This window comes from Lutra lutra, chromosome 16 (genome assembly GCF_902655055.1).
Source record: "Lutra lutra chromosome 16, mLutLut1.2, whole genome shotgun sequence".
NCBI classification, from domain to species: Eukaryota; Metazoa; Chordata; class Mammalia; order Carnivora; family Mustelidae; genus Lutra; species Lutra lutra.
In genome coordinates, this window is record NC_062293.1 from 42,962,551 (window position 1) to 43,016,876 (window position 54,326).

General features: G+C 54.3%; 1 protein-coding gene across 4 annotated transcripts; it reads right to left on the minus strand.

Annotated features, from left to right (window-relative positions):
* Positions 1-2,617: 2,617 nt before the first annotated feature.
* SEZ6 (seizure related 6 homolog) lies at positions 2,618-47,158 on the minus strand. 4 transcript variants are annotated; one of them, XM_047709046.1, is made up of 17 exons: positions 46,948-47,158; positions 25,249-25,896; positions 24,673-24,806; positions 15,752-15,947; positions 11,558-11,743; positions 8,469-8,637; positions 8,169-8,335; positions 7,390-7,584; positions 6,991-7,129; positions 6,682-6,878; positions 5,885-6,079; positions 5,291-5,482; positions 4,979-5,176; positions 4,425-4,463; positions 4,055-4,172; positions 3,868-3,970; positions 2,618-3,688 (listed from the first exon to the last, which is right to left on the minus strand). In XM_047709046.1, the coding sequence occupies exons 1-17, from the start codon at positions 47,000-47,002 to the stop codon at positions 3,659-3,661; spliced, it is 2,961 nt and encodes a 986-aa protein (XP_047565002.1). In that variant the 5' UTR covers positions 47,003-47,158; the 3' UTR covers positions 2,618-3,658. The 4 variants fall into 4 exon arrangements, with proteins under 4 accessions (XP_047565002.1, XP_047565001.1, XP_047565004.1 ...); XM_047709045.1 differs by having other exon boundaries at positions 2,618-3,704; XM_047709048.1 differs by lacking the exon at positions 4,425-4,463.
* Between the last annotated feature and the right edge of the window lie 7,168 nt (positions 47,159-54,326).

Here is a 54,326-nt window from a genome sequence, read left to right on the forward strand (position 1 = left end):
GGCAGAACTAGGCGCCATATTGGTAAAGAGAAAAGAAAAGCCACCGCGACGGAAAACTATTCTTTTGGTGTCGGGTTGGATGGCTGCTGTACACACTACCCTCCCGCTCCTGACAGTTAATTTTAGCCTCAGCGTCCCTGCCTTGCGTAATGAAGACACCATGGAGAGTTTAGCAGGCCCATTACTACTACCCTCTCTTGATCACTGTCCCTGAGAACTGCTCCAGAGGAAGCCCAAAGCGAAGAGTTAGTAACGCTGACAACGCCCAACTACCTGCCTATAGCGGACTTCAACTCCCAGTTTGCAATGCGCAAGACGTCCAAAGGCCGAACGGGAGCGCATTGCACCCTGGGAGCAAGAATCGCGAGGGATGTGGTGGGTTGTGGGAGCCGTAGTTCCGTGTGCATGCTGTGTATACACTGTATGGTGGGATGGACTCGGGAAGGAGAGATTTGCCTGCCAGGAAGGGATGCTTTTGAGAGCTGGTGTGCTGTATGCTGGGATTTGTAGTCTGAAGGCCTCACCTCGAATTCTGGCTTCCTCCATGGCACGCACCCCTGCCCTTTTTATCGCTTTCACAGATGGCCAGTTATCTTGCCTGACTGTAGGCAAAGAAGTGGAGAAGGGGTTAACATCACTGTGCTTGCCACTAGGCGTTTAGTTGGCATTGTTGCCAGGTAGTTGTGTCCTGCTCACCTGTGATCGTTAGGGTGTACTTAATATTTGCAGAAGAATAAAACCAGAAAGGGGTTAAATACTATCTTTGTTAATCTCATTTCTAGATGCATAGAGAGGAGCGGTGATTTGCCTAGTTCTCATAGTGAATTTATGGCAGACCTATGAATGAAACAGATTTGATTACCAGGCCAGGACACTTTCCACTACACCAGGTTAACTGTCTGTGAGGAGTTGTTGCTGCTGCTTCTTTTGGGATAGTAAGGAGGATGAGTTAGGGATACGGTGGGGATGTCAGCCTGTGGTCTTAGGTTTCTGTTTTTCTGACTTTTCTGATGATCCTCTTGGTGCTTAGGAAGAATGATAAGGTCAGGACCTATCTGTCGTGTGTGTGTGTGTGTGTGTGTGTGTGTGTGAGAGAGAGAGAGAGAGAGAGAGAGAGAGAGAGATTGGCTGCTCTCTGCCCTCTACCAGCCTCAGCACACAAGAAATCCTTGTGGTTATAGATCAGAGAGGTGGACTTCAGAGAGAGTAGGGCTGAGCTAGTTATATGAAAGTGGCCAGACCTCTTCTAGTCTGAGGTTTTGTTTCATGCCATGGGTCCTCAGAAGTTGGGAGCACATGTGTCCTCTCTCCCTGGCTTCTTACTGCTCAGGACCCAGCTGTGCTGCTGTGTCAGCCCAAAAGCATTATGGGGCAGATAAATAGTCCATTGGCCTATGCCCAATGAGGAAGGCTTTGCTTTGATCAACATCATCATTTGCAGTGGAGAACAGGAACAGCGCTGTTGGGCTAACCAGGGAAATAATACTTGGCTGTGTTGACAAGTGCCAGGGGAACTAATCACTCTACACACCTTCCTCTTAGAACTTGGACGGTGAGGTCAGCCCAGTGGTTGGAAGTTGGTGCCACCTTGGAGAGCTCCAGTCCTGGTTATTCAAGGGGGTTTGAGGCGAGCTAGCAGGTGGGATACAGATGTCTTGTGAAGTGACCTCTTGTGGCTAGTGTAGGGACTGCACTCTGCATGGATGAGTTTCTGAGGCCTGCAAGGTGGCCTGTGGTAGAGCCAGAAGGTGGCCAGCCATGAGTGACTGGGATCTCTCTGCTGGAAGACTGTGGAAGTAGAACGTGCTGGTGGCTATCATTATTTCCTTCAGGGATTTTGTTTTCTGGCCTCTGAGTGTCCATAACTCCCAATGCCTGTCTCTTGCTCTTACTCTGGAGAGCAGCCATGCATAGTGCACCTCTAAGCACAGAGGTGCATGCTGGGGACCAAAACTGAGCTAACACTTTCAACTCAGGAGGTGCCTGGGAGACATAGGGAAGGGGCATTAGGGCTGCAAGTGACCAAACATGGCAAGCTTAAGCAGGTCCTTTCCAGCCAACTTCTTTCTGGAGCCCATGGAGAGGGCTTTTGCTAAAATAGGAGCCCGGTCCCTACCCTAAGCTGCATTGCCTCTCCTCCTGATAGTCTGGATATTCCCAGAGGCCAGGACGGACTAGAGCCTCACGTTTAGGGGTTCAGACTCTGATTTTTATTCCAATTTCCTAACCCTTGCTAGCTGGGGACGAAGGGGAAGGAGAGAGGCGTTAGGCTTCCTGGGCCTTGTCAACAATACAGTGGTATTGAGGAGGGGTTTGGGAGTGTGTTGGCCTGTAGTACTGAACCTAGCAAAGAGAAAGAAAGGAAGCATTGGGGTAGATGAGCAGTTGGGTTCCTGGGCTTCCACACCCCTGTGGGCCAGCCACTGGGGTCTCTTACTTCACCTGCCGTCTGTTGCACTGACCTTGTTGGGACAGTGGTCCCTGAAGTATCTGCATGTAACTTGTTTTGGATGAAATGTGGGAGTGATCAGTTTGTGGGTCCAGCATGCCTTCTGAAGTCCACATCGCACTTATTTCCCACCTCCCTTCCCTCCAAGAAAGCACCATCTACCTGGCCATTACTTTTTTTTTTTTTTCCAAAACACTGTTTTAATAAGGAAACAACAGAAATAGAAGATTGTTCTCTGGCTGGAGCCCAGACCCCCCATATAATACATTACATGTACAAAGTGGCCTGTAGCCAACTCCTGGGTCTCTCTCTGGGTCTCTAACCCCCTGTTCCATGCCAAATTCCTGGGCCCTTGGACCTCAGCTCATCTCCAGAATATGCCTGCCCACTCCCCTTATCCTAAAACCCAGTGGCCAGGAAGGGAGACTGGTGAGTGGCTGGGGTTGGGGGAGGGACTAATAGGAAAGAAAATGTTTGTAAAGCCAGATCGACATCAGGGGAAGGTCTCCCTCTCACTGGCATGTAGGGCTGCCTGGGCAGCAGTGGGGTGTCCTGCTTTGGTGTGGAGCATGAGTGCCTAGGGAAGCCCAACCTGAGCTTGGGGTGGGGTCCCTAAACCCCTTAGGGTCCCTTAGAATTATTGCCTCCAGGAAGCAGAACTGTCCATTCCTAGGGCCTTAGAGAAGGACTAGAGACCTCCCCGAGGGGCTGATGTCAGCGTGCCAGGACTCCCCAGAGGTCACTGTTGACAGCAGCTTTGGCCACTGGTGATGGCCCCATGAGGAGCACCCTGGAGCAGTTTCCACCACCATCAAGTTCACCCTGCTGCAGGGTGCCACATGCCAGGCTGGATGGTGGTCAACCTGGAGAGAGGTGCTCTTCCTCTGCTTGTGAATTCCAGGCTAGAGGTCCAGGCCATGAAGAAGGGTCAGGAGAATGCTGGTTCTTGATGCGTGTACTCCAGCTCTGCTCTGCCCAGAGGAAGATGCCGCCTGACTTGAACCCAAGCAAGGGCCCTGTGTGGGCAGCGGTACCAAGAAAATAGGCCCTGGTGGGCATTGCAGGTGGGGAAGGGCACAGCTTCTTGAGGGACTGGTGAAATCTCTTCCCAGATGGTATGTACAGGAAGTGTAGGGACAGCAGGAAGCTGGAAACTCTGCTGCTGGGCTGTGATGCTGGGCTGAGCTGGCCTCTCCAAGCTGCCCCCACCTAGATGGAGACTTCATATTCTTTCGTCTCCTGCAAAGTAAAGAGACTGCTGGGAGTTGGAAACTTGTATAAAGTTTGCCAGCCCATAATCCACTTCCCAAGGAAAAGGGGAAGAGTGAGAGGGCTTGGAGGGATCCTCAGGGGTACCCACCCAAGAGAGCATAGAATTAGGGCCTGGATAGGGTGCAAAGAATGGCATGGGTACTTACTCCAATCTCGTAAGTTGGATTGTCAAATGCTGACTCCACAGTAATGCGGTCATAGGGACGGGGTCGTGTCCGGGGCAGCCGCAGGGGGCTTTTCCCTTGGAGCCTGTGGGACGGAGATGCCTGTGAGTAAAAAATGCTGGGCAGAAGTGAGTTGGGTACGAAGGGCAGGAAGGGAAACCAGACTCACCTAGAGAAGTAGAGGTACACACCTCCCACCAAGAGCGCCATCACCACCAGGGGCAAGAAAATGGCAGCTGCAATGTGGGCGGCATCCAGGGAGCTGGAGGGAGCAGATGCCTTGGCAACTGAAAACACAGTGGGTGGGATTGGGGCAGAAGTTCCTGTGACCCAGAGCCCATATCTGTCCTCACCTCTGGCCAGGAGAATCCAGGGACCAGCTCCCTGTAGCTAGCTGGGGGCAGGGAAGGAAAATTTTGCTTTGCTGGTCCCAGACCTCTCTCTTTCTCTGCCCTCCCTTCTGGGGGAACCCATGGCCTGGGAGCTGTGAGAGCCAGGGCAGAGAGACTATTTCCCTGACCCTCAAGGCGGGGGCTCACCATCCAGGCTGCGGCCGCTGTAGAACCCATCCAGAGAGGCTGGAACAAGAGGGGAGGGCCAAGGGCAGAGGTAAGACCAATGGGCCAAACCACTAAGGTAGGGAGTAGACTGATCATGGCAAGGATTTGTCCAAGGAGAGCCCACACTAGCATTTGTCTTGTTGTCACCAGGTCAGAAGGATCTGGCAGGGACTGGGGAGACTAAGGGTAACATGAAGGGGGCTGTGGACAGGTCGTTCAACACTTGGCATCTTTGCTAAATTCTCTGCTAGAGCAGCCCTGTGGGACGGGCAGGAGTTTCGGCTTTTTTCTCTTTTTTAAAGATTTTTTTTTTTTTTTAAATTTGAGAGAGAGAGCATGAGCAGGAGGAGCGGGGGGAAAGGGAGAGGGAATTGTAAGCAGACCTCACGCTGACCTCGGAGCCCGACGCAGGGCCTCATCCCACAGGCCTAAGATCACAACCCGTGTGAAAACCAAGAGTCAGACACTCAACCGACTGTGCCACCCAGGTGCCCCAGGGCAGACAGGAGTTCTGAGGGTGGCAGAACACTCACCAGCCCTACAGATGGGTGGGGGGTCACTCCAATGGGAAGGGTGCCCGGGCACACACTTGATGCTGGCCTGGCCCTTCAACACGTAGCCAGGGGCACATGAGAAGTGGACAGTAGCCCCTGCTGGGTGAAGCCGCTTCTCAGGACTGTGGGCACCGTTCTCAGGGGCGCTGAGGCCGTGGCATGGCTTGAGCTGTTCCACTGCAAAGCAGGCAGAGTCCAGTGAGGGTGCCAGGTCCCGAGCCCCCAGAGGTGGCATCTTTTGATCTTTTGTCTCCTACGAAATGATTCCCCTCTTCCCCATTCGACACTTACGGAGACACTTGGGGGCCCGGTCGCTCCACTTGGGGTTGCTGGCCTGACGGTCGTGGCACGTGAGGATGGGACTACCGGTCAGTACAAAACCCTGGTCACAGATATACTGCACGGTGGCCCCCACAGGAAATTTGGGGCTAGATACGAGGCGTCGGCTGTGCTCCACATCCCCAGGGTCATGGCAGGAAGTCACTATAGGGAGAGGGTCATGGGGGAAAGCAGCCCAGGTAGAACTCAACAAAGGCCAGTCCACCCTGGCTTTGCTCCAGGTCAGCCCATTATCTTCTTGTCACATGGCGCTGCTGCCTATTTCTCTGTCCCTGCCATTTGGCTGGGGTGCCTCCCTCCTTAGTCCCCTTCCTACCCACTAGAGTCAACAAATGCTAGCTATCTACCAGGAAGGAAATATTTGAAAGGCTTGGTGGATAACCCTTTGAAAAGGTATCATCCCATTTCACGGGGTAGGCAACAGAGGCTACAAGAGGTGGAGGAAATTCAAGGGCACTACTGGTAACAGCCAAAGTCAGGTTCACGATCAAGGAGAGAGGCTAGTGTCTTGCACTGAGGAGGGGACCGTTGGGAGCAGGTACTCACCTCTCTGACAGGAGGGCAGGTCCTCGCTCCAGGTTAGGTCCCACTGGCACATAAGGACACTAGATCCTACCACCTGGTAGCCAGGGTAGCACTGGTAAGTGACGACCGTGCCATGTACCAGCTCAGGCTGAGATGGACTCTTCCAGCCATTGGGGATCTCTGGTAGCTCTGGACATGTGTCATTGCGGGGCACCTCTGGGGGACACAGAGGAAGCAAGATATAGGCCCTCAGTAAGCACTGAAATAACTGTGATTACTTTCCTAATTGCAAGGGCACCCTACTTCCAGCAGGTTCGGCCTGGGCCTCGCCTGGCCTGGATAGGCATAGCAATGCATTCCTTCCTGCTCAGGGGCCCCTCCTGACCTGTCCCCGACATCATTCGGCTTCTGAGCTTCCTAGGTTATCATTTGGCTTTGGCTTTACTTTAAAAAGCACATTGGCCAGTTCCCCAGTCCTGAGATGGGGGCTGGGGAGGGTGGGGAAATTGTCACTTCTGTTCAAGATGGTCAGAAGGTAGAAACAAACCCCTTTCCTTAGTTTGTCATGTTTGTGACAAAGGTCTTCCTGCTGTCTACCCAAATCTCTTCAGCGGAAGGCTCCCTATCACGGGGCCCCAAGGGACGATGGAGAATTAGACTAGCTTCCTTCAGGGGCTGGGATGCCTGGAGCTTTTCCCAGCTTTCCCTTGTCGGATAAGAGAACCAAGGCTCATTGCCTCGGTCTCTCCAACTTGCGGTTTAGGATCCGTATTCGGGCCTCCCCTCTCCCCTGACTCCCCCAAGGACAACAAGCTCACCAAAGAAGTGGATGACAAAGCCCTGTTGGTAGCCTAGCACCGAGGCCCCGGGGTCTGACTGGAACTGTATGGTGACGTCGGCCATGGAGGTAAAGAGCTTGAAGTGGCCACGGGGCCCCGAGTACTGGCCCAGGACCCGGGCCGTCAGGTCGTCCCCGTCATAGAAGGTAAGCACGTCACCAGGGCCTATGCGCAGCCTGTGGAGGAGGACTGTCAGGGAGGGTCGGCCTGGGGACTCCAGGTTGGGCTAGGGCCACAGATGGCCCCAGAGCCCAGGAGCTGGCTCGGCCTCACCCAGCGGGCACTCACACTCGGACGTCCAGCAGGACGCGCTTGTCCTCCTCCACGTGCACGCCCCAGATGCAGTCTTGCCCGCGGCTGTAAGGCTCCGGCCAGTTGGGGGAGAGCACCACACCAGCTGAGTCTGTGATCTCCCCACTGCATACAGCTAGAAGGCAGGGGAGGCCCCAGAGGTGTGTCCCCTCCACATTCCACCCCCCACCCGCCCCCTGTGCTATGTTCTCGGGCTGCCACCTGCCCACAAGAGTGCTGACCCATGGCCAGGAGCCCCCACCTCCTCCTTGTGTCCGGGCGAGCTTGAATCTCATGTGTCACAGGGCCCCTATGGCCCCAGGCTCTGCCATTGGCTCTGGTCCCCCACCTTGCTTCCTGCCCCCAGGGCAGGCCCATCCACAGGTACCTACTGACCTCGGCAGGCTGGCTCTGTCTCATTCCACTGTGGGTCGTGGGGGTCAATGCACTCGATGATGATGGAGCCCTGCTCCAGGGTGTAGCCAGGGTCACAGCTGAACTCCACGGTGGTGCCCACAGGGTAAGAGGGGGCGCTGCTGCTGAAGTTGCCGTATTTGACAAAGGGTTCATAGCAGTGGCCCTGCTGGAAGGCTGCAAACCACGGACCGGCCCAGCTTAGCCTCAGCCGGGCCAAATGGGGGGTGGGGGAGCAGGTGTCTTTCTGCCTCCCACCCCAAGGTCTTTATCTTCCCGACCACAGTCCTAGGCTTGCAGCAGAGGAAGGATGCCCAGAGCACCATACCCTATCATGTGCAGGAGACAGGCTTGATCACTGTTGTATTCCTAGCACCTAGTTTTGTGCTCCAGACACACGAGGCACTCAATAAATGGTTTTTAAATTAATGAATGCATGCATTCAGGAGCGGTTCTAGAATATCTCTTGCAGCAATTTTCCTTCTTGATGGGTTAGGGCCTTTTTTGCTCTTCAAACTCTAAAGGATTCATTCTCTCGGACTAGAGGGCCTGGGTCCAGGCGAGGGTCTCCTGCAAGAATGGGGTGGGAATCCCCAAGGACTCGGGGAGGGGCACCTAAGTGCTAGGTGAGCAGGTGCTGAGTTGGAAGGAATGATGATAGAATGGAGGCAGGGGGGAGGGTGTGAGAGGAGAGGACCTAGGAGCCCTAGGAGAGGCCTAGTCTCCAGCCCTTCAGCCCTGCGGGCCCCCTGCAGGCTCACCCTCATAGCGCAGGGCCATGCCAGCAGCTGCCCCACTGCTGTCAGTGCTGAGCTCCACGAAGAAGTGCCGGCCGGAACTGAGCAGTCCCTCGATGGGCAGGTACTCTACTTCGTAGGAGTCATACACTGGAGGGGCCTCCACGTTGTCTCCATTGCGGATGATGAGTCTGGGTCAGGAGAGCAGGAGGGGCACGGCTGGTCCCACTGTCCAGGCTGGGGTGTGGCCCGGGCTTCTGTTCTGTCCCCACAGCAGGAATGCTGGCCGGCCTGGTGCTCCCAACCCCCCACGGCTCCCCTCACCTGTCGTCATCCTCCGCCAGGGAAACCTTCTCAAAGTGTAAGTGCAGCCGCTGGCCTTCTGGGGCCTCAAGTAGCCAGTGGCAGGTGAGATTGTTGCTGTAGTTGCCCGGGAATCCCGGGGAGACAATACGGCCAGTGGTGGCATTGCGGGTCACTCCACCGCAGGCGGCTGTGAGACAGGGCCAGGACTGTGGGCTGGATTCTGGATGGCCTACCAGGCCTGCCAGCCCACCCCGGCTCTTGTGCACTCTGCACCTTCGTGGTCCTGGAGGTCCATTCTTGGCCTCCATGACCCTGCAGCCCGAGACAGCCCAGTTTCCAGAATCCTAACCTTCCACACCTCTGGGACACCTTCCCTGACTCCCTCCAGGCAGCCCTTTAAAGGCCCTCACACTGGGGCTCCAACCTTCTTGGTATATCTGCCTCTTCTATCTCATGCCACTTTCCTGCAACTAATTATTGCTTTGATATGTCCCTTCATTAGGACCCTCTCAGGCAGGGGCGAGGTCTTTTCAGGCCAGGAAGAGTTGGTATTCAGTGTCTGTTGAATAAAATGAGTGAATGGGGGTAAAAAAGAGGGCAGGACCCGTTCTGGCCTGACAAACATCTGGTATCCCTACCATCTACCTCCAGATCTTGTGCCCTCAGTGGACACTGCTGGCCAAGACCTGGCCTTACCTACTTCTTTTCTTTTCTTTCTTTCTCTTTTTTTTTTTTTAAAGATTTTATTTATTTATTTGACAGAGAGAGACCACAAGTAGGCAGAGAGGCAGGCAGAGAGGGCGGGGAAAGCAGGCTCCCTGCTGAGCAGAGAGCCCCATGTGGGGCTCAATCCCAGGACCCCGAGATCATGACCTGAGCTGAAAGCAGAGGCTTAACCCACTGAGCCACCCAGGCGACTCTGGCCTTACCTACTTTCTGAGATAGCCTCACTATCACCATTGTTTCTGGGCTGACCCCTCTGGCCTGGGACTGTCCTTTTTCAAGGGGAAGCTGAGTAGCCCACCCAGCCCCATCACCGAAGACTTCTGGGTTACGTGGCCACAAGTAATTGAGTGGGGCCAGAGAAGGGGTTTCAAAGGCAAGAGGAATCCAGGAAGCATTTTCCTCGCCTGGGCACTCAGCTCTGGACCCTGCCTGCTCTGAGACGAGCCTGTCCCGGCCAAGACACAACACCCTTGTCTCTAGATATTTAAGATGGCAGAATATTTTAACTTAATAAAGTTCTTGGGGAGGGGCTCGTGGTGAGTTTCTTCTCCACTTCTCTGCAGAGAGGGCAAGACCCATCTTTCTGCCTGGGCTCAGAACAGAACTGCCCCGCAAATGTGATCATGCCCATCTTCACTTGAATTTGTCTGTGGTTCCCTGTTACCCCCAGGTCATCCAAGCTCAAGGTGGCCTTTAAGCCCTTTACGAAGCTGGCCTTCTCCTGACTCGGCTTCAGCCCCATCCCACATGCACTCTTCAGGCACACCTTGTCATGTCCTCACTCTAGCATGCTTTGTGCTTTCCACACCTTTGCATATTCTGTCCCAAGAATCCACTCCACTTTCCTGAGCTAACATTCTTGTCCTTCCATGCTTTCTCCCTGGGAAGCTTTCTTTGTCTTCTTCTTCATTTTGGAGCAGCTCTCCCTCCCTTGGATCCCGACCATGCCCTGAATTCACCCCATCACAGTACGGTTTGCACAGAATCTGCTGCATGCTGGTTTCCCCACTGGCCAGAGAGCTGCCGGAGAGGAGAGACCACATCTGGCTTATTCACCTCTGCTTTTCCTGGCACCCAGGAAGAGTGTATAAAATGACATAAAGGAGGCGCCTGGGTGGCTCAGTGGGTGAAAGCCTCTGCCTTCAGCTCTGGTCATGATCACAGGGTCCTGGGATCAAGCCCCACATCGGGTTCTCTGCTCGGCAGGGAGCCTGCTTCTTCCTCTCTCTCTCTGCCTGCCTCTCTGCCTACTTGTGGTCTCTGTCAAATAAATAAATAAAATCTTTAAAAAAATAAAATGACATAAGTTTCAAGAACCTGAGCTATTAAAAAAGAAAGAGAAGAGAAAAGATGTCCAAGCTGCCTTTTACACTGCTGATTAAACGCTCCATCTTCCTTCTGCCAAGAAGCTCCTCTCCCTTGGCAACAACCTCAGAGTTCTTCATTTTCCAGGCCCAGAACCTGGGAGAAAGTCTCCTTTCACTTGTCCTGCTTTGCTTGACAGTGTCTCTGGGACCTCTTCCCTCCTCTCTATTCCCAAAGTCACTGTCAAATTCAGAGGCTCTTGCCTGCCTGGCCTCCTGGCCTCTGGATACCACCCAGCTGGCTCTCCTGCGGAATTGTTCTGAGCTCCTCCCTGGCTGTTTTCTGAGTCCCCAAACATTGCCTCACCTTGTTGCCTCTGTGCTAAGTGCCTGTACTCTTGTCTATTCACACAATTAATATGTGTCATTTGTGTAATATGTGTCCATTAAAATGTCAAACCTTCAGGGGTACCTGGGGGCCCTAGTCGGTTAAGTGTCTGCCTTTGGGTCAGGTCATGATCCCAGGGTCCTGAGACTGAGCCCCATATCAGGCCTCCCTGCTCAGTGGGAAGCCTGCTTCTCCCACTCCCTCTGCCTGCCGCTCCCCCTGCCTGTGCTTGCTCTTGCTCTCTCTCTCTCTGTCAAATAAATAAATCTTAAAAAAAAAAAAGTCAAGCTTTCAATGTCAATTCCCCCAAGATGCCTCCCAAATACCCATCCAAGAACCATTGCTTCCTCCCTGCCCACGTCATTGGTGTTTTTTTACGACTCTTCATTGGTGTTTTTTACTGCCTGCTTTGGAAATTGGTGATCCATGTGCTTCCTTCTTCCTCCATTTCCCAGAATTGTGGACCCTTTGAGGGCATGGTTTCCATTTAATTTAGCTCTGTATACCCGTAGTGCCTGGATATAGGAAGTGCTCAATACAGGGTTTGGATAAATGCTACGGAGATATGTGACCATTTTCTGGCTTCCTTACAGAGAGCAAATGAAGGTTCCAGACAGCAATGTAGAGCAGGGATAAGCACCACCCCCCTTACTCCTCTGTTTAGCCCTGAGTCCCCTGGAGCCACTTACCAATGCAGACAGGCTCCTGGAAATCCCAGAAGGGCTGGGTGGCATTGAGACAGGTGAGAAGCCTGGCACCCTTCAGCTGGTAGCCAGTGGCACAGCGGAAGCGGGCGCTACCTCCTGGGTGGAGGCTGGTGACGGTCACGGCTCCGTAAGCAGGATGCCGGGGAAAGTGGCAGCTCAGGAGGTAGGCTGCAGAGAGAAATTGGGGGACATTGTGTGTGTGTGTATGTGTTTGCCAGGGGGCTGAGTCATAGCCAGGGCAAAAGGGGTCTGCCACAGCCTGCCTGGAGGTGTCACTCGGGACTGGAAGAAGCATCGGGAATTCCAGGAAAGACTCTGCTCCCTACCCCAGAAGGGACCAGAGATATTTCCAGCATCCTGGGCTGGTGAGTGGAGCAAGCGCAGAGCTGGAAGTTAGGAGGCTTGAGTCCTGGTCCAAGCTTCCTGATGCTTTTGGCCAGTTTTTCAGCCTTTCTGTGTCCCAGTTTCCCACTTGTTAAATGAGGTTCAAAATGCCAGGCTACCTACAGGGTTATTAAGAGAATAAAGGGGATAGGATTTTAGTCAGCTTTGGTGTCCCTGGAATCCAGCTGAGAGCACATCTTTAAGAAAGGTTTATTAAATGACTTATAGATGGGAAAGCACTTGAAACAGTAAGTCTATCCTCATGTAAAGTATTGATACTATTTTTCCTGTAGGGGATGTATATGAATTACAGCTAGAACGACTGAAGTCAGACAGTAAAAGCTTTCCCAGTGTTCACTGGCAAGGACTGTGGACTTCTTTTAAAAACAGGATGGGGCAAGGGTGGGGAGGCAGGGCACGCCTTCTTGAAAGTTGGGGGAAGGACAAGTTGCCTGGGAAAGCTTGGTAACTTTTGGAATTGTCATACCAACTATGACCGAATGGTGGCAGCAAATCCTACAAGACAACCTGGCAAGTCGCAGCCCGGTGCCAAGCCGCAGCCCGGTGCCAAGCCAGGGCGATAGCTAAAAATGAGGGTTAGGGCTTGTGTCCCAGAGGGGGAAAGAAGGCTAGAGGAGGTCAAGGAGAGAGGCCGAGTGAAGGCTTGGGCTACAGAGTCTGAAAACCCGTGGGGGTAGTAAGAGGGATAGGGATTGTCTAGACTGAGGATCTTGGGGTGGAGGGGTCCACCTTTACTGATGTCACTAGGTGGATAGAAAGAGAGGTCCAGGCAGGTCTAGAGGTCCTCAACTAGCCTCCGTGTGGTTTGTGTGAATAGACAAAGGGGCCGCCTCTGGGCAGAACAGGATCCAGAAATGAGTTCCATGATTTTTACCCATCCTGGCTCTATAGTCACTGGGCTTATGAAAAGGGAGAGGATGATTCTTACTCTTCCCTCTCTCATAGCCAATGAGTGGTTCTTTGTGATTGACAGGGATGAAAGGGTAACGTTTAGGGAGTGGGTTCTGGGGTCTGACTGCCTGGGTTTAAAGAACACAAGCTCCCTTACTTGCTGTGCTACCTTGGGCAAGTTACCTAACTTCTCTGTGCCTCCATTTCCCTATTTACCCCCCGCCCCCATTTCCAGTACTGCATCCAGAGTTGTTACATGAGAGGTTAACTGAGAGGACATATGCATAATTCCTGGCACAGAACAAATACCAAATGTCCCAGCCTGCTGTTATTGTTCGGAATCTCAATTAACAAAAGCACCTCACATCTGCAGGCACCTTCCAGCTTCTAAAATGCCTTCACACTTCTACAGTATGCTTGGGAGGAAGGAAGGCAAAGTATGGATTATTAACACATTTCCCAATAAGGAAAACTGAGGTTCAGAGAGACTGGGGGACTTGCCCTGATCACATAGCCAGTAAGTGGTGGAGAAGGCATTTGAAGCTCCTGGCTCTAGAGCTTTCCATCTCCCCTCTCCCACCTGCTTCCCCTGGTGAAGTAAAAACCAGGGTTCAGGAGTCAGAGGAACCCATGAGAGATAGACAAGATTGCCCTGGGTGGTTGGTGAGGGTGATCCTTCACAGTGACCTGAGGAGAGACCCCTGGCCAGAATAGGATGGGGGAAAAGAGTGTGGGGCACCCCCAACCAAAATGTGGGGGGGGGGGTGACACCCAGACAGGTCTAGGTCATGAGTCAGATGTCCTTATATCTTCCCTGTGGGTCCTTATCGCAACTCTGGAAAGAGCGGTCCCCCATTTCACAGATTAGGAAACTGGGCTGGGAAGAGGTGAGAGCAGGAGGTTGGGGGCAGATGAGGAAGCCCCCAGACTCCATAGTGGCCACTTCCCAGGAGGAGCTTCCTCCTGTTGCCATGACTACCGTTCCCAGGGAGCCTGGATGACGGCAATCTGTTGAGCTATTTTCTCCCGGAGTCTGTTTCTGGGGCCAAGTCCAGTGCCAGGAATGCTCAGGAGGGAGGAGGGGATGCCTGGCAGGGCCCTCTGCTTCCTCACCCTGCCTGGGGCTGTGGGAGGGGAGTCGGAGCCTGGTTCTACAGATGAAGCCCTTGTGGGGGCCCTTCCTTGTGATCTCCAACATTATCTTAGATAGCTCCGGCAGTGCTGTGGGTACTAGTCCCCTCGCCCCCTCTTCTGGCACCCTCTTTCTCCAGCCCAGGGAGACACGCGTGTGAGCACATGCTCCTCCTGTTCCCATCTCTGGGATCAGGGCTAATTACAGCCTATAATTAGGGGAATTACGCTCATTAAGGAAAGAGCTGATCATTGACAAAAACTGGGCCGAGGAGGGAGGGCTTCTGGGAGCTGAGCAGAAGGCAGGACTGGGCCAACTCTCCCAGCCCCTCCTTGGGGTCTGTACCCCTTGCCGGGCCTCCAGCTCACTGTCTTTCAGCCACCTTTGTCTGGCCCAACAGAGAGAAGGTCCAGGGTTTCGTGCAAAGGAATTTGCGGCAAGAGAGAAGGTTACCGTGCTGTGAAATTATGCCCGCTGCTGGGGAGGATTGATGAGCCATTAGGGAGGCTGGCCGGGCCGCCTAGATCCTCACCCTTGTCTCAGCTGGCCCCCTGCCTCTGCCAAGCCCTGCTGGCCAGCCCTGAAGCCACCACCAGACTGCTCTCCCAGTTTGGGTGGAGAGGCTAGCGAGGGGTGAGTGCTTCTTAGGTGGGTTCTAAGCATTTCCCTCTCCAGTGCCCCGTCCTCCTCCCCCTCGGGGTTGTGGACCCAGCAGGGCTGCAGGGCAATGCCATAATCGCTCACACCAATTATTTCCCCATTAGCACTCCCCAGTCTGAACTGGTTACCCTGTCAAGAAGACTTTGCCTGGGGGAAGGGGGTTCAGGAGAGATGCTGATGGGAGAGGGGCAGAGGCGAGCCCCTTTTCCTCCCCTTCCCATCCTGCCAGTTCTTTAACCCTTGTTTCTGGTTCCTTCATGGAACACTCTAAGTTCACGGAACGGGCTAAGTGCTAAGCATTTCCCATGAACCCTTTTGTTTAATCCTCCTTGTGACTTTATGGAATAGACATATTGGTCACATGTACAGCAGAGGAAAGGAAGGGTTAGAGAGGTCAAATGACCTGTCCAAGGTCAACAGCCAATGGGAAGAGGATTTAGACACAAATCTGCCCATCTCTTGAGTCTGTGATTTTTCCCATTATATCTGGCCACTCCCCTATTTCCAGAGGTTTTCTGAGCTGACTGGGGCATGAGCCAGGTCTAGGGTGGATGAGATGGTTCAGGAAAGCCACGTTGCTTGCTAAGGACCTCCAGAAGGTCACTATCAAGCCCCTTTGACCTTGACCCCCTTGCATTTGGGAGATAGGCCTTCTATTGTTATTGCCTATTTCAGTGTCTGCCTCTTCTAGAGATTCTGAACTCCTTGAGGTCAAGGAATGCCTCAAGGCCCTCAAAGATCCTTGACATTGTCATTGTCCAGCACAGCCTGGCAAAGAGCAAAGAGCGTTTACTGAAGAGTTTACTGAATGAATAAGTGAGTGAATGAGTAAGTGGAAATGGGCCCCCTGGGACTACCGGGTTCTGTGTCAGGCCCCCTTCACAATCAGATCTCTACAAGGTAGTAGGTGGCAGAGGGAAGGTTCTGGAAGTGTCAGGTGTGCAATAATCACCTTTAGTTGTACAGAGCGTCACGGGGCACCTGCGCCTGTCCCACTGACTCCCCCCACCCATACCTATAATGGCACTAGAGTTCCCCAGGAGGACACCCAGTCTGGGCTGGTTCTTCCCCCAGCTGCCCAGGCCTACCTTGGTAGTGGAAATGGAAGGTGCCAGGCCCAGCAGGTGGTGGGAGGCTCTGGAACCTCAGTGCTGCTTGGTGGGTGGGGCTACGGATGACTTGGCCCCTCAATAGGAAAGACTGGTTGGCCAGGGGCAGTGGGTCAGGCCCCCCCAGGCCCTCCACAGTCACCGTCTCCCCCTCTCGGAGGCTGATGTTCTGGACCTGTCATGGGATAGACAGTACAAAGGGAGCAGTCAGCCTTCTTCCTGCTGACTGAGCCCTGCTGCCCACAGACTCCCAGGGGCCCCAGACACAGCCAGTCTTCAGCGCCGCTTGGCCACTGGAGCCCCTAGGCCCTGAGCTGGGCACTTGAGTGCAGGAGGGGCTCAATTCACCTTCCCAGTAACCCTGGGAGAGGGGATCTGAAGTTCATGTCCAAGGTCACACAGGGATGATTAGCAGAACTGGAATTTGTAAGCTTGTCTTTCTGTCTCCAAAACTTTTCAGTGACACCAGGACACCAGCTGCTTCCTGTCCCTTCACTTCTCAGGGCTCAGTTTTCCCATCTGCAAAGTGGGGACGGAGTAGGTATGTTGAACTAGAGGGTGTCCAAGGGCCTGACCAGCCCTGTGAGGTCTTTTAAGCATCAGACCCATGTACCCACTTTCCCTGGATGCCCCCTGTTGGATGTCTCACAGGCACCCCACCCCCAGCCTGCCTCACACTGAGCTACCCTCTTCCTTCTCCCCTCCACCCCCCTGCCCTGTTCCCCTCCACCAGCAGTTTCCCTCTCCATCCATCCCATGTCCAACATCTTGCCTCCTCCCTTATTCCCCACAGCCAATCAGTCATTCCCTCTTGCCTCCTCCCTTATTCCCCACAGCCAATCAGTCATTCCCTCCGATCTATTGGACCCAGATCTTTTTATTACTCTTCATCCCTCCTGCCACTCCCAGCTCCTGGCTACTATGGTTCACTTGGAGCCCGCAGCAGCCTTCTGGCCAGCCTCCCTGCCTCCAGGGCTTCACCACTCCTCCCTCCTCATCAGTACTTTCGGAACTGCCGCCCAAGAATAGCCCCAACCTGTGGCCAGCCATCAGAACAGAGTGCTTCCTTGATGAAATCTTTTGGTGGCGCTCCACAAAGCCCCCACTACGTGGCCCTCAAGGCCCTGCCCAGCTTGGCTTTGGCTGACCTGACTGCTCAGCCAGCCTCCGTGCACACACTGCAGCCTCCCCTCCCTTCCACTCCGCTGGGTATTTGCGTATGCAGGGAACACCCTCTCCTCCTGCCCTCCAGGTGAAGCTGGTCATTCTTTCCCATCTCAGGACCCCCACCCTCTGCCTACCAAGCCTGGCCAATCAGTTCTTTTGCCTCAAGCCCTCCCCACTTGTCCTCTCTGCATTTCTCCAATAAAGCCCAGGGCAGCATTTGGGTTCACAACGCCCTCTTCAGTGGCCAGTTGCAATAAAGATGCAGTTGCAATCAAGATGGAGACAGTGAATGTGTGGACCCCCTGGAAGTACATTTTTTGCCTTATTCCTGTGGGCTGAGAAGTGCGAGGATGGACACTGAGCCCAGGCAGATCGGAGGAGACAGCCGAGTTCTGGACCCCTGAGACTCTGGGTGCCGACAATGCCGACAACCGAGGTGCCCTGGGGACTTCTCTGCCTGCCTGGGAGAAAAGACCCTGTGGGTCTTTGGGGCCCCAAAGACGGCTGGCAGGGCAGCAGTGTTGGCTCTCCACAAGGAGCTTCCCTTCCAGGGGACATTCTGGGGGAGGCTGCCTGACCATCTGCTGGGGACATTCCTCGGGGAATTCCTGCCGCCCGGCAGAGGCTGGATGAGGTCCCTTCAAACTTGGAGATTCTATGATTCTAGAGTTGGGCAAACAAGACTCACACACGTGGAATCTGTAATTATTGAGAGATGCTAGGCAGCATATAATTCTGCCTTAAGTGGCACTGAATGCATGCGGCAGGGATCCTCTGGTGCGGGGGAGGGGTTGCAGGCTCAGGAGAGAGCATAGAGCAGGTGGATCTCAGAGGGCCTTAGAGGGGCTGGACCTGGGGGGAGGAGGGGGAGGGAGGGAGGACATCCCTGCAGGGAAATCACTAAAGAAACAAAAGCAGAGAAGCAGAGATGAGTTTAGCCTTGTGTCTCATTGCTGTAAACATCCTTTGACCTAGAGCTTCCAGCTCTCCACCCTGCCACTCCGCCACCAATAGTGAAAACATGGCAAAAACAATTAGTATTCATGGAGCACCTGTCAGGTGCCAAGCCTTGTTCTGTTCACAGGCATGATTTCCTTGCCCCCACACTTCTATAAGGCGCGTGGTGAAATCCCCATAAGTCAACAGAGGCTCAGAGAGGCTAAGGAACTTGCAAAAGGTCACCAAGGTTGAGTAGCAGAATCTTGCCTTGCTGGAGGCAAAGGCAACCCCTTCCCTCCCAAACTCCCGCCGCTGTCACCTGCAGACAGACATCCAGATGTCCACATGCTTATTCCCAGGCCCCAGGCCCATCAGCTTTAGCGCTGGGGTTTGGGCCAGACTGAGCTTTTTCCAAGATGTTGAGATTTATGTTTCCATTAGCTATCCTTCCACACAACAACCCCCACCCCCATCACCCAGAACCCTGTAAGGCTGGGAAAACTGGGAGCTGAGGCTTATGGCCCCCTCCAGGCAGCCTGGCTTCCAGCCCAGCCATGGTGAGGGCTGCCTCAAGACCATGGACTTGGACTACCCCGGGGCTCACTTCCTGAAGGCACCCTGTTCTCAGCTAGAGGCTATCTGAGCGACTTTGCTCCCCTTGGTTCCGAGCACCCACTTCCAGGCCTGCCGCAGTGGCTGCAATGTAATTTGTCACTTTTTCGAGGGCCAGGCCTGACAGGGTCCAGACAGGGCTGAGTGTTGGACAAGGAGGGTGATGGAGTCTTGATGCAATTTGCGGGCATGGGAAGAGCTTGGGAGACAGATTGAAATGTCAGCTCTGCTCACAAGGGCCTTCTTCCCACACCCCCTAGCCTGTGACAAGGGGTGAGGAGGAGGGAGCTGGAGGCTGGGTAGGGGGAAGGAGCAGAGGGAGGTGCAGACAATTCTGACAGGATCTAGGGCTGTCTTGCACTGCCTGGCTTCCGCTGCCCCTGAAGTCAGTACAAGGAAGGACATGGGGTGGGGGGAGGGGACACAACTCTTTCCTAAACGGGAGGCAGGGAGGATTTAGGTTGCCCTCTGCTGGCCCCCCAGATCATCAGGATTGACTGGCCTGTCTGTCCCCATTGAAGCCACCAGTCAGGTTTCCAGAACATGCCCTAATGGTGTGACTCATAGGTGGGACAGTGCCACAATTCCCCCGAGTAAAAACCCTGCACAGGCCAAGATCAAGCTCAAGGGTGACTCTGGTGTGTGAGCCCCTCCCCCAGAAGATGGCCACAGGTCCTGCTCCCCTACGCTCTTCTGGTCACCAGCACCCACGTGTGTACTCTGACACAAGCCCGGTTGCACACATGCAGCTCCCTCAAACACATGGCAGGGCACACGTGCGCCCTCGTTCCCATGTGCTCCCCCACATACGGGCTCCTTCTCACATGTGCTCCCTCATTCGCATGCTCCACAAAATCCACGTGCTCCCCCAACTCCACGTGCTCCCCCACACCCACGTGCTCCCCCACTCCCCACAGCAGGAAAGGCACAACTTTTCCCACGAGACCCTTTGTCGTTTCAAAGCTTTCACACCCTTTATCCTTTCCTATATCACAAAATCTCAAGAAGGGAGTCTAAGCAGATTATATTTACTTCTGCTCTATAGACAAGGGCACCTCGCAATCAGAAAAGTGGAGAGTTCCTCTTTGTGTCATACCGTACACCCAAAGCAAAGCCAGGATTCTGGACTGGGACCCCCAATTCCTGGACTAGGGCTTTGTCTTCATGCATAGCCTCCTAGGCCCTTTCCCCAGACTGGAAGAATTCTGGGTGGGCATCTTATAGGCACAGGCAGGTAGGAGCTGAGGAAAGGGATGGGGGTAGAGCCTCCTGTTGTCCCCCCATGCACTCCCTGTTCGGCTTAGTCATGCCTGGGCCAATCTCCTAGGCCAGGGGAAGAACAGGGGCTCTTGAGTCCTGAAATCAGCTTCCAGCTCCATCACTGACTAGCTGAAAGGTCCTTGGGGGAAGTTACATGACCTTCCTGAACCCCAGTTTTCGTGTGTGGAATGGGATGGTTGTACCTACTTGATAAGGTTGTAAGGATTAAGTGAGATCCCATCTGTAAGGGGCTGAGCACTGCCGAGGGGTCTCTTCCCCTTTTTGTGGGGGATCTGGGCTCTACCTTGGTGAGACCAATGCTTTTGCCGTGGTGTTAGCTGGCTGTCAACCCACCACAGCCCCAGCTCTTCTAGGGCTCTGCCTCGGGGACACTGTCCCTGGGAGCCACCCTCTCTCTGGACCAGGTTCTACAGCTGCTAGGAAAAGGAAGCAGGGTCAAGAGCTTGAAAGACCACGGCCCGGTTGGCCTAGGAGGGAGCTTCCTGAACCCGGGAGAGGGGACATACTCAGAAGGACTGGCTAGGAGTGCCTTTCAGCGTCATCTGATTCATCTCCTTTTACAGAGAAGGAAACCGTTCCAGGGAAGGTTGGGGGCTTTGCTGGACACCAAGGGATGGGCTCCAGAGGCAGGGCTGGAACCCCAGTCCCACATGACAGCCTCTGTGCCTGTCCACAAACCCTTATGGGACAGAGTCTGCTTTAGGAATGGGGAGAGGGATCTAAATGCATGGGGCCAGACTTGCCTTGCCTGCACCTCCATAATTCCTCTCAGACGAGCCTTCCAGAAGCCGGAAAAGAGGAGGTTGCCCAGAAATCTCACCCCATGGACCCACCACCCTATTGTTGTCCCTATCAGGCCTGGTCCTGGAGTTCTGGCTATCAAAGTGGCAGCTGGCCTGGCGTGGGAGAGCTGTGTTCCAATGGGGCCACCTGGGGCACAAGGGTGGGGATAATGGGCAGCTGTGCCCAGGCTCCAGATGGTACAGAGAGCAGCCAAGCCAAGATGGAGACTGGCAGTGAGAAGGCTCTTGAAATGCCAAGTGCAATGAGAGGCACATGCCAGGCCCATTTGAAAGGCCTGGAGCCCTCAGGGGAGACAGGCTGCCTGGAGAAGGGATGGCACCCACATGGGCCCAGGGTCTGGTGTCCAGGCATCCTGAAGGGACTTCTCTAGACCTCTCAAGAGAGCCTAGCCCAGTGCCTGACCCCAGCTGAAAGAGGTAAACCTCCTCTGTTTACGGACGACCTGAGGTGGCCTCCTCCCTCTGGGCAGCTCAGACACTCGGCCACAGTGCACAGATCAGTGCAGCGGCCTGAAGGGAGGTTGGGACAGGGGATAAAGCAGGTTATGAGGGGCTGGAGTCCAAGACATGGAGAGCAGGGGAGTTTGGAGTTCTGGAAGCCCTGAGCCTGTTCCTCATGAAAAGAGGCCCCAGACTTTAGCCAGAGCTATGGTCACATGGCAGGGACCCAGCATGGTGTCAGGGATGTGAGCTGTGGGTCCTTTACATGCTTCTCTCCTCCCATGGTTTCTCCCACCCACCCCTGCCTGGATTCCATCCCTTCCACCTGCCCTGAACCGTCCCTGTGAACTCGAGGAGGGGCAGGCCAGGGCTCACCCACAATGGAGGGAAGCTACAAGTCTTTCCCCAAGTCTGAAGAGGCCATGGGCACCTTCTCAGCCTTCCAGCCACCTCACCCATTCCATCCCCCACTGCCCAGGGAGACCAGCATTGTTTTCAGGCCTAGCCTCTGGCAGGAGGGTGATCCAGAAGCACCTAGGTTCACCTCTTGCTTACATGCAATAAAAGTCACCTGTCCCATGCAGCCCTGGGAACCATCAACAGCCAGACCACCTCAGCCATGGCTTCCTGGTCCTGGTGTGTCAGCTGACCTCTCCTCTATCAGGTCCCAGAGCAGCTATCATGGCCTCCAGAAGGCCTTCTCTGACCTTCCAGGCTGAAAAGTGTGCCCTATCCCTGCATTCCTGCCATGCCCCTGCTTCCCACTCCATCCCAATGGTGCTGAACCTTCTCCGGTCAGTGCTTCTGATTTCCATCTCCCCCAGGAACGTGTCCAGTGCCCCCGCACACAGCCTGCCACGTGGTAGTTTCTCCATTTATATTTGTAGAGCAAAGTCATTCATCAAACAAAAAAATGTGAGTTAATGGTTCACTGAGTGACCTTAGGGAGTTGCCTTTCCTTGCTGGCCTCAGTTTCCCCAACTCTCCATTGGTACTGGTCTGCAGTATCAGTAATTAATTCTTCTGATCCCCAGGCGACCTGGATGGTGTGGCTGGGAGCCCCAGGAGGAGCAGAGGTTCCAGATCTGGTCCCCGAAGGAGATGAACCGTAACCCTTGCTTCAGCACTGGCTGATGCTGTCCCTTCTCCCCCTCCCCACCCCCCCTGGGCCTTCCTGCCATGGTCTCAGACTCTTAATTCTGGCCATCAGGGCCAACTGGATCTCTCAAGGACTCTGCCCCACGGTGGTGGGGTGGAGGGCGGTGCCAGCGTCTGGCGGCCACATTTCCAGACCGCCATCCCGGGCTGTGACAGGTCTTCATCTCAGGGTTGCCTGGTAACAGCTTTTGCATTCTGATGGAAAAAAAAATGTGGCAGCCCCAGATGACAATAGACACAGGGCTTATGGTGGGGGGCAAGCAGGGTGGGGCTCATGCCCGGGGCCAGGGCTGGAGCCCACAGAGCCAGCATCTTGCCCCTTTGTGGAGAGGACCTGGACTGGGCCCAGCCTGGCTCAGGGGGCTTCAGTGGGAATGGCAGACTTGGGGGGCAGGTGATGCCAGCTCAGGCTGGCAGGAGGGCCCCCGGCCTGGCATCTGCCCCTTCCCACCCCCTTCCCCACACCTGCAGCTGGTGCCTTCTACCCGGTGAGCCACAGCCGGTGCCACCTCTCATTAGGTGATGATTTTACATTAATTACCTTAATTAAGCGGCACTGAGTGCTAATGGCTTGGGGTGGGTGGCGGAGGCTCCTAATTACCCTCCCTGTCAGCCCAGAGCGAGGGGCCCAGGGCTTGGTAGAGCAGGAGCAAACGGTCACAGAGAGAAGGGGAGGGGCACACTGGTGGGGGGAGAGGGTACCCCTTCTTCTGGGCCTGACTCAGAGACCTGGCCTTGACATCCCCAGGACAGGCGTAGCTGCTCCAGGCCCAGATCCAGGGGTTTAGGGATGGGTGGGGAGCATAGGGACGGGTGGGGAGCAGGCTGAGAGCTAGGAACGGCCAGAACTGCCCTGTTTCCCAGACCTCCTCTGCCCGCTTCCCTCTGTTCTCAGTCACTTGCCTGATACTCTCAGCTGGGCCGAATGCCCGCCTCTACCTCCATTCTCTCTCCAGACTCAGGCCACTGTTACCTCTTTCCTTCCTTCCTCCAACCATCTGTGCATTCATTCAGCCAGTCCACGGAGACCCCATTCTGGGCCCCCATTCAGGGTACTCCTCAAGGAGCCCACAATCTGGTTGGGGATGTGGCCAGCTATTAACAGACTTATAGGATGGGGCATCAGGAGAGAAGTCACCGAGAAAGTGACACCGAGAGTGAGTCCCAGAAAGGGAGAGGAGGATGACACTTCTGGGCAGAGGGTCCAGGACGTATCATTGGGGCTTGTGGGGAAAGCAACCTCGGCCCATCCAGCTAGCTGGTCAGTGCAAAGGGTCAGGGAGACAATGAGGGAGGGAGTGGTTGGACATGGCCTGGAGGGACTGGCCTCCGTTCAGAGGCCTCTGGGGAGGTGTGGAGGGGAGGACTGTCTTCATATGGGAAAATGACTGCAGTGGAGGGGCGTCTGGCTGGCTCAGTCTGTAGAACATGCGACTCTTGATCTTATGGTCATGAGTTCAAGTCCCACGTTGGGCAGAAGAGCTTACTTATATAATTAAAAAAAAAGATAATAAAAGAAAAGTGACTACAGTAGAGGGGGAGGACAGCAGGGACAGGCAAGAGTGGGGTGACCAGTGGGGCAGCCACTGCTTCACCTGGGGGAGGGATGATGGAGGATGGACCACATGGTGGTGGTGGGATGGACGGGAGAAGCCGGCAGATCTGAGTTTTGGGTAGTGTCATGATAGAATGGAGACACCAGTTGATGGGACTCAGGGAAGAGGAAGAAAGAAGGGCCAAGTTGGCCTCCAGGCACCATCCACATTGCATGGTGGTGGCCCTGCTCCATGTTTCTGAAGGGTTGGGGTGTCCATCTCTGAGGTCAGGAGTGGTGTTTGGCGAGCAGGTTTAGGGGAGCAAAAGGGAAGAGTTAGCTTTGAGGCTCGTGGAGGTAGAAGAGCCTATGGGACATCCACGAGGACCTGCAGGCTTAGGGTTGAGGATCGAGAGAGAGTATTAATCCCAAGGGAGGGATGAGATGGCCCAGGGAGGCAGGGAGAAGGAAGCTGGGGCTGTGGGTCTGACTTGCCCACCAGATGGTTCTCTCTAATGGTGTGCCATGTCTATCTTCCCCAGCTCTGCACCCCGGGAGCCAGCACTGGGCCTGGCCCAGAGGAGCTGCTCAGGGAGTATTTGCTGAAGGAGTGAGTGAGTGCATGTAAGTCAGTCAATGAGGCCCCCTGGCTCTTTCAGGCCCAACCACGAAGCCCTACATTCATGCCCCCCACAACCACATAAATTCAGACCCTCACACACTCCTCTGCTCATCCAAGAGTTGAGCCCCTCCTTAAACTCTCCTGAGCTCCTGATCAAGCCCTTGGGAACAGTAGCTCTTCCCTCCCTAAAGCACAGGGCAGAGGCTGACCAAGTTTTAGGCCCAGCCCCAGCTCTAGGCCAACCATGCCGCTGAGTATCCCCACCTCTGCCAGTAGCCAGCACCTTTCTGGAAAAATAACACACTAGTCCCAGCTTTATCCCGGTGGGAGCCAGGTTGCTTACCTTGATTTCTACACCGTAGCCGGGGTAGACGGAAATGTAGTAGAAACAGTCCAGGCCGACATCTGTAGGTGAGCTGGGGGCCGTGGGGGAATCCAGAGAGCCCTCCGGGCCTGAGAAATTCCAGCTACAAGGGCCTGGGAGGCAGGAGGAAACACAAGGCTAAGCCCCGCTCTGGGGATGTTGCTTCAACTAAGGCTGACCACTCTCTGTGTGTGTGTGTGGTGAAGCCCAGCTCTTGGGGCACCTATTTCCCTGTTGAAAGAAGGGGACCACCTTTGAACACCTACTAGGTGCAATCTTATCTCAGTTGTCACAGTGGCTCAATGAGGTGGGTCTTATCGCCATTTTACAGATGAGTCTCAGCGAGGTTCAGCAAAATTCCTAGGGTCTGTTGTCATTGCTTCAGATTCAGATTTGAACCCAGGCCATCTGGTTCCCATCCACTTGCCTCCTGCAGGTTGGCCCTTGGTGCCAAAGGGCAAGGCAGGCTGGCATAGTGACAGGGGCAGGGGACTAAAGGGGCCCCGCCATTCCCCCAAACCCATTTCCAGATCTCCAAGCCAGCGGGGAGCTGACCTGGTGGCTGGACGGTGGTGATGGTGGTGGTGACAATGGTGGTGGTGGTCTCCTCATCGTCCCCTGAAGCCGTGGAGGTCGTGATGGCTCCCTCCATCCCAAGCCCCAGGGTCTGGGACTTGACCTCTGGAGCCCATGGTCTGCCCATATCTCCAGGACCCTCTTGGGTCGGGGTCCAGGCTCTGCTGGGGGGTGTAGTATTGGGCCTTTCCCCAGAACCCAGGCTGGGCACGGGAGGTAGGGGAGCCATGATACGAAGTATGGGGGGCTCAGACTCCCGGCTCCAGGGTCTTTCTCTGGCCTGGGGGTGAGTGGGAGCTGCAGCCATGGCCGGAGTGGGGCTGGTGAAGACAGGGCGGCTGTCCTGGTTGGTCAGGCGGGGAAGGGGACTCGGGGTGAACGGTGTCGGTGGGTCAGGCTGGAAAGGCAGTGCTGGCCTCAGCCTCTCCTCGCCACCCTCCAGCCCTTCTTGTAAGAATTCCTCGAGCAGTGGGTGGTGGTTGAGCAGCTTCAACGTAGGGGCTGTTGTGACGAAGTGGACGCCTCGTTCTGGCTGCTCAGGTGTGGGGGCCACTGTCAGCTCCCCGTCTGTCTCCTCGATGCCTGGGGCCTGCCCTTCCCCCGTGGTTGGGGTCTCTGAGGAGAGTCCTGAAATAATAACGCATGATCAGAGATTCTCCCCCTTCCCCACAGGGAGGGGCATCACAGCCCATCCAAATCGTAGGGGACCCTACGATTTGTTGAGATCCTACGATCTGTTGAGAACCAGGAGCTCTAGAATCCAAGACCCGGGAATGAGATGATATCACCTATTTCCAGGATGTCTCATGAGATATCCTTTCTCCTCCTACACCAGAGGTAGACAGACATTACTGATTTATCTTGCCATGAGTTCCCGCTCTTCTCAGATTTGACCTCAGAATCCTTCTCAACACAACACTCTGGCAGCCATACTTGCCACCTTAGACTGACATGAGAGAGAAATATTTGCCACACCTAATCGGGGTCTCATTTAATAGATGAAGAGACAGGTCAAAGAAAGGAAGTGGCTCCAACCAGTGAGTTGAAGACCTGAGGTAAGACCCTTACCAAGAAGGCCAGGCCCCACCGCTGTGACTTTTATGCTGAGATTATGGGTCATTCAAGTTCATTTTCTATTCTCAGTGAAGCTGCTGGTCATTAGTCTCAGGAAATGTTTCATATATTTGGGGTTTTGTTTTATTTTCAATTTTTTTCCTTCATTTTATTTATTTATTTGAAAGAGAGTGGGAATACCGGTGGGGTGAGGGGAAGAAGGAGAATCAGACTCCCTGCCAAGCAGGAAGCCTGATGTGGGACTCATCCCGGGACTCCAGGATCATGACCTGAGCCGAAGGCAGACACTTAACTGATTAAGCCACCTAGGAGCCCTGGGGTTTTGTTTTAGATTCCCTCATGGGTACATGACATCTTTGTTAGGGTCCCATTATGTCCTATTTCTCTCACTTCTCAGAAAGTCACTTATCTTTTTTTAGTTTTAAATCCTTTTAGAACAGTGATGTGAATAGAGGGGGGGAAAGAGACAAGCTCTAGAGTAAAGCCTATGTGGCTTCAAATCCCAAATCCATTCCACTTCCGGGCTGTGTGACCTCAAGCCAATAACCTAAACTTTCTGAAACTTAGTCTACTCATCTGTAAACCAGGGTTTCATTTTTAGGATTAACTGAGGATTAACTGATATTACTTCTTTTCCTCATTTGACACATCATTCTGAATTCCCATTATCTTTCTTTCCCCGCCCTCCCCCCGCTATCTTTCCTGTGTTACTAGCCAAAGCAGGGATAGAATAATTAGTCCTAATCCATGGCAGACACTGTTAACCAATTTTGGGTATTTCTTGCTGAGCCACATGGGACTTCAGAATCCTTCTCAACACAATTATCCAAGCAGCCACTACCAGTCAATTAGATAGGCTCTGGAAGATGAAACTTAGTTGCTCTTGCTGGTTTGAGGTACAGATTGCTCTGCCATTAATTATTTTGACTTTTACAACCCCATATCTGGACAGATGATGCCCATTCTGCTTGTGGCCCACTAGGCTCTCCAGCTCCTCATCTGCCGGGAAAAAGTCAATGGATGCTGGCTCCAGATTCAGCTCCTGTAGAATTTTGCCTGCCTGAGAAGGCTGGGAGGGGATTCTGATCCTAACAGCTCTCAAAATGGCTGCATGAGCACTTGACGGGAGACACAGCCAGGGCGTTAACAGTTTGCAAGAAGAAGGTTGGTTCCTCTGAATGTCTGATGGTGGGGCTGTCATTTCACAGGCTCACACCCACCCCATGGATTGGCAGGCACGAGGAAGTGGCAGATGGCCTACATTCTGTTCAGGAGTCCATAGCAGCTCTGATGTGTCAGACAAAGGGGAGGAGGGAGGAGATGGGATGGGAGAGGTGGGTGGAGGTCAGAGGGCTGGCTCTCCATTGCTTTGGGTCAGAGGGGCCTTGATGCTCCAAAGCACCAAGAAAACAGGACAAATCCTCATCTCCTGAGATGCCCACCAAAGCAGCCCATCTGTGCCTTGGCATTCTGTGCCAGTCACCAACAACACAGCGCCCAGGCAGGCTCATACCCCCTGGAGCAGATGGTCTGCCAGTGGTCCCATGTCTTTCATTTGAGTCATCGATAGAGGGTCTGAGCAGTGGCTATGACATGCCAGGACATGGTTCCTCTCTTTGCCCACCTCCCAGATGTCACACGGTCTTTGCCAGGTGAATGGAGACTGATCTTAGCCTAGTACAAGGAAGAGGAGCCTTTCTCATCACATAGACTGAAGACTAAGTGTCTCTTTCCAGGATTGCTCCCTAAGAGATGTGGCCTGTGGCTCCCAGGGTAGGTACCTGTGGGATTCTTCCCTGGGGGAGGGAGGGCAAGGAGATCCTCTGTCTCAGGAAGGCAGCGCTCCTCCCGCTGGCTGCCAGGTGGGTGCTGGGCAATGGAGCAGAGCTAATGGGCACCTCCCGTGTCACTGTCAATTGCACTGACTGTTATCTGGGGGGACTGAGCTCTTGGTTAAATGGGATCGAGATAGCATATCAAAGGAGCAAATTGATTCCGTAATCAGCTGCCACTTGGTCCCGGAGGGTGCTACCCACTGTCAGAGAGGGTAAGATAATCTCCAGGAGACAAGCCATTTCTGGGGACAGGGCATCTCTGGATATCTTGGGTGACTCTGATGGAAGCTGAGGCCCTGTGACCTGCCCTCCCTGCCACCAGGCTCCCCAGGTTCTCCCCTGGGGCTGAGTTCAAAGGTGCAGAGATTGACAGAGAGGGATCGCGTGATGTTGGGCATAGTGAAAGGGGTGGCAGGGACCCACATGCTCAGTCAGGCTGTTCTCAGATCTTGTATTATATCATTGACATTACAACTCTGGAGATGGGAATTACAAAGAACCTGAAGCCCAGATAGGTGGGGTAAGGACTCGCTGGGTCAAACAGTGGTGGAGCTGGGGTTTGAACCTTTGCGCAGTCTTCCCAGGATACTAGCCTGTCTCACAGGAGGAAAGAGGAGCTGTCCATCAGAGAACCCCCCTAGCCAGCCTGAGTGACTAACGCTCAGAGAGAGAATAGACTTGTCCAAGGTCTCGTGCAATCTGGAAGTAGAGCTGAGATCAGAATTTCTAGTATCTGGAACCTGAGTCAAGCCTGACCTGGTCTGGACTCTCGGGAAGCCTCCTGGCTGGGACCCAGAGAGTACCCACCCAGTGCCCAAAGCACATCTGAGTCTTGGACCCCAAACCAGAAACCCATAACACTGGTTTCTCTGGGCAGGGGCACTGTGTCCCACAACCCTTTGTTCAAATGTCAGCCCAGGAAAGGTGCCTCTCAGAGCTTTTGAGGCTACAGGGCCTCAAAAGGGCAGGCAGCGCCCCCCCCCCCCCCATTGGGGCAACACTGAGGCAGGCCTGGGATGGGGAGAGGACAGCCCTGGATGAGGCCTCTGCTGTCGGAGAGAATGTGTTGACCCTGAGCGTGTCAGCATCCTCATCTTTAAATGAGGATATTATTGCCTCTGACAAGCAAAGGGCAGCTGCGTCTAAGGCCCGTGTGTAGGACGTGGACGGGTTCCCCCAAGGTCCCCTCACCTCTCTGCTCTGCCTGATGCAGGAAGGCCCAAAAGCACTCCCAGGGCTGCTCCTCTCTCCTCTTCTCCAGGAGGGATGCAGGGCCTGGGGCTTCTCCCTTTAAGAGGGGTGGGTCCGGGGAAACACCCCTTTCCTCCCCGCCACAGCCATCCCCACCCCGGAGGAGCCCCGGAACTCCCCGGCAGCCCCCCGCCCCGGCGTGGCCCTGCCGCCGCCTGGGCCCTCCCCCCGCATTAGCTCTTAAGCTATGCAAATAGACATCGGAGGGAGCCCTGTTTAAAGTATTTAGACGAAATGAAAAAAGGCTTTCATCGGCACTAATGAGCCATTCAGGATGCCTCCCCGGTGGATTCTCTCCCGCTCCCGCCTCCCAGCCCGTGCCACCCCACCCCCCAACCATGGCCCCCTCTTGGGATTGGAGGCCCCTCCCCTTCCCCAGGCCCAGACTGGGCCTCCCGGGGAAGGCCACCTGCCCTGGCCGTTCCTCCCCAGGGCCCAGCTTGGTAAGGGGAGACATGGGAGTTGGGTGATCCACACCCGACAGCCTCCGATTGGATGTGGGGGGCGGGGTGAGGGGTTGTCTAGCCTCTGCTTAGGGGAAGCTGGAAAGGCTGGGGACTTTTCTTCACAGCATCCAACTAGGTAGGCATTATCGCCCTTGTCTTATAGATGGGGAAACTGAGGCTCGATGAGGCCCAGGAGGCTGCCGAGGGTTTACAGTGCTGGTGGGCTGTGGAATTGGTCTGTGGAGGGAGTGATGGAAGGATTGGGGTCACAGTGGAGTGACCCTGCCTGGAGCACCTGCTGCATGCTTGGAACAGACTCCAGATGCCCCCCTCAGGACCAGGTGGGCTGCCCCAATTGGTGCTATTGTTTCTGCAAATCTTTCTGCACCAGCCAGCCGGAAAACCTCAGGTTCCAAGCCCAAATCCATATGCCTCACTGGCTATGTGACCTGGGCAGGGGGCCACCCGCTTGGGCCTCAGTTTCTCCCTCTGTGGAGTGGCGACGTCTGGATTTGGTGAGGGCCATCTAGAGACAGGCCTCTGCTCCCATCTGCCAGCCCCACCCCGTTCTTTGCAAGGGCAGAAGGGGCCCCTGTCACTCCGGTAGTTCCTGCAGAGGGCCACAGTTGCTGGCCTCCTAAGGAGGAAGCCAAAGAGGGCATAGGGAGGGGAGTCCAGAGTTCTGAGCTGAGGTCAGCCTTGATCCCTTCTTTGTGGGAGCAGTGGCTCCCAGCTGGGGTTGTGGGGGAGGAGGGAGCTTGACAGCAGGTGGGTATACAGGGGTGCCTGGGGATACAGTGGGCAGGGAGCCCACCCCTCTGGGTTCTGGAGGTTAAGCTGGCCCAGCATAAGAATGAGAATTTAATGGGATACATTTATTATCCCATAAAAGTTAATGAGTTTATTCTGGAGGTTCCCTGGCCCCTTTCAAGTTTTAATAGGGGATTAGTGAGGGCCTGGCCCCTGCAGACCCTCATTATCCCAGAGCCCATGGGAGGGAAGAGAGGTCCTGAGAGTGAGAGAGCCTGGGCCCCCAGAGCCGCAGCCTGGTCTTCATAGTCACAGTACTACTGGGCCCAGGCCTGCCACCTGAAATAGAGACCCCAGCTAGAAGCTAGCAGGGCCACATAGGGCCCCTGAGGCCTGAGGTCCAGTTCTGGAGGCTTCTGATCTGATTCTATGTGCTCCTGTGGTATTTACAGCCACTATCCCCACATCTGAGGTCGGTTTGCTGCTGATTACTTGTATTAACAGGAAAAGCAATATAAGCCCTGTGTGACAAATGGGGAAACTGAGGCCCAGAGCTGGAGTGTGGTTCTCCAAGGTCACCCAGAAGACATGACAGAGCCTGAATGGACACATTCGGCCTCATCTGGAGCTGGACAGCTGCCAGGACTCAGTGTTCACCCAGTACCTTCACGTGCCACGCTCCTCCTCCCCTTCCTCTAAGGAGGTTTGTATCATTATCCCCAGAGATAAAGACTCCCATGTCCAGAGTGGTTAAGTAACACATCCAAGGTCTCGCGTCTAATGAGTGGCAAGCCTGGGACTGGAACCCCGAGCTGGACAGCTCCATAGCTCATCTCTGTCCACTCTCTCCCTGAGGCCTCCGGACTGTCTTTCCAGCAGCCTGGCCCCACTATCTTAGGGCACTTGTCATGGGAGCCCCACAGCTTGGGGCAATGGGGAAGGAAGTCCCCATGGTTTCCCATGGGGACAGTGGTTAGAGAGGACACAGAGATACACTCAAAGGGACCTTCTCAGCTAGAACAGGTGCCTTCTTCCTTCTGCCCCATTTGCTCACTCTTCCTTTGTCTCTTCAAACCCTCCCCATCCTACTAGGCCCAGCTCCTATCCCCCTTCTGGGGAGCCATTGGTGCTGGGCAAATGGGTCACAATAGCTCCCACCTCTGACCTCCTTGGGGGGACTCCCTGGCGGGGGATGCTCTGCACACGTACTGATTGGGTCTATGAGCAAGGGTCCAGCACAAGGCCTCTCTCTTCCCACATCTCTGCCCACAAATGCTGACCCCTGGTGCTTGGCACAGTGAAGGGTAGGCTCAAGGATTCTGCCTGTCTGCATACTTGGAAGGCTCCCTTCTCCCCAAAGTGCCTGGCCCGTGTCCAGCAGGGGTGGGCAGGGGTGGGCAGGGGAGGGCAGAGGCGGGCAGGGGCGGGTCCTACAGGGAAAAGATGGGCAGCCATCCCTTGGCAGTTCCCCAGCACAGCCCCATCTGGCAATTGAGGAAGAGTGTCTGCTGACACAAGCTAGTGGGCCACCCAGTCCCAGACCACCCTCTTCTCTGCCACCGTCCACCTTCTCATCACACCCTTCTACTACCCTCTCTTGGTCAACCCCTAGCAGTCCAGTAAAATCTGGAGTGCAGATATGAATGGAGGCACCCCTTCTTGGCCAGGCCCCAGGCAGGGAAGACACTGATCCCCAGAATCTGAGCCCACGTAGCCTTTGTGAACATCTCATCCCTCCCTCATTAACACAAAAGGAACCTGAGTCCAGAGGGCTTTCCCAGGTGACACAGCAAACTTGGAGCGGGGCTGGGGGTCATTATGTTGGGGCTCAGGGAGCATCTTGCCCAACTGCTCTGAAGAATAAACTCTCTAAAACTTCTGGGGCTGTGTACCATCTGTGGGCATACCTCTGGGGACAGAGAGCTCACTACTTCCTAAGCTGTCAGGGGTAGATTTGTCTCCCAGCATCGTGGGTTGGGGTGGTGGATAACCCTGGGCTTTGGCATCTCAAGGTTGGGGTCTTCTTGCTAGATGGAGAGAGCAGGTATGGGGGTAAGTAGAGACCACCAGCCAGGAGTCAGCCCACCTGGTCCTGGTCCAGCCCCTAACAGGCTGGGGTCCCCTATGCAAATCGCTTCCCAAACCCAAGTCTCCATCTCCCCACTGGTAAAATGGGAGAAGTATCCGAGGACCCTGGCAGATCTCACCTCCTAAGATCCACTGAGCCAAAGAGGACTTTGTGAATAAAAATATGGAATGTTGGGGTGCCTGGGTGGCTCAGTGGGTTAAAGCCTCTGCCTTCAGCTCAGGTCATGATCCCAGGGTCCTGGGATCAAGCCCTGCATCGGGCTCTCTGCTCAGCAGGGAGCCTGCTTCCCCCTCTCTCTCTGCCTGCCTCTCTGGCTACTTGTGATCTCTCTCTCTGTCAAATAAATAAATAAAATCTTTTTAAAAATATGGAACGTTACTGTTGATTGAAAATCTGTCACACGCCCAGCACTATTCGAAGGGCTTTACCAGAATTAACTTCTTCAATTCCCACAATAACTCTGTGAGTTGCGAACTTTCACTATTCCATTTTACAGATGGAGAAACTGGGACCCAGGGAGCACAGTTCCCAAGATGACTAATTTGAATATATCAGATTCAAACCCAGGGGTGATCCAGCCCTGGGGCAGTGCTATCTAACAGAACTTTTTGTGATGAGGGGAAACATTTTATATCTGCGCGTCCAATATGGTAGCCAGTAGCCACACATGGTGATTTGGGCCCTTGAAATGTGGTTTGGGAGACCGAGAGACTGAATTTTAAATTGTATTTCATGTAACCAAACTTACATTGAAATAGCCACATGTGGTTATTGCTATCATAACAGAAAGTAGCTCAAACCTAACCTTACCTCCCATAGTTTTCACAACCTCTCAAAAGGGAAGAATCTAGAGCTGGGGTCCTGGAGAAGAGTTAAGATGGCATGGCAGTCTCTGCTCTCCTCCTTTAAGCTTAGAAAAGTGGGGACTGGGGTTGGCAGGGAGAAATGACAAGGAGCCCTGGAGCTTCTTTAGATTTTCCAAAAGGTCTTGTGAGAGCTGGGCCCATCACCACTCACCCTTTGGGGAGGATGAGTGTTACCCACCAATGCTGTTGGCTTCCCAACCTTGGCTGAGCACTGGTGTTCTGAGGGGTGGGGTGTTTGATGGGCAATTTTGGAAATACAGATAGAACCAGTTTAGGAGGGCTTTGTGGGTGGCCAAAAGCCAGGAAGCCTTGGTCTCTTGGGATACAGCCCAGGATGGGACCAGGGTGTGTGAATGTCCAGTGACAATGTCCTCTGTGCTTTGTTGGCTTGCCACAACTCCCTGCCCAGTCATGAGCACAGGGGACAGGGAGCCTGGCCTGCCCCTCCCCAGGGCTCCCAGGGCAGCCCCAGAGCAGCTAGCTGACCTTGAGGCCATGGCCTCACAGTTACTGAGCACCCTCTATGGGTAGGCGAGGACCTTCGAGAGAGCTGTCTCCACCCTCCGCCCCGCCCGGAGCAACAGTCTTTCATGCTTGGAATCAATATTTTCCACTTTACATATGAAAGAACCAAGGCTGAGAAGCAAAGTAAATCATCCCAGTTCATAGTGGAAGAAACTGGCGAATGAGGGGTTTGAACTGGGTCTGCCTGTTCCCCAGTCTGGGCTTGAAATTTCTACCACACTGGGTTGCTGCTTGTGTATGAGTGTGCGGATCTAGGGGTATATGTGAGTGTGTGTATGCGGGTCCAAACACATGCATGGGCTGTAAGTCATTACTATTTGTCCTTGCCCATGGATGGCACACCCTGGAACCTGGCTGGCTTCCTATAGTCCTCAAGCTCCAAAAGGCACTAGCTCCCAGAAAGGATGCACTTTTCCCCAAGATGGCCACTGTGCTCCCTCCTTTTCACTCTGCCCCCTTCTTGGACCCTAACCCGACTCTTTCCAGGACCATGTGGCCTGGACAACTCAAGGGTCTGGGTACGTGGGCTCGGTAGGGGGTAGTGGTGCGGGGCTATGGGGAGACAGGACTCTGGACTGTCTGGGGGTGGCTCTCTTCCCTTTTCCCCACTGCTATGGTGCTATGACCAGGGGCCCAGGGTAGAGGGAGCTCCCGGCTAACTGCCATGTTCTCTGCTTTCCAATTTAAAATCTAATATGGTCTCGCCACTGCAGAGCTGGGGGCTGGAGAGGTGATTAATGAGGCCTCTGGAACAGTGTCACCTGCTGCGTGCTCCACCTTCCCCTGTGGCCCTGCACTCCCCTTTCCTGCCTGCCTGCTGGTCCTGGGGACCCAGGGGTCCTAGCCCTGCCCCTCCTCAGCTCCTTGGAGCTAGGAAAGTGGCACTGAACTTGGGGAAAGGATGGGGGTGGCCCTGGAGGGAAAGGATGGGGGTGGCCCCAAGTAGAGGTAATAGAATTGACCTCCATCCCTGGGGGAGACCGGAGGAGTCGGGGGAGCTGCTGGAGTCCCGGTGGCCTCACCTCCCTCACCAGCCTGTTAACTCATTAATCTGCCATACTCCACCCTGATTATGCCACGTAGTGCGGCCAGGGCAAGGGAGGGACTTGGCTCTGAGCTGGGTACTCAGGTCAGCCCTCTCCCAGCTCTAATGTTCCAGTCACCAGCCTGTTAGCAGCAGGGAGGTATTTCTCTGAATGAAAAACCTTGGGAATGTTAGCTGGGCCGAGGAAGGCTGTGAAGGCAGGAACTGCATTCTCCCTGGAGCCTGTGCCAGGGCCAGTTTGGCCCAGCCCACTGGTGAAGTTGGGGAACAGGAGTTGATCTAGGGAGGAACAGCTATCCCTTCCTTCTTCTGCCTGCTTCCCTCTATGTACCTACCATGGACAGTTCCTCCCAGCCACCCAGCCCAGCAAGACCCGGCCACAGGATTCAGGGCCTCAGAGCGGGTACCTTCCTGAGTTCCAGACCTCTCTGGGCTGCTGCCCTTTTCCCTGAAGTTCCCTGAAGTTCAACAGCCAACACCATTGAGGTTGCTCTCAGGGCCTGTGTTTGCCATGGAGTGAATGAACAGCGCGGTAGCCCGAAGATTCTGAGGCTTGTTTTGTGCACAAAGGCCAAAGTTATGTCCCGGATCTTGTGATTTTGGCCCTGTGGCTGCTTTTGTGAGCCGCCTCTGAGAGGAGATGGTCTGGGAGAGTTGGCTAGGGATGGAAGGGAGCTGAACCCAGACCCCTGGGCTGTCCTGGTCCTTAATGCTGCTGTATGCTTCTGGCCACTCTCTGCCCAGGAAGTCACTAGAGTGTCTGTACTTAGCTGTGAAGCTGAGAGCCTGGTGAGGTCTTGTCAGAACTCTGACTCCAGCATGAAGGTGGCTCTCTCCACTAACAAGCTGTGTGACCTTGAGCTTGTCTTGCCTTCTCTGGATCTGTCCATTTTTGTTTTTGTTTTTTTCTTTATTAAAAAAGATTTGATTTATTTATTTATTTGACAGAGAGAGAGAGAGATGGAGAGAGAGGGAACACAAGCAGGGGGAGTGGGAGAGGGAAAAGCAGACTCTCCACTGAGCAGGGAGCCCAATGTGGTACTCGATCCCAGGACCCTGGAATCATGACCTGAACAGAAGCTAGATGCTTAATGACTTAGTCACCCAGGCACTCCCCGTCTCTTTTTTTTATAGAGTACTTGGACTCTGGTGTTTTAGAGTCTTTGGATAGGTTGGGTGGAGACTCAGCCCCGCCTTTGATGGGGCTAGATAGAAGGCTGTTGGATGGAGAATGGATGGGTGGATGAAGGATTGTCAGGCTAAGTTCCTAATGGGAGTTCCCACGCTCAGGAGCTAATGGAACCTCTTGGGCAGGAGTATATGTGTGGGGTTGGGAGAGGGCTGACAGCATGGGACACTGTGCTCTTTTGACTTACCACTTGCCTTCTGTATGGCAGTGGAGCTCAGGATCCTCACCTCTCTATGTTGGCCAGTATTTGTTGAGAACTTGGAAGGCTAGGCTGTGTGTATATGCATACACGTGTGCAAGTATGTATGTGTTTGTGTTATGTATGAATATATACATATATGTGCATTGGGAGAAGACAAGCTGGGAGGTGGGGGATGGAGGTGTGAGAAAAGAACCCGGGGAAGGATTGACTATTTTTGAGCACCTATGGTGTGCCAGGATCTGCTGGCCTATTCACCGACACTGCCTGATTAATTTGCCCCATCCCATAGTTAGAGAACTCGACAGAGGTTGGAAGTGTTCTAGTGGGCCCCAGAAGCTGACCTGGGGCTATCCCTGCCCTGCTAAGCTCAAGAGACAGACAGAAGAGAGACAGAGGAACAAAGGCCCTCAGAAAGCAAGGGCGTTCAGAGCCCAGAAGGCAGGCACCCACTCCAAGGAAGCCAGCCGGGGCTGCCTCCCCACTCCGTCCTCTAGTTCATGCCCTTTGGACTGCTGTATCCTAGCCCCTTTCATCTGGTGCCAGTTTCCAGAGCAGATGAGGCAGTGGTGGGGTGGGACCCAGGAACCCCAAGAGTCTGGGGCTGAAATCACTTTGGGAAGTGTCAGGGCAGCACCAGAGATCGGGGGTGGGGGACTTGGGGGAGAGTTCACCTAGTCCAGGTTTGCCCCCTACACTGAAGTTCCCGACACTTTGAGCCCCCCTCTGACTTCAGCATCTATGGGCGAAGACCTAGGAGTTCTGGCCTTACTTCCAAAGAGCTTAGGGAAGAGTCACTGGAGACCTGGGCTCTGCTCTTAGGAACCTGGGGAGAAGGGAGGGAGAGAACAGCCTGGGACCTTCTCCCAGCCCCAAGCAGATGGGATGGAGCCTAATCTGCCCCAAGGTATGGGCCCTGAACCTACGGACAAGCCCAGGCTCCCCTTGCCTCCATAGACTTGTAGGACTGAGGGGAGAGGGCCTTACCCACCCAGCATTCCAGACTGTGAGGGTCCCCAGGCTCTGCTCATCCTCCCCACTTCCCCAGCAAGCTGAGTGGGGGAGGGGAGGGGTGCAGAGCTGCTAAAAATAGCAGCAGCAGCGGCAGTTACAAGTCTCCTTGAGGGGTCAGTGGAGCCCAAGGTTGGGGAGGAAAAGAATGGAGGGGGCTGCAGGGAGGGGAACACACCAGCCTCAACTGGGGCCTCTTGTGCCTCCACCAGGACCACAGCCCTATGGTGCAGGGATAGAAGCACCTAGATATGCAGGGACACATGGACCCGGACACCCAGGTAAAGAAGGACAAGCCAGGTGGAGAGGCACACAGATGCAGCTCTTTGCACATCTGGGGCTTTTTCTTCCCAAGACCCTCAGGAATACCAGAGAGACCCAGCTCTGCTGCCCCCAACCCTTCAGCCTTCTCTCCTGTCCCAACCTTGTTTTGACCTCCAAGGACTCTGCCAGGTTGGGTGTGTTGTCGCTTTGAGTTGAGAGGGCTAAGTCTTCCTTCTCTGATCCCTCCAGTCTCATCTGCTTGGGGCCCAGGGTTGGGAAAGGCCAGTGGGCAGTGTCAGTGACACGACTGCAACAGTGACCAGACTCAGGGTACCACGCAGGTGGCTCGAGTCTCAGGAATACCACCTCAACTTAAGCAGCAGGTGTCTTCCTGGCCTGGCTGGTAAGGACCCAGCAGGGCAGGACTAGAGATCTACCAGGGGATGGGCAAGAAGTGAATGGGCAATGAGGGAAGAGGAACAAGCGGAGGCTAGGCTGGATAAATAAATAAATGAATGACCTCTCTCAGGCATGCCTTGTTTCATCCCACCTTTACACCTTTGCCTGGAGATGCCAGAGGCTCTTCTGTCCTCAAAAGAAGGTGACTCTCTTTCCCCCATTTCCTCTAACCAGCCAGAAAATAGGGCCTCATGACAGGAGGGGGCCTGCCAGCTGCTGGACCAGATGTTTCAATTCACGAACACATCCCCTTGCTAGATGCAAATGATGTTTAAGACAGTGCCCATCAGAGCAGCAAGTGAGGGTCGAAGGCCCTTAGAAGCACCCTGAATCCAACCTTCATCCTTCCGTACTGCTAGTCTCATCTTCCTGGTCAGACCTGGACCAGCTGGTGCTCCCTCCCCATTCCTGCCTCAACAGTCTGTCACTGGGCTCTTCCATTGACAATCTGAAAATCAGCCCTTCTTGGTGCTGGACAGCTCTGGATCCTGGAGGACCACGGCCCCAAGTGGGGCTTTTGGTTTCCTTCCAGCACCACCCGCTCTGATTTCCTTTGATCTCCATGATGTTCAGTGAAAGAGGTGGGACAGGTGCCATGAACCCCCAAGGAAATGGAGGCAAAGGAAAGTGATGTGAATTGCACAAGCTCACCCAGCCAGCAAGAGCCAGAACTGGGTTTAAGTCCTGGGGGGGTCCTGGTTCACTGATGAGCACTCTTCTTTTCTTCCTTAGGGGATGTCCCCTCCTCCCTGAGGCATAAGTTGGCTCTCCACACTGCCCCGATAGCCCCCCTCCCAGGCTCTGAGACTCCCTAGGCACCTGCTGGCTGATGGGACCCAGGCCAGACACTCAGCAGGTGGCTGCTTGGGGGACAAAGGAGCTGGTGCTCAGCTGCTGTGCTGGGAGGGAGGGAGAAGCAATGGGGGGTGGGGTGGAGGGATCTGGTCTAGGAGTGGGGAGAGGCAAGGTCTGCTTCTGTGCCTTTAATAGGGAGCAAGCATGCAAAGGGGGGGGGTAAAACAGCATGCAAATGAGCATCTGTGTGGAGGGGGTGCTCAGTGGTTCAGGCACTTTTCATAGGGGCTCTCCAGTTCTGTCCTTCCAGCCCAATGACCAGCTGAAAGGAGGGTCCTGAGGGTAGAGGGAGGATCCCGTGGGGAGGGAAGACTGGGGGACCAAGGGAGATGCTGAGGTTGATGTCAGGATTCTGACTGGGACCCTGGAGACTGCAGGGGATGTGGGAGGTTTGGGGGAAGAAGGGAGAGACCCACTGCTTTCATTCTGCTGCATGGACATGACTTGTTGCCAGGAGGGGCCCTGCAACTGCTCTTTTGGGGGGTTAGGGGACACCTAGTCCCAGCAAAGATGGGAAGAGTTGTGATGAAGGGCACCACAATGGCTTGCCCTGGGGTCCCAGAGGCTTACTGGACCTTCAAAGACCCAAAAGGTGAGCCCTCTAGCCTCAGACAAGAAACTGACCCCGAGCAGTCCCTGGCTAGGAATCTCCTGTGCTTCCGAAGGCCAGGGGTTGGATCACGTAGGTGCTGTTTGGCATCTCATTTGTATCTCATTTAATTAAAATCAGAGGGTCCAGGTCTAACTGAGAAGGCAGTCACAGCTGAGCTTATCATTAAGAAGGCAGCTCCCCCTCTAAACTGGGTTCCTTTAAGGCGTTCATCATGTTGTATTCCTACTTATCAAACACCTGATGGGGCTGGATAGAAGGCTGTTGAATGGAGAATGGATGGATGGATGAAGGATTGTCAGGCTAAGTTCCTAATGGGAGGCATTTAGCTTTTAGAGGACAGAGAGCCCTCTGGGCTGGATGATCAGGAAAAGAGGGTGTGGGAGAACTGGAATAAGCAGAGGGACACAGGATAGCATTTCAGGAATGGAAAAATGGCTGAGCAAAATTGTAGAGGTTGGCCCAAACAAGACATGAGTGGGGTCTGGGGTTTACCCTAGCATCTTCCACCAGTCTCTCCATGGCCCCCCCTTCCCATCACCACTCAGTTTCTTCTCATCTCTTGGCAAAGTCCCTTGTCCCTGCTGGGCCCAGCCAGGACCTCCCCTGGCCCTCCCCCTATCCCTCTTGCCAGCCTGCCTGCCGGCAAGACTGCAGACTGAAGCTGGAGACCCAGGTTGTTGTTGGAGAAGAGGCAGATTTGTTTGCTCCAGAGCCCGCCGAGAAATCGCAACAATCAATGGCCAACAACACTGCTGGCGGCTGCAGCATCGATCTCCCCTCCCTGGGCTGGCAGCTGGGTGGCAGGTAGGCAGGTGGAGGGAAGCTGGGGCAGGCTTGGCACCCGGCCCTGTCTAGGAGCTGAGTTGAGCTTCAGGCAAGTTTGGGCTTTCCTGCCTGGTTGGGGGGGAAGGTGGGGAGGGGTGGGCCTCAGCAATGGGGCTGAGGGGTTAGGCTGGGGTTAGCCTGGAGGCCAAGACAGGATTAACTGGTCCTCTCATTCACCAAGGCCCCCAAGACCAAGATTCACTTGACTCCTAGCCTCTGCTCTGGGCTCCAAGTGTCTGAAAGAATGTTTGATTCATTGCCACTAAGAACTGAGCAAGATAAAATATCCCTAGTCTACAGCAGCAAGGAAGAGAGTAGACAGGAAGCTAAGCCACTGCCATCATCAGAAATGTGCAAGAAGAAAGTTAGGTGACATTTACAGCTCTGTGCAACCACATGGGCTTGAACTTGGTCTATGGAATGCAGGTAGTAACTTCTATCTAGAGTTGGGATGAGAACTAAATGAGCTAAGGTATGGAAAGCGCTTAGTACGGTGCCTGGCACATAGCTGGTACCTAATACATGTCTGCTAGTATTGCTGTTATCATGGTGATGAGAATGAGTGACAGTCGCCTGGGTTCCCATGAGCTTGTACTAAAGCTTTGCCTCTGTCTGGGGGGGGGGGTGGACACAGCCCCAGGTTTTGCAAAACAGGGAAGCACTTTGGAGTAGCCTACTTAATGGCAGTGAAGCCCAAGGTCAGTGACTTAATCTCTCTGAAACTCAGTTCTTCCATCTGTAAAGTGGGGATAACTGGTCTCTTGTATTAAATAGAAAGAGCATGTGAGGGGCACCTGGGTGGCTCAGTGGGTTAAGCCTCTGCCTTCAGTTCAGGTCATGATCTCAGGGTCTTGGGATTGAGCCCCGCATTGGGGGTCTCTGCTCAGCAGGGAGCCTGCTCCACACAACCGCCCCCCCCCCCGCCTGCTGTTCTGCCTACTTGTGATCTTTCTCTCTCTGTTAAATAAATAAATAAATAAATAAATAAATAAATAAATAAATAAATAGAAGAGCACGTGAGAGGCTCGGTCTGAGGGTTCTGGGCCAGGCCTCATGCTTCAGTACTTGTCTGTGGCATGCATGAGAGAAGTATGGATACAGGGACTCTAGGGACTGTTCTCTCTGGAGAGGTGGAGGGAAGCTGGGGCAGGCTAGGCACCTAGACTCTGAAAGCTCTGTGGACATGAATTATTAGATGACTCCCAGGCCCCCACTTTCCCATTCAAGGACATGCTAGGCTGAGAGCTGCTCCCAAGGTTTCATGCTGGCCCCTCTGAGCTTTGTGAGGATGTCTGAAGCTGAGATGGATGGGGGGCTATGGTGAGAAGCCCGACGACATGGGGTTGCCCCTCCCTTTCATTAGTCCTTAATTTCATACAGGGCACCTCTCTCAGCTGGCAGAGGTGGTAGGCAGGTGCTGTGGGAGGGAATCAAGAAGACCAGGCTCCGGGCTTACCTCCACTGCTGTCTGCCCGTGCAACTCTCATGAAGTTATTCAACATGTATTTAATGTCTGTCATATGCCAGGCTCTGTGCCACTGGGGACACAAGCAGGGGTGGCTGGAGAGAGGCTTGAGCTTTCTCAGAATGGCCATCAGCATCCCACTCTCAAGCCACCTCAGGCTGACGATGTGACAGCATAATTTGTGGAACGAAAAAACTAAGTCAAGGCTATAATTTATAGTGGGGATAATTGGCCAACTGTTAGGAAAAGGAAAAAAAAATCCTAACATACAATCTATGTAAAAATAGTGTGCTTGCTAGGCAAACTCAGCCTCAAGGAACAGGATCCGCTGCTGCGCTCCCACCTCTCCTTTCTGACCCTGAACTTGTTCCAAATAGGACTTCTTGGAACTGCCCCGAGAGAGAGGGGCTGAGCAAATCAGACTTGGTTGCCTCCTTTCTGAGCTCAGTCTTGCTCCTTGGAGAGAAACAGCAAGCAGCTGTGCACTTGTGACCTAACAAGATGGGTACCCTGATGAGGGAAAGTGGGGGCTGGTGGGAGGCCGAGAGACCCCTGACCCAAGCTAGAGGTCCAGTCGGATGAGGTTTCCCCTGAAAAACCAAAAATCCTGCTGAAGAATTGCAAGAAGTGCCAACCAAGGCAAAACCCAAAGCATGAGATAGAGTGAGATTGGCCCAAGAGCGGAAAAGAATTTCATGCAGAAGGAATGGAAAGAGCCCAGAAGCTGTTGAGAGCATGGATGGTTTGGTGGATTGATTGGCCTAGCTGGGTGAGTGGGCTTCCTAGACCTGGTGCTTCCTGCTGGAATTAGTGTGGAAGGGGACTTGAAGACCCCCCTCTGTCTTTCCCACACCTCCCAGCTGCTGGCCATGGCTAGCAACATTGTTTCCCCCACTCCCCAGACTCTTACTTCTAGATCCTGGCTCTTTCTCCCTCAGAGCAGGCCAGCAAGCTGGGGACCCAGAAATCTGCATGACTTGACAAGCCCTTGGAGGCCCTGATGTGCTCCTAGGCTTGGCAACCATCAGGTGGTGCAAATGTACATTGAGCACTCCAGACAGTGGAGACTCAGAGAGGGCAGAGGTGAGACTTGGGCCACCCAGGGGGCCTGTGCTCTTCACCATCAGGGCTGAGAGTTCCTTCACTAAAGTAATCCCTTTTTTCCCATCTTTCTTGTTGGGGGGATGGGGTCCCCAGCTCTGACACTTCTGCCCAGACGGGACGCAACATCCCTGAGCTGAGATCAACCAGCACATGCGGACCGGATGGACTAGGAGGGATGGGGACAAGGAGGGAGGGGGCATGCTGGAGGACTTGGACATCTACGTCTGGGTGGAGGGAGGGGGTATGGAAGCCAACATTCAGAATTCCTCCCAGCATTCAGGCAGCCAAGGTGGGAGGGGCATGAAAGCTCTAATTAAGCCCAGTTTCTAATTAAGCCCAGCCCCTGTGTCGCCTCACTCCCCATTATTGTCCCCAAGGCATTTTAAGCGGCCACCCTGCTGAGGAGGCTGGGACGGCCGCCAAGGCCTGCCAAGCCTGATGAGCCTAGACCCAGGAGGGGCAAGAAGCCAGCCCAGACTTCCCTTCTAGTCTCTGGGTCCTCTAGTCTCCTCAGAAGCCTAGGCAAGCCTCTTGTGTACCATGTCTACCTCTGGGGCTCCCAGTGACAAGTAGACTGCATCCCATGGGGCCTTATCCCCATCAGCCACTTCCTGACCCCAAAGTGCCAGACTTGGGGCAAAGGGACCTGGCTTGGGCCTAGGCTGCAGCCCCCAGATTTTGAAATGTACTGTTAGAATTCCACACCTCCCATAGAGTCTACAGGAAGCTGCAATTACCATTTTAGGTTAAAGCAGCCCTGGTTTGTTAACCCTTTCCGCACTGGGACTCCTGAGGCCAAGCCCTCCTCTTTCTCTCCTTCCTCCTCCAAGCCTTGCCTCCCAGACACCATCCCCTGGTTCCTGACAGAGAGAGCAGCCCCTGCTTGTGGTCCCCTCCCTCCCTCTTTCTGCCACACACGCTCATCAGAGTTTAGAGACTGGAAGCATTGGGTCCAAGGTCACAGGGCCAGCGAGGCAGCCTCTGGCCTCTGTCCCGGGAGAGACCCTACCCCACCTCAGTCTGTACCACTTCCACCTTCACAGTCTCCCCAGGCCACATTCACACACGCAGAGTTTAATTAACTTTATTGATATTCAGAAATTAGGAGAATGACTAAAGGTAATTGCTCATTAAAAATCATTAAACTGACACAGCAGGCCCAGGCACACACCACCCCTCCCAGAGAACGGCTTTCCTCCATGTGGCAGGATCCCTGGGGTACCATCCTCTGGTCAGGAGGATCACGGTAGCCCACAGTGCCCCTCAAACCAGAGATGATATTACCGCACCCTCCCCCCACCGTACAACTGCGGGGTGGGATCCAGAGAGGGGTTGAGCCAGGCCCAGGGTGGTCTTACCCTTCCTCCCCCCACCCCACTTCTAAGACCTCCGACATCTGGGGCCCTTCTGCCACTTCTGGGTGGCTCCCAGGGCATCTCATGGGCTGCCCAGAGCTGTGTCCCTCAACCTATGTGTGAGCAAAACTCTGGGGTGGGGGCGATCTTGAGGCCACAGGAATCACGCTGTACCACCTAACCCTAACCCCAGGTCTTTATTCCTCGAGGCCTGCCTTCCCATGGCTGGAGTCCCCAGGAGTCCCGAGATGGCCAAATGCTCTGCCTCTCAATGAGACAACTCAGTACCCTCGCCACTAGGACCTGTAATCTCCATGGAGATGGAGGGGCATGCCAGGGCTTGTCCTGGTCCAGGTCCTCTCTCTTCATTCCTGGCACTGCATGGCTGCTTCCTTTTCTCCCTTGGGGAGTGAAAATAAAGGTCTTGCCCAGCAGGTGAACTCCTAGCCCCTTGGGCATGTGGCCCCATCTGCATTGGAGAGGTCCAGCTAGGTCAAGGAGGGACTCTGGCTGGGGGAACCCAAACTCTTGGCCACAGTGGACAGATTCCTCCCAACACTTGCGCACTTACGCCCAGTGGGGGTCCCCCAACTCTCAGCCACACCAGCCATCCATCCTCCTGGAGACCCACAGTCTCACTCCAGCCTTGCAGGGAGCTCTCTGGCAGAGGCTGTGCCGCACGCTAGCGGCCTTACACACTCTTCTCACTGGCTCACTGCTGAGCCCTCACCCGACATCCAGACCTCCGGAGGGGCAGACATCCTTGGTTGGACCTGTTATTCCAGACACACTGGGCCCTGGTTCACACGTTCATACTCAGACCTACACACCTGCACAAGAGGCTTCAGACACAGGCTCTGAGCCCCAGGGGAGGTGTCCAGAGCAAGATGTGGCCAGACCTGGGAGACCCGGCCTCCTAGGGACATCCTCAGATGGCTGGGCAAGGATGCAGGCTTCTTGCTTCCTCTTCCTGCTCCCAGCAGGGTGGGGTTTTGGGGGTCTCCTTGCTTCCCCCACCCTCCCGCCCACAATGTGAACACTGGGTTCTGAGTTCTGCGCACCAAGGGAGGACCTGGCGTCAAGAGAGGAACAGACGAGGGCAGCCAGGGGGCGGGGCGAGGACACCCTTCCACCCACACCGACCCTGGCCGGGGAGGCTCAGAGAGCAGCTTCGGCGTCCTTAGGGGCGCAGAGCGCAGAAAACTGCCATCCAGGGACCCAGCCTGAGCCTGGGCCCGCTGCCCTGACCTCCAACCTGAAAAGATCCAACGAGTAGATTAGAAACTCCCACCTTCTCCCCACTCTACATCAGAAGCTATGAACCATATACTTTGAGGGACAGCGGGTGCCAATTCCAAGCAAGGTGCAGGCGAACCCAGCAGACGACCGGCTGCAGTGGAAGAAAGACCTGGGGGTCTGTAGCTTTGGTGAATGTTTGTTTGAGCCGGGGCCGTGCAGGTCCCGTCGAGACTTGGAAACCTTCCTTCCCCAGAGGCACAGAGCCTTCATCCTCTCCCTAACGCTCCCTTGCTGCTCACTTCAGGCCAAGCTTCCCTCCACCCGGGACCAATGAAGTTGGAGACCGGACTGCGAGCAGAGGACCGGAGGCAGCAGGGTAGGGTGCCTGCTCTCCTGCGACGAGTCTGCGGCCGTGGGATGGGCCGGGGCTGAGCAGGTTCCGCGGGCCGGGAGGGAGGAAAAGCTCCGGAGTGGGCAAGACGGAGAGTGCAAGGAAAGGACTTCGGAGAGGGAGGCTCTGGTGCAGAGTCCCTAGCCCAGGACCTCAGCCGTTGCGGCCCATCAGAGCGAGTAGCCGAATCTGGGGCCCCCGCTCCCCCGAGTTTCTCCCTGGAATTGTACTCTAGGTTCCGACTCCCGCGTGGCTGCGCGAAGCGGAGGGAGGTGAACGACTTCCCAACCCCGGGGTCCGGCCGCCATCCGGCTCCGTCCCTCCGCAGTGAGGACGCGGGGGGCCCCAGTACGGGCAGCAAAGTCTAGCGAAGTTTGGCGGGCAGTAGGGGAGGCGGGACCACGGGAGGCCAGCAAGACCATCCAGACTCACCGCCCCTTGCCCTCTTCCCCCTCCTGCACGCGCCCGGGCGCTGCTAGACGCCTGGAGTGTGGCGAGGTAGCGCGCGGGTGAGCGCGTGAGTGTGTGAGGGGAGGGGGTGGCGTGATGAATTGCAGCAGAGAAATCCCATTAGATCCGGGGAGATGATTAAAGGCGAGGTCTTGGCTGGGCGCGAATGGCGGGAGCCGCGGCAGCTTCCCGCGGGTTGGAGCCCGCGCCCCGCCCGGCTCGGCCGGCGCGGGGGCCAGCGCAGCCGGCGGAGCGCGGTGCTTGCGCTGGGGAGCCAGATGCGCGAAGCTGGGCGGCGGTACGGTCCTCTCTTCCCACCCCCGGGACCCCGCCCCCGCCCCCGCCTCTGTCCTGCCGCCGGACGCCGGGGTCCCTTACCGTGAGCCAGGAGCGCCAGCAGTGAGGGCAGGAGCAGCAGAGCTACCGAGCGCATGGTGCCGGTTGCGGCCGTGCCCCGGGTCGGAGCTACGGCGGGGAAGCGGGGGGGCTCGGCGGGGCGTAGGCGCGGGGGACAGCGGGGTCCTGCCGGGTAGAGGGAGCGGGGCCGCCGCCGCCGCGCCGCCAGCGCCTGACAGAATCAGCACCACGGCCAGCGCCTGGCGTCGGCGCCGGGGATCGCCGCGCGGGGCTGGGGGCGGGGGCGCGGGAGGAGTGTTTACCGTAAAGTCTCAAGCAAAGGCGCAGAAGACCCAGCGTCGGGAGCACACGCTCCCGCGCCGCCGCCGGCTCTGGGGAAGAGCTGCCCTGCTCAATGTGGGCACACGGCCCCCTCCCTTCCGTGCTGCCCACGCCCAGCCAAGCCTGCCACCCTTTCCCTTATTAACAGCCTGCCAAGGAAGTGGGGTCCTCACCTGATTTTCCATGAGAGTGCAACCCCCTCTCCACCCCTCTCCACCCTATCCTGGTACCTGAGGGCACCAAGGGTGACCTGGGAAGATGTTCTCGAGTGAGGCAGCTGGCGAGGCCTGCGTGCCCTTGTGGCAGCTCCGTCTTGGGCTCATAATGAAGATGGTTTTTGAGCATACAAAAGACAATAAATTATTACTTTGCGCTCAATAAATGCCAGGGCTCCAGGCAGCTGCATCAGCAGCAAACTGTGCTCACAGAAAAGCTTAATTATCCTGATATTATAGTTAAAAGCCAGTGGTACTCGCGTCCTGGGAAGACATTCTTCACAGGAGGCAACTTGGGCCAACCTGTGGGCAGCTGAAGGTAGTATTCTGGGTCCTCATGCAGCCCAGGATCTCCAGGACCCTGTTTTGGCAACATGCACCCCCCACCCCCAGGACCAGAGAAACCAAAGTAACAGCCAGTGAGAACAGACCCTTCATGCCTATCCTTGCCCACTTTCCTGGAACTGGTGGAGAAAATGGGACAGGCATGGAGGATGGGAGCCTTTCCCTAGGGTTATTTTAGATAGAAACTTGAAGGAGGCTCAGGGGAGTAGCCAGGGAGGCTCTGCCATTCAAGGACATGGAAAAATAGACTTCCATGGCTCTGCTTGGGCTCAGGAGCTCCAGTGAGTCATAGGGCAGCAGAAAGGGCAGTCAGAGCTGTGTCATCCCTGAGGGTGATGTTTAGACATAGGGGTTTCTGGCTCCATAGATAGGCTCACTTGAGCCTCAGTGGACACAGTGGGACATGACCATATGACTGATGATATTCCCCATAGAGGAAGAGGAGGGCTGAACAGCTTTCTTATTAGTGCTTTTCACATGAACTTGGCTCTTCCCCAAAGCTTTCAGAACCTAGTGATTGTCCAGTACCCTTCCTGACTCCATCTTGGAAGCAGGTGGCAAGACTTCTCTTCTTAAGTCTCATTCCTCCGAGAATCTTTTGATCCTTACTACCTCCACTGTCTTCCAGCTCAGCTCATTACAATCTCTCCAGATCCTCTTGCTGTGGGCTCTGGGGAGTCGCCTTGAACCAAACCACTACCATAAAGAATCCCAGGCAGCAGGCAGGTGACTTATGGAATGGAGGATTTTTGGATAGTCTTTTCAAGAAGCTGAGAAAAAAAAGGACAGTAGCAGAAGATTGGCGGGGGGGGGGGGGTTGACAAAAGAATCAAAGGTGAGGAGAGGAAGCCAGGAAAGGTGCAGAGGAGAGAAAAAGTTTTCAGGAAAAGAGGGAGGTAGAAGGTTCTGTGGCTGAGGGAAGTTTGGGGAAATGCTGGTAAATGGCATGAGAGTCCTCCTTTCCTCTTTAAAGATATTCCTGACCTTCTCCTTGATTTTTGGCCCATTTGAACTTAGTAGCTTGGGAAAAGGAGGGCGAGTCATGACCCAGGGATGGGATTTGTATGATAGGATGATTCACGGTGTTTTGGAGGCTGGTGGGAGGCTTGTCTCCAGGCAGCTGGGGTGGACACTACTCACAAGAAGGGTAAATGGAGACACCCAGGAACTTGCCATGTCTCCTTCCCTATTGCTTGAACTAAGGTAAGCGTTCAGGAGAGAATCCAATGGAGACTACAAGTCCCAGAATGCAGCACTCTGCCCTGAGCTCAGAGGATGGGTGTGTACTGCATTATGGGAAGAATAATGCTCCCGGGTTGTCTCTCCCTCCTAAAGATGGTCAACGTTGTCCCTGTGAAATGGGTTCCCAGTTAGGCTGAGGTGGAAACTGGCCCAGACTGGGAAGCAGTAGAGTTTTTGTCAAGTACCTTGTCTATGTCCTCCAAGAGACCCATTCTGCCCAGAGCTCAGAGACAGTTGTTTAATTGTCTGTCTTCTCCATTCATTGTCAACTCCGAGAAGGCACAAAACATATCTGTCTCCTTCATTCCCAACCTAGCTCACTATGTGCCTGGCACATAGTAGGTGCCTCATAAATATTTGTGAATAAACGATGCGGGAGTAGTGGAGGTAGTGTGGTGAGGGAGGATTGTCTAAAGCCCAAGGCAGGTCATTGGTGCCAAATGAGTGCTGTGAGATCCTGGAGAAGGGGGACAATTGCTTCTTGTGGTGGTGAGGGGAGGTCATTGAAAGCATCACACAGAAGACGGGTGGACTGACACAAAGTCTTAAATAAGTTTTAGGTTTCAGGCAGCGGAAAGGAAGGGGGAGGACATCCAAAGTTGGGGAAGTGGCGTGTACGAAGACAAAGTGGTGGAAAATGCGAGAGAGTCTGGGGTCAGTGAGAAGGCTTGGCTCTGGTAGAGTGGGATATCCTTGTAGAGATCTAAGAGGGAGGATGTGGGGCGGCTTGTGGCCAGACTTGGTGGTCATCTGAGTTGCAAGACATTCTTGGGGGCTCTACTGAAGGATTTATCCCATCACAGAGATATCTGCACCAAAACAAGGGAGTCTGGAATTATTAAGGTGGGTTTTTAAGCACCACAGCAAGTGGTAGTAACTGAGAAGGGTTCAGAGCTGACCCTGAAGGTTGGAGAGTAGGGGTCTGAGTTACAATGGCTGTGCTAGTACTGAGGGCCAGAGAGAGAGAGAGAGAAGTGGGGCTCTCCAGTCCCAGGGACCTTTGCAGCTTCTGCCCAGACAGTGGCGGACAACCAGCCCACGTCCCTGGAGAAGCCACTTCCAAACAGCCCATTAATTTGCAGGATCACAGGCGCACTGGTGACTTATTTTGAAGTCTCTGTCTTCAAATGGATGACACTTGCTTTCTGAGCGAGAGGAGAAGAAAACTAGTCTCCTCTGAGATAGTTCTCGAACCAGAGCTACATCTTCTGTGGAGCCAAGGGGGTTTGGGGGCTTTAGAAAAGCAAGGGCAAGAGACTGCCTGCCACCTGACTCTGGAGATTCCTGGGGACACAGAGCTGTGGGTTCACCTCCACCCACTCCTCAGGGGGTGCTCCCAGACCTGGTAGCATCTTGAACAGGCTGGGATACTATAGCCCACCCAGGCTTCCAGGAGTACCCGAAGTCAACCCTTTGAGTTTAGGGGTAGGAGGTGGGCCCTACCCTCATAAATGGTGAGTCCTGGAGCCTGGGCATTTGCTCTCGCTCCGGGAGCAGGACCACACCAGGTGTAGCAAGAACCCAGGATGGATGGAGACGGCAGCACATAGTGGTTTGATGTGAGCTGTTTTCCAGCTCCAAACCAAGGCCTCCAGCCTGCCCATCACCCCCAGCCAAGGCCTTTGATCCTCTACAGCTCCATAAATGTTTAATGCCACTGGCTGGGCAGAAATGAGGCAGGTGCTGGGACAGAGAGACTGGGAATAGGACTTAAAATCCACAATGCTGGCCAGATTATTTTCACGTAGGAACCCTGGAATGGGTGGGAAGAAGCCTTTCTCCCTCCATGTGACAGAAGTCCCAGGGTTCAAGTTTGCGGCACTAATAAAGGAAACTCTTTGAAAACCCACCAAGGGGCTGAAAATAAAATGAATAATCAATTGCAACAGCCTGATCCCGAGCTTGATTGAAGGAGAAAGATGGAAAGTTAAATGACAATCAAATGCAAATACAGCTCAACAAACACCATAGCAATTATCAGGAGAAGGAACCACTTGGTGTTTGCAGGCAGTGGGGGTTGGCAATTTGGAAGCCTGGGCCCGTGCAGAGGTGACTGGCGTGGGGCCGTTTTAATGGACAATTAAATAGATGCAAAAAAATCCCTGCATCTATTTTGCATATACTGCTAATGAGCGGGGATCCAGAATCCTGGCATCCAGGGGGAGGCTATGCCGAGTTCTGTAGCTGCCTCTGCACCATTTCAGAATCGAAGAGGCTCCGGGTGCCTGGGAGGCGAGACTAGGGGAGGCACATGAATCAGAGGACCTTGAGAGGGTCACTCCAGTCTCATTGGAATCTTCACGCCAGCTGGTGCTGAAGGGATGAGTGTGGAAGTTGAAGGGAGCCCGTGGGGTCCTCCAGGAAAGAGCTTAAGGTGTTGGCCTTCCAAAGGCCCAGAGGCCCGTGAGAACGGCCTTCTCCTCTAGATTTGCATAATGTTTTGCATCTCATTTGAATGCTATTAATTTGGTGTCAGGCTAGGTTGGCATGGAGTAGAAAAGAGAACAGCTGGCCTTCTCCCTCCCCTCTGTACCCTGAGGCTCACCCTGAGCCTAGCCCTCCCTAACTTGGGGAGATTGAGGTCTCCCTTCCACCACCACACCCCAACGTTCCCTGTCACTTGGGAGTCTCTTGGTGAAACCAGCTCCCAAAGGCCAGGCCTGCGTGGGCAGTGTGGACACGTTCAGGGTGATACGGATGAAGAAATGATCCCTTGAGGTCACTGTCACCAGACCCACAGATACCATAGGATGATGCTGGCAGCCTTCTCCCCAAGCAATCAGGTGGCTTGGCTTGGAAAGGGTCCAAAGATAATAACCAGGAGAGGGAGGGAACCAAGACAGGTGATAATCCCAGAGAAATATAGAGGGCTCTAGAAATAAAATTCCCTGAACTCAATATTTCTAGTACTTGAACTTACATAAAATACACTTGTCCAGAGGCATGGGGTTCATGGTGGTGTGGCTCTGGGCCTGGTGCCCTGGTACCAGGGTGATGGCCATGTGAAGAAGGGATGGGGCACCCAGGTAGGGTGAGCCCCTGAGAAAGGAGGAGAAAACCTTCTGTGTATCCTGAGGCTGCCCCTGGCAGCTGGGCCTCAGGAAGCCACAGTCAGCTGGGGGCTTGGGAGATCAAAGCTTCCCAGTCTTCCTCAAAGGCATCTCAGTTTTTTCCTATGGGGAACCCGCTAGGGTGCCCAACTCACCTCTTGCCTGAGTGGTCTGTCCTGAAATCTTGGTCAATAGATGTGAGGGTGTTTATGCATTGGACTAGCAAGGAGGAGGTGTTTGACCCAAAGGTGGTCTTCTTTTTGTCAGGGGGAGCCCCTCAACCCGACAGAATCCCTGGCCAACTCCTCCCACTTCTGAGAATTAGGGCAGGAATCGGGGGGCGGGCGTGAACAAATATCCCAGCCAGATTGACATCACACCCCTGTCCCAAACAGTACTCACTCTGGGGCAAGCCATAGCTGGGGGCAAAAGAATGCTCTGTATCCTTTTTATGACTGATGCAAGATTGCGGGGCGAGGGGGGGTTGCTTTGAATAACGTGAGAGGATAATTGAGTTTTCCCCTTTGAGCAAACCCAGGCAAGAAGCTTTGGCATTACATAAGGAACGGGCTCATAACTGGCTCATATTTTATGGAAAGGCTGTAAGTATTGCCTCTTTAAAAAGATTGCCACACAGGGGCGCCTGGCTGGCTCAGTCAGTGGGAGCATGTGATGCTTGATCTTGATCTCGTGGTTGTAAGTTCAAGCCCCACGCTGGGGGTGGAGATTACTTAATAAAATCTTTAGGGGCTGGTGAGTGGCTCGGTCAGTTAAGTCTTTGGCTCGGGTCATGATCCAGGGTCCTGGGATTGAGCCCCGCATCGTGCTCCCTGTTCTGTGGGGAGCCTGCTTCTCCCTCTGTCCCCTGGCTCATGTTCTCTCTATCTCAAATAAATAAGTAAAATCTTAAAAAAAAAAAAGAATAAAATCTTTAAAAATAAATACATAAAAATTTAAAAAATATTAAAAAGATTGCCACGTGCGTCTAAAGCACATTCACAAAAATGTATTATATTCTCATTTTTTTGGAAATTAGCCCCTGAATCCAATGGGCTGTTCCTGACCTTTAAAAATAAGAATACTAGCACCATTTATTATTTGCTGTTACTGGACATTGGGTTGAAGGATTTAACTACATCCTCACAACAATTCTCTGAGGTAGGTACTGTTATTGTCCCTATTGTACAGATGAGGACACGGAGGGCCTGGGCAGCTGAGTGATCTGTAGGCAGTTCATGGTGAAACCAAGACGTACTAACAAGGCAGAGCAGAAAGGCATAGGTGCCCGTGGGCCTTGGAAGGGGGAGGTGTGGGAGGGACCTCAGGCTTCCTAAACCTCTGGCCTGTGTCCTGGGTTCACCTGCAGGGGGCCTGTGCCTACCTTTCCTCCTCTGGTGCAGTCCAGGGAGGGTAGGCTGCTTGGAATAGGAGAGGGCAGGGCTGGTCACTTATTAACTTGTTCATTAGACAAATATTTATTACATATCCAATGTCCTAAGTGCTGGGGGTACAGAGGGGAATGAAAGCAGACCTTGGCCCTGCTGGATCAGAGCTCACAGTCTAGAATGGGAGACCCTACCCAGAACCACCCAAGTAAATATAAACTGTAACAAACCAGGTGCTCAGGAGAAGTTCACAAGGCTGGGGGTTTGACCCAGTCAGGGAAGGCTACCTTGAGGAGACAGTGATTGAGTAGAAAGCCGCAGGAGGGGTTGGTGTTAACTTGATTGAAGAGGGAAAGGAAACACCTTCCATGCAGAGGGAACAGCATGTGCAAAGTCCTGGGGTCAGCAGGACTAAGAGATGGTTGATGTGGCTGGATCACAGAAAAGAAGGATGTGGTGGGATGCGGATGCTGCTAGAGAGGTAGGCAGGTGTAGAGCTCCAAAGTTTAGTGGAGCTATACGTGATCTACCCTTCTCAGCTCCCCGTACGTCCATCCATCCATCAGTCCATGCATTCCCTCCTCCTACCCAAATTCCTACCCATTTGGTTCATCACCCTTTCACTCATTTGTTTACTGAATGAGGGAACATCTTTTTGTGCCAGGACCTGAGGGGAATAGGGAGAGGCAGAGCTCTCAAAGAGCTCCCAGACCAGGGAGGGGAGATTGAGTGTCAGGTCACTGTGATGCGGCGTCTCTATCTCTGCAAGGTGCTTAAACAGGATAATAAATGCCTAGAGGCTATCTCCCATGGTTTGAGCTTCCTAAGGCGAGGTGACATCA

Bases quoted from the DNA above. Each gene is read 5' to 3' on its own strand.
- SEZ6 (XM_047709045.1), bottom strand. From the start codon at position 47,002: ATGCGCTCGGTAGCTCTGCTGCTCCTGCCCTCACTGCTGGCGCTCCTG. The intron at 7,585-8,168 runs GTGAGCCTGCAG...CGTGGTTTGCAG, and splicing joins CATGGCCCTGCGCTATGAGG to CCTTCCAGCAGGGCCACTGC. The intron at 7,130-7,389 runs GTCAGTAGGTAC...CCTGCCTTCTAG, and splicing joins GACAGAGCCAGCCTGCCGAG to CTGTATGCAGTGGGGAGATC.